The following is a 72,089-nucleotide window of genomic DNA, read 5'->3' as shown; positions in this document are numbered from 1 at the left end:
TGATTATGTGGGCAGTCATCTTGCCTGAGCTGCAGTTAACAGCATTTAGAGATATACTTTACCGCAGCCACATGGACCATAGAAACCTATGAACGGGAAAGGACCCATTGACTACTATGAGAAAGTGTTGTAGGCATGCTCTGTGACCTGTGCAGAGTTCATTGTGCAGGAAGGGGTGGGAGAGGAGTTGTTTCCATCAGCTGTTGTCAATGATGGATCCTGTGTTATCTATATATAGGTGTTACCTTTCATTGTAATCCTGCCAGTGATGATAATGAGATGACTACTGAGAAGTGATCTCTACAGAACAGGAAGTGTTAGCCTTTTGTGAGGCTTTGTGGCCAGCATGAAAACGGCAAGATTTTAGGATTATTTTTTAATAGAGAAAATTCATAAATCATCACCAAAAATTCTTACATTTAAGAATTAATAATAGGCTTAAAGGGTTTGTCTATTACTTACCAACTGAAGACCTATCCCACCGGATAGGTCATCAGTATATGATTGGTGGGGGTCCGACACCCGGACCACGTACTTATCAGCTGTTCCAGCTTTCTCCAGGCACCAGATGTCCATGCCGGAAGAAGATGGCTCTGGAAACTGAATAATGGCCGAGCTGCAGTACTCCAGCTCTGCCCCTATTCAAGTGAATAGGAGCAGAGCTGTAGTGTACGGAGCCAACTGCTTCCGGCACCGTACACTGCATACTGCGTAATAACTTCCGGTGCCCGCAGGTGTTGGACCCGCACTAATCATATACTGATGACCTATCCAGTAAATAAGTCATCAGTTGTGCGGTAATGGACAAATCCTTTAACATAAAAACTTTATTTCAACAATAGGCCATTTTCTTATAACACATTTCATTTAACTAAATTTCCTTTGTATGGATACGTCATGTAAAGCCAGTGCTTCCCGCATTTTTCCATATCCATATGACAAATGGTGAACACCGGCTCAGAAGCTGAGTCTGTGCCACCATCCCTGGGTGTTGGCTGCATGTTACAGCTGACACCCTGGGGTATTGGCGGGGACAGAAGTTTGCTCCGATCCCCGACATTGTATATACAAAATTGCCACCGGCAAAGAACCCTATATCCCAACTACCATTCAATGATTGTGATTAACTTTATTATGCTATTTAAGCAAACAGACGAACTACATATATGTTTAAAAAAAATAAACATGCATGCTGCTGGAAGAGTAGTACCATAGGACAATGCCTATGTAATATGTGGTACACAGTGCTAAAGATGGCCGGCGGCTGCCAAATCAACAGTAAAGTCACAGATATCAGCAACAAAGCACGTTGTTTAAAAATTACTCAGAGCTCCCCCGACATGTTTCGCTACACATGTAGAGCGTCCTCCAGGGTACTGGTGCTATCAAGTCCGTTATTATTGAAAAAAAATAAAAAATTATGGTTTTCTCAACATGGCGACAGAAAAAGTATATTCTTTTTACAAAAGCAATTTTATTGTGCAAAAAGTTGTAAAACATAAAAAAATGCTATCAATTTGGCATTGCCAGAATCGTACTGACCCGCAGAATAAAGATAACATGTAGTTTATAATGCGTAGTGAACGCTGTATAAAGAAAATTTAAAAAACTATACCAGAATTGCTGTTTTTTGGTCAACTTGCCTCCCAAAAAATAGGATAAAAAGTGATCAAAAAGTCGCATGTACCCCAAAATAGTACCAATAATAATTACAGCTCATCCCACCAAAAAACAGCCCTCATACCACTACGTCTATAAAAAAAATAAAAGGTAGTTAAGGCTCCAATAAGTCAGAAAATAAAAAATATGCAGTTGTGCAGGCCCGAAGGGAACATTTCTTCTATTTCAAGAGGCGATTTATTAAGGCCCTAAAATTAGGGAACCAGGAAGGATAGGAACTAAACATATCGACACTGGCCTGTGCAGAAAGGATTGCTTCACAGCGTAACACACATCTATAGATTATTTTACCCCATTATTATACCACCTGACTATGCCCCTAATGTACTCTGCCCAACTTACATATGCAATTATAAACTGAAATACCACATTATAAACTGAAATACCAGTAAAACTCCATACAAAATTACTACTAAGCAAAATCCACGCTCCAAAAGCCAAATGGCGCTGTAAAGGATCTGCCAGGCACTACGTCTGTGGATACTCCCAGGATTAATCAATCGACACCTGAGGCCAGACCTCTTAGACTGACACCGGCTCCCACTAATCAGGGTGGCAGGCTCAGGAGTGGGAGAGTCTATCGCGGCCTGGTCAGTCGGAGTTAGCTCCGCCCCCTGTCCATTTATACCTGCCGTTTTCTCTTCCTCATTGCTTGTGATTCTTCTTGGTTTCCTGGCCCCACTGCTGCCTTGCTCCAGCCTGCTTCTGCCGTGCTTCAGCCTTGCTTCAGTTCCCGCTTATCCTGCTTCGCTCTGCCCCCGGCTTGCTTCCTGCTCCGTGCTCTGCGTTTGTATACTTCATTACATCCTGATCCTGACTGCTCGTTCACCACTCCGTTCCCTCACGGTGTTCCGTGGGCTACTGCCCCTTCCCTTGCTTGTTCCCTGTTTGTATCCCCTTGCACTTAGTCAGCGTAGGGACCGCCGCCAAGTTGTACCCCGTCGCCTAGGGCGGGTCGTTGCAAGTAGGCAGGGACAGGGCGGTGGGTAGATTAGGGCTCACTTGTTCCCTTCACCTCCTTCCGCCATTACTGGCGCTCCCTCTCTTCTGAACCCTACAGCGTGCCCAAACAGCAGTTTACTTCCACATATATGGCATCGCCAAACCAGGGAGAACTCTTTTTAACAATATTTGGGATGTGTGTCTACAGTGGCATAAGCTGGGCACTACATATGTGCCACTGAAATGGCATATCTAGGGAAAAATTTAAATTTTTACTTTGCACCATCCGCAGCGCAATCATTTATGGAAAAGACCTATGGGGTGAAGATGCTCACTACACCTCTTAATAAATGCCTTGAGGGTTGCCGTTTCAAAAATGGGGTCACTTGTCAGTGATTTCTTTTATTATTTCACATCAGAGCCTCTGCAATTGTGAACCAATACTTTGTAAATAGCCACATTAGGCCTCAACTTCGCATGGTACTTTCAATCCTGAGTCCTGTCGAATGTCCAGGCAAAAGATTAGGGCCACATGTAGGGTGATTCTAAAACCGGGAAACACAGCATAATAATTAGATAGCTGTTTTGTTATGGTGGCACAAGCTGGGCACCACATATTGGCATATCTATGGTAAAAATCCCATTTTCACACCGCAACATCGAGTGCACACTAATTTCTGCAAAACACCTGCGGGGTTAACATGCTCACTACACCCCTAGGTGATTACCTTGAGGGGTGTAGTTTCCAAAATGGGGTCACTTCTGGGGGGTTTCCACAGTTTTGGTCCCACAGGGCTTTGCAAATGCGACATAGTCACCAGAAACCAATCCAGCTAAATCTGCACTTGAAAAGCCAAATGGTGCTCCTTCCCTTCTGAGCCCTGCCGTGTGCCCAAACAGCAGTTTATGACCATATAACCGTATTGCCGTACTCGGGAGAAATTGCTTTACAAATGTTGGGGTTCTTTTTTTTCTTTATTTGTTGAGAAAAAGAAAACTTTTAAGCTAAAGCTACATCTTATGAAGAAAAAGGATTTATTTATTTATTTATGTTCACTGCCCAATTCTAATAAAAACACTCGTGGGGGTCAAAATGCTCACTACACCCCTAGATTAATTCTTCAAGGGTGTAGTTTCGTGATTGGAGTCACTTTTGGGGAGTTTCCACTGTACTGGTACCTATGGGGCTTTGCAAAAGCGACATGGTGTCAAGAAACCAATCCAGTGAAATCTGTGCTCCAAAAGCCCAATGGTGATCCTTGCCATGTGCCCAAACAGCAGTTTATCACCACATATGGGGTATTTCCATACTCCGGAGAAGTTGCTGTACAAATGTTGAGGTTATTTTTTTCCCTTATTTGTTGAGAGAATTAAAAATGAAAAATTTTGAGCTAAAGCTACATCTTATTGAAGGATTGTTTTTATTTTCACTGCCCAATTCTAATAAATTCTATGAAACACCTGTGGTGTCAAAATGCTCACTATACCCCTAGATTAATTCCTCAAGGGGTGTAGTTTTCTAAATGGAGTCACTTTTTTGGAGTTTCCCTCAGGGGCTTTGCAAATGTGACATGGCCTACGCAAATCATTCCTACTAAATGGGGTCACTTTTGGGGAATTTCCACTGTTTTGGCACCGCAAGAGCCCTTCAAACCTGACATGGTGCCTAAAATATATTCTAATAAAAAGGAGGCCCAAAATCCACCAGCTACTCCTTTGCTTCTGAGGCTGGTGTTTCAGTCCATAAGCACACTAGGGCCGCATGTGGGATATTTCCTAAAACTGCAGATTAAAATGTATTAAAAATTAATTTCTGCAAAAAAAAAATGGAATTTGTAAATTTCACCTCTACTTTGCTTTAATTCCTGTGAAACGTCTAAAGGGTTAAGAAACTTTCTAAATGCTGTTTTGAATACTTTGAGGGGTGAAGTTTTTAAAATGGGGTGACTTATTGGGGGTTTCTAATATATAAGGCCCTAAAGGGCACTTCACAACTGAACTGGCTCCTGTAAAAATAGCCTTTTGAAAATGTCTTGAAAACGTGAGAAATTGCTGCTAAAGTTCTAAGCCTTGTAACGTCCTAGAAAAATAAAAGAATGTTCAAAAAATTATACAAATATAAAGTAGACATATGCGAAATGTTAATTAGCAACAATTTTGTGTGGTATAACTGCCTGCCTTACAAGCAGATACATTTACATTTCGAAAAATGATAATTTTTGCAATTTTTCGCAAAATTTGGGTGTTTTTCACAATTAAATACTGAATGTATCGACCAAGTTTTGCCAGTAACATAAAGTCCAATGTGTCACGAGAAAACAATCTCAGAATCGCTTGGATAGGTAAAAGCATTCCGAAGTTATTATCACATAAAGTGAAACATGTCAGATTTGAAAAATGAGGCTCTGTCAGGTAGGTCAAAAGTGGCCAAAGCGGCAAGGGGTCAACGACCAGGCCTATTTTGGCCTTAACCCCTTAGCGACCAGCCTATTTTAGGCCCTAATGACCAAGCTATTTTTTTCATTTTTCTATAGTTGCATTCAAAGAGCTATAACTTTTTTATTCTTCTGTCGACATAGCTGTATGAGGACTTGTTTTTTTGCGGGATTAGTTGTACTTTTTAATGGCACCATTTTGGGGTAGAAAGCATTTTTAGATTAACTTTTGTTCAACTTTTTTTTTGGGGGGGATAGAAAAAAACCTGAAATTCCGCCATTGTTCTATGCGTTTTAAATTGATGCTGTTCACTTTGCGGCGTAAATAAGACATTACCTTTATTCTATTGGTTGCTTTGATTACGACGATGCCCCATATGTAGAGGATTTTTATGTTTTACCGTTTTTGCACAATACAAAACACTTTTGAACTAAAATTATTTATTTTTGCATAGTCTCTTTTGAAGAGCCGTAATTATTATTTTTTTCTGTCAATGTAGTGATTTCTTGGCCTTGTTTTTTGCGGGACGAGATGTAGTTTTGATTGGTACTGTTTTAGGGTATGTGGGACTTATCGATTAACTTTTATTATGACTTTTTTGGGGGACAATGAAAAAAATAGCAATTTCGCCATTCTTTTTTGCGCTTTTTTACGGTGTTCACCTTGCGGTTTGAATTTCATATTAACTTTATTGTTAGTGTCATTTAGGTTGTGGCGATACCATATATGTGTAGTTTTATTTATTTTTTTACACTTTTACTAATAAAAACACTTTTTATGGAACAAAATGGTTTTATTTATTTTTTTACTGTAATGTTTATTAATAATTTTTTTTTTTCAAATTCTTTTAATTTCCGTTTTCCAAACACAAATATAAGATAAGACAGTGCATACATAAGCAGCACAGACATCGGCTCACAGGCCAGTATATGCAAATACAGTAAATGCAAGAAAAACAACAACGTACAGCTGAAAAACTTTATCGAAAAAGACATCCTATGCATCCTGAACCCGCCGCTATGCATAGCGACCTGTAAAAAAACTGGACAGAAAGAGAGAGAGAATCGAAGAAAAAAAGGGGGGCTGAAGGAAAAAAGGAAGGAAAGAAAACTGACATAACACACTACGCCTGAATTATACTCAAGAGGCCATAATGGACCATCCGAAACTCCACAGAAGATTGAAATCTAATCCAATGATACCACGTTTTGAGGAATTTAGCATGGGTCCCCTTCATGGATGCCGTTAGATCCTCCATTCTCATAATCTCCTGGATCTTGCCGAACCACATGCCCAGCGACGGAGGACAAGATTTCCTCCACAGCGCGGGAACGCATGCTCTAGCTGCATTCACCAGATGGCGAACCACTGAGCGTCTGTAAGTAGATCGTAATTTTTATTTCACATTTATTACTTATTTTATTAGTCTCACTAGGGGACTTTACTATGTGATCTGTAGATCGTTGCTATAATGCTTTGGTATACTTAGTTTACCAGAGCATTATTGCTTGTCAGTGTAAACCTGACAGGCATTCTATTAGGAAGTGCCTCTGGCCCCCGACTGCCATCACACCCCATCGGAGGCCCGCGATTGCATTTGCAGGCCGCCGATGGGTGAGAGAGGGAGCTCCCTCCCTCTGTAAATGATTTAAATTATTGACTGCGGCATTTAACAGGTTAAACGGCCGCTATCGGAGTAAACTTCGATCGTGGTAAGTGGAGCAGGAGCCTGGCTGTCATTAGACAGCAGAGCCCCGGCTCCAGCCTGCACGGGACACCTTTGCAGGGCTTAGACTGGGCTGCTGTGAAAAGGCCCCTTAGTGACCGCCGTGAAAAGGCGTATTGGTGGTCACTAAGGGGTTAGCGACCAGGCAATAATATTTGTTTTTTTATTGTCGCATACAAAGAGTCATAACTTTTTAATTATTTTGTCATCATAACCGTATGGAAGCTTGTTTTTTTGCGGGACGAGTTGTATTTTTTTTTAATGGCTCCATTTTTGGTACTTATAATATATTGATTTATTTTTGAAAGGGAATTGAAAAACAACAGATATTCCAGCATTTTTTTTTTGCATTTTCAAATTAACGCAGTTTACTGTGTGGCGTAAATAACATGTTAACTTTATTCTATGGGTTGGTATGATTACGGTGATCCCAAATATGTATAGATTTTTTATGTTTTTACTACTTTTGCTATGTAGATTTATGTGGGCTTGTATTGTGCAGGACGAGGTGTAGTTTTCATTGGTACTATTTTGGGGTACACAGGACTTATTGATTAACTTTCATGTTTTGGGGAAGGAATAAAAAAGAAAAAGCAATTTCACCATGGTTTTTTGCATTTTTTTTTGGACTGCGTTTTCCATGTTGACATGTTTACTTTATTGAAAATTCTCATCCCTCCTTTCGTCATAGCGTGTGCGTCTGTTCTGGGATTTATCATTTCCAACGTAACGCCGGAAATTTTTTTGTTCGATTTGCCAATTGTAGATGTTTCCATTGGTGTAATCGTCGGCATCTCTCTGCCATTTTTGTCGTTTCGTCTCTTCTAATCCAGAACGGAATTTTTCCAAATGGCTGTTAAATTTGGCCATGTAGTCATCGAATTCTTCTGTAGTCAGCAGTGTTTTCAGTGATGACTCAGCAGAATGGATTTTATCCTCAGTGAATAATAAATCTTTTTGTAAGTATTCGATATTTAGTAATAGGATATCCAATGCATACTTATTGGAAATTTGCGTATATCTGGTACAGAAATAATTATTCTGGAAGAAAAGGTTGGGTCTCATTTGGGAACGCATACCTCTCGGAATCCTATGTGCTCTATAGTATTCCGTCAGAGTAGACAGATGTAAACCCATCGTAATGGTTCTTTTCTTTTCATACTCATATTTCTTTTTTGACTCTCTACTTGAGGGAATCGTTAAGAATGTAGCATCTCCCACTGCGCCTTGCAGTATCCTCTCCATATCGGCTTGGGTATATGAGAAGACATCTGGTTGTTTGGAATCTTGATGATGATCCTTATTAGTAGACATTTTGTAAACGTGCAAAGCTCTATAGGTCAACGATAGAAAGAAGCAAAGCAAAAGCAGCACCGTTCTTCCAGTGTAGGGTGCACAAGTACCTGTTCAGACACACGACCAGTGTCCCAAATACACAGCAAAATCCAATATACAGGTCAGCACTCCAGGTTAAGTGAAAAAAGGATCTTTTTAATCACCACATGCAACGTTTCAGCCCTGCTCAGTGGGGCATTTCTCAAGCAATACATTTCAGTGTGAGGTGCACATATAAATACATGGTTTACAACATCATTTAGGACGTACGAGGGACGAAGGTCGTCCAAATATGGCCAGAGGAGGACTCGACGTGGTGGAAGAAAACATTCCAGACAACGGAAATCCCCCACAACCCAGATCACCCAGATCAGTGAGGACACGGACACAATCCCTACGCAAGATGGACTTTCCACGGAAACATTAGTGGTAAATATCTCATCCGTTTTGCTTACTAATGTCCAATGCACTGTATTGAATAAAGGTTTATCATTTTGCCCCACATCTAAAACTAATTGGTTTGAACTAGAATTAGATTTATATAGATTTTATCGTACAATCAAACTTAAAACCTGGTTTGCAGAATGGAGTTATATCTCTACTGATGTCAAAATTGGGGAATTGAAATTACGTGATTTTGACCTTTTTTTAAAAAGTGATTTTGTCCCATGCTGCAATTTACCGGCTATTGAAACTTTCATTACAGCCGTTAAGTTGGATATTGGAACATTGAAGGATAAATGTAAAAATCAGAGATTCAAACATCCTAACATGACTAGAGAGGAGATTGAGGCTATATCCGAACTTAAAAATAATACTAAAATTACTATTAAACAAGCAGACAAGGGGGGAGCGATAGTGGTGATGGATACCAAGGATTATGTAGAAGAAATATTGAGACAATTACAAGACAGACAGGTCTATGGGAAATTAACATCTGACCCTAAATTTAATATACAAAGACTTCTAGACAGAATTATTGAGAAAGCAATGCAGAATAAAATTATTGATAATGATTTAAAACAATTCTTACTGCTCAAACACCCTGTTACACCAATTATATACACACTCCCCAAGATACACAAATCTCTCAATAAACCTCCTGGTAGACCCATAGTATTTAGTATGGGTTCTATACTGGGAAATGTCTCCATATTTCTAGACAAAATATTGCGACAATATGCAATTGAGGTACCATCTTACATACGAGATACCTCTGATTTTTTACTGAAAATCAGGGAGATACAGATCCCTAACACCGCCCTGCTATGTTCATTCGACGTGGTGAGCCTATACACGTCGATTGACCATGGGAGAGGCACTTCTTCTGTCTATAAAACCCTGCGTAATAGTGAGTATTCACCAGCCTGCATTGAATTTTCTGTTCCAAGATCAATTCTTTATTCAACTAAGAGGTACAGCCATGGGTACCAATGTGGCACCCACCTATGCCAATATCTTTATGGCAACCCTTGAGAGGGAGTTCGTCTATGTGTCCCACAACTTTAGGCATGTACTGAAGTGGTGAAGATACATAGAAGATATCTTCTTCATCTGGTTGGGGTCCGATGTGGAATTGGATTTGTTCCATGATTATATCAATCACATTGATCCAGACATCAGATTCACATTGGTTAAGTCCAGTCAATAAATCGAATTTCTGTATACTACCATAACCAAATCAGATTTAAAATTAACATCAGACATTTTTACCAAAATCACAGATAGGAACAATCTTCTATGGTTTGAAAGCAACCATCCTAGGGGTCTCATTAAAGCGCTTCCATATAGGCAATTACTGAGAGTTAAAAGGATTGTAGACACTGATGAGAAAAGTAAGAAGTGGTTGGATGAAATGGGTGTAAAATTAATTTCATGTGGGTATCCCAAAAAATTGGTTCAACAACATAGGAATAGGGTATTGTTGTCAGATAGAGAGACATTATTATCCACAGAAATGCCCACACAATCAGTTCAAAAGAACAAAAGAAATACGGCCAATAGGATACCTGTTGTGTCCACATATAATGAAACCAGCAACGATGTTGCCAAGATTCTATATAAACATTGGGGAGTAATCTAAATATCTAAATATGTTCCTGAATTCTCAGCACCCCCACTGATGTCCTATAAACATCCGAAAAACCTTAGGGATAATCTGGTAAAAGCAGATATAGGTTCGAATAAGAAAGTGACACAAACCTTCCTAGACAAGAAAAAACTGGGATGTTTCCCTTGTCTGAATTGCGTTAACTGCAGATATATGAACAAAGGTGAATCGTTTATTCACCCCATAACGAACACGGAATACAAAATCAAACAATTTTTTACCTGCACATCGGATTATGTCATCTATTTGTTGCAGTGTCCATGTGATCTCCTCTATATAGGAGAGACGACACTAGATTGTAAGACACGTATTAATAACCACAGATTCAGTATACGTTCCAAAAGACTGGATTTACCAGTATCAAAACATTTTGTGGAAGCCAATCACACAGAGAAAGACTTACGATTTAGAATAATAGACCACATTACCAAACCAAGACGAGGTGGCGATAGAATATCTCTTTTGAAAAAACGGGAGTTAGAATGGATCTATAGGTTAAATACATTACGCCCCTATGGACTAAACGTTGACTTCAAATTGAGTGGTATAAGATAGGAGGTGGTTTGCCCATGGCCTTGTTTTTTACTTTACATATTTGGGATTATGATTAGACAGTGTGTACATATTACCATACTAACATAAATATTTTTTTCTGTCTATTTTAGATAATATATGAAGACTCACCTGTAATGGATCCCCTCATCCTGACTCCATGCTATTATAAAAAAGAAATTGATGCCTTTTCCGAAATTTTGAGTTTGGCATAAATTATATCAAATATACCTATACAGTGAAGGAAATAAGTATTTGATCCCTTGCTGATTTTGTAAGTTTGCCCACTGTCAAAGTCATGAACAGTCTAGAATTTTTAGGCTAGATTAATTTTACCAGTGAGAGATAGATTATATTTAAAAAAAAATAAGAAAATCACATAGTCAAAATTATATATATTTATTTGCATTTTGCACAGAGAAATAAGTATTTGATCCCCTACCAACCATTAAGAGTTCAGCCTCCTCCAGACCAGTTACACGCTCCAAATCAACTTGGTGCCTGCATTAAAGACAACTGTCTTAAATGGTCACCTGTATAAAAGACTCCTGTCCACAGACTCAATTAATCAGTCTGACACTAACCTCTACAACATGGGCGAGACCAAAGAGTTTTCTAAGGATGTCAGGGACAAGATCATAGACCTGCACAAGGCTGGAATGGGCTACAAAACCATAAGTAAGACGCTGGGTGAGAAGGAGACAACTGTTGGTGCAATAGTAAGAAAATGGAAGACATACAAAATGACTGTCAATCGACATCGATCTGGGGCTCCATGCAAAATCTCACCTCGTGGGGTATCCTTGATCCTGAGGAAGGTGAGAGCTCAGCCGAAAACTACACGGGGGGAACTTGTTAATGATCTCAAGGCAGCTGGGACCACAGTCACCAATAAAACCATTGGTAACACATTACGCTGTAATGGATTAAAATCCTGCAGTGCCCGCAAGGTCCCCCTGCTCAAGAAGGCACATGTACAGGCCCGTCTGAAGTTTGCAAATGAACATCTGGATGATTCTGAGAGTGATTGGGAGAAGGTGCTGTGGTCAGATGAGACTAAAATTGAGCTCTTTGGCATTAACTCAACTCGCCGTGTTTGGAGGAAGAGAAATGCTGCCTATGACCCAAAGAAAACCGTCCCCACTGTCAAGCATGGAGGTGGAAACATTATGTTTTGGGGGTGTTTCTCTGCTAAGGGCACAGGACTACTTCACCGCATCAATGGGGGAATGGATGGAGCCATGTACCGTCAAATCCTTAGTGACAACCTCCTTCCCTCCACCAGGACATTAAAAATTGCTCGTGGCTGGGTCTTCCAGCACGACAATGACCCAAAACATACAGCCAAGGCAACAAAGGAGTGGCTCACAAAGAAGCACATTAAGGTCATGGAGTGGCCTAGCCAGTCTCCAGACCTTAATCCCATCGAAAACTTATGGAGGGAGCTGAAGATCCGAGTTGCCAAGCGACAGCCTCGAAATCTTAATGATTTACAGATGATCTGCAAAGAGGAGTGGGCCAAAATTCCATCTAACATGTGTGCAAACCTCATCATCAACTACAAAAAATGTCTGACTGCTCTGCTTGCCAACAAGGGTTTTGCCACCAAGTATTAAGTCTTGTTTGCCAAAGGGATCAAATACTTATTTCTCTGTGCAAAATACAAATAAATATATATAATTTTGCCAATGTGATTTTCTGTTTTTTTTTAAATATAATCTATCTCTCACTGGTAAAATTAACCTAGCCTAAAAATTCTAGACTGTTCATGTCTTTGACAGTGGGCAAACTTACAAAATCAGCAAGGGATCAAATACTTATTTCCTCCACTGTATGTCAATTTATATGTTATTATTAAACGAATAGGGTTCCACATTCACTTCCTCTATTTGTCATTGTTTATTCCTTTTATGGCATAATTAGTTTATATATTACAGAGAAACACGTTCTATATAGAATGGATCGAATACCAAAATATTTTGTACAACTAGGAAGGTGCACCCATAGTTGTGGGAATTTCGTTTTAATTGTCTAAGATATACAAAATAATAGAGTGAAAAGTGAATGTATTGCGTCCTTTACGATCTTCAACACAGTGACGGATGGAGCATGCGCGAGATGCGTGCCATTAGAGTGAGTGCGTTCCACGACTCATTCTAAGCTTTTATGTAGGATCATTCCTATGTGCGACATGTGACTCGGCGCATGCGCACTGATACCCGGAAATGCCGGCGAATTAATAGGCATGGTGGAGGAAAGGGGATTCACGGAATGGTGAGCCGGATTCAATACGATTGAATTAACTCTGTTTATTATATTTTGATATTTTACACCTGCACTGGCTCTATTGGCACTTAGCCAATTAGACTGTATTTTAAAGTTTCATACAATATGGGTGATTTGCCCTTATTATTAACTGCACGCATTCAATTGAAAAAATGAAAACACCACATGGTGATTTTTTGATTACACTGTTTTTACATTACAACTAAGATTTTAAGCATGATTGAAATTTTATTGTATTATTACAATGATGTTGTAAACCATGTATTTATATGTGCACCTCACACTGAAATGTATTGCTTGAGAAAGGCCCCATTGAGCAGGGCTGAAACGTTGCATGTGGTGATTAAAAAGATCCTTTTTTCACTTAACCTGGAGTGCTGTATATTGGATTTTGCTATACATATATATATATATATATATATATATATATATATATATATATATATATATATATATATATATACGGTGGTCCCTCAACTTACAGTGGCCTTAGGTTACAATATTTTCAACATATAATGGTCTTTCCTGGGCCATTGTAACTTGAAACCACATTTAACATACAATGCCACAAAAGGTCTGGATCTCGGGCACGTTTGATTAGCTGGGAGATCCAGCCAATCAGCATGGGCATTTTACTGGTAAAACACCTGTTGTAATGCAGTGCATGCCCTGATTGGCTGTCTAGTATTGCCTCTATACAGTACAGTACTACATGTAGTGCACTGCTCATTACCTGCGCCGGAATGAGTTTCTCCTTTGGACACCAAGTGAGGACAGCTCCATGTTATATTTCTGGTACACTGTGTATTACAGGCTCCTAAAAAAGCTTCTGTCCTCATCGTAGAAAGTGATTTACAGCCTCCAGCAGCTACAGTATTTCTGACATTTATATGTGAGAACTTGCTTTATCTGCATTAGTTATCTGCTAAATCATCTTTTTTTCTTATCTGTGGTTGACATTTTGGGGGCTTTGGAACCAATTCCTAGTTTTCCATAGAGTTATGGTCTCAAGTTACAATATTTTCAACTTACAAAAGTAAATATCGCCTATCCTCTGTTGTATCACTCACTACTAAGGTACAAACTGCCCCTGGAAGTGACCTCAGCACAAGAACTGTGCGTCATGCGTGGGAAGCTTTATAAGCCTAAGATCACCATGCACAATGCCAAGCGTCGGCTGGAGTGGTGTAAAGCAAGCCGCAACTAGACTGGAGAAAATATGAAAACATGTTTTCTGGAGTGATGAATCACGTCTACCTTTTTGCCAATCTGATGAACGAATCTTGGTCTGGTGGATGCCAGGAGAACGCCACCTACTGAAATGCATACAACTGTATGGCTTCAACTTTGTAGCAACATGTTGGGGAAGATCCTTTCCTTTTACAACATGACTGTGCCTCTGAGCACATAGCGAGGTCCATAAAGACGTGGTGTGACGAGTTTGGTGTGGAGGAACTCAAGTGGCTGGCACAGAGCCCTGACTTCAACCCCATTGAACACCTTTTGGATGAATTGGAACACCAATTGTGGGCCAGCTCATTAATGCATGAGAGGAGCGAATGCTAGCCTGCTGAAAGCACTTACAATGGGCACGTGAGCATCACAATTGGAGGCTTGGTGTGATAATTCAATTTTTTTTTTACATCATGAGGAAAGCCAAGTGCATGTGCATTACCTGATGACACCAGGAGGCCCTACGGGAAGAAGGCAAGCGTGATGATCTCTGCAATGTTCTGCTGGGAAACCTTGCGCCCTAGCATTCCTGTGGAAGTTACTTTCGTACCACCTGCCTTAACATTGTTGCAGACCAAGAACACCCCTTCATGGCAATGGCATACCCTAATGGCAGTGGTCTCTTTCAGCAGGATAATGCTGCAAAAATTTTGGTTGAGGAAAATGGCAAAGCGTTTAAGGTGTTGACTTGGTCTCCAAATTCCCCAAAGCCCAATCCGATCGAGCATCTGTGGGATGTGCTGAAAAAACAAGTCCGATCCATAGAGGACTCATCTCGCAGCATACAGGACTTAAAGGATCTGCTGCTAACATCTTGGTGACAGATACCACAGGACACCTGCAGAGGTCTTGTGGAGTCCATGCCTCAACAGGTCAGGGAAGATTTGGCAGCACAAGAGTGACCTACACAGTATAGGCAGGTGGTTTTAATGTTATGGGTGATAGTCGTACAGTATATGTGTGATGGTCAGGTGTTTACATTCTTTCCGCCAGATAGTGTACATATTAAGAAAGAAGAAATATCATTATCACAAAAGGAGAGCAATTACTTTTTTGCTGTTTCTTGCAAAAAAAATTGTTTAAAAAATGGATAGCAACAGAAATTCTATATGTGAATGTTTGGAGAAGTTCAGTCAGACAATTATTAGAGAAGAAAAAAAGATTTGCGTGGTTGAATTTGACTCATTTTGAATAGATTCGGGATAACTGGTGTAAGAAGGAGCCCCTCTGCTATGGGTGGGTGGCTCTCTTCTAGAGGTGGATATTTACTTATGAATGTATGGGGATTTTTTGGAATATAAAAAACGAAAATTGCCTTATTCTGTATCTCTGTTGATGTAGCAATCATGTTTGCATTAGCATTTAATATAGATGTCATTACCCTGTTAATAAAGGACATCAAATATAAAAAATACCATTAGAAAAAAAAACACATGCATTACTATCTACGCCCACAGAGTGGCAATCCAGAGACCATTACAGCAATTCAGATTTATTGGCCCTCATGTATTAATAATAATAATCTTTATTTATATAGCGCCAACATAATGCGCTGCACTTTACAATTCAGAGGGAACATGTACAGACAATATCAGATATTACATAGTGATAATATGATTAGACAAGAAGTCTCACAGGACATATAAACGTCAAGGTGGGAGACAAATCTCAACCACCCATTCAAGTAATTAGAGATAAGGACTCTAACAATAGATAGTATAAACTAGAGAACAAAAAGAGTCCATACATATCAAAGTATGAAAAAATTGACCATCTTTATCGATAACATCAAATACAAAAAATAACAAAAAAACAAAAACAGAGAATCTAAAGTAAATCCTTTTCTGGATCACTAATGTATACATTGATCAAAATATATATATACATTTGGTATATAGTGTGACAAGTTTATTAGCTCAATGTAGCTCCAAAACAGGGTGCATCCATATTGGTAGTTTAAAATGCAGATAATATAAAAGCAGAGTATGCAAAACTCAAATGTAGAAGCTAGTATTTGCTTAAAGTGACTAGTGCATTTAATAAGTGGCATAAAGCCAAAGCAGGCCTAACAGATGCACTTACCCATGCTTAGGAGTTTATCAGTGTGACCCAAGGTGTGGAAGAGCGCCCCGACGCGCGTTTCGCCTGTAGCTTTCTCAAGGGGTCTACATTGAGCTAATAAACTTGTCACACTATATACCAAATGTATATCTATATTTTGATCAATGTATACATTAGTGATCCAGAAAGGGATTTACTTTAGATTCTCTGTTTTTGTTTTTTTGTTATTTTTTGTATTTGATGTTATCAATAAAGATGGTCAATTTTTTCATACTTTGATATGTATGGACTCTTTTTGTTCTCTAGTTTATATTACATAGTGATAAAACTAATTTACAATTCAAACAAGAGGAGTGAGGACCCTGCTCGCAAGAGCTTACAATCTATGAGGAGATAAGGGAGACACAAAATGTAAAAAAGTGCATGTTAATTTCAATGGTCCAGCCATCTTTTATACACATGGGGTAGTACACAGCATCTGTGTATGACGGACATGAAGTGTATTAGGGTGCAAGGAGTGTGGGGGATACTGATGAATGAAGGGGTAAAGTTCTCATGACTAATGAAAAAGAGCGGCAAAGGTAAGGAGTCAGATTAGGGAATGTTATAGGCCTGTCTAAAAAGATGTGTTTTCAGGGCACATTTAAAACTGTGGATGTTGGGAATTAATCTGATTGTCTGGGGTAGCGCATTCCAGAGAACTGGTGCAACACGAGAGAAATCTTGGAGACGGGTGTGGGAGGTTCAGATTATGGTGGATGTTAATCTAAGGTCGTTGGCAGAACATAGAGCACAAGGAGGGTGGTAGACAGGGATAAAGGAGGAGATGTAAGGTGGTGAAGCACTGTGGAGAGCTTTGTGGGTGAGAGTAATAAGTTTGAATTTAATTCTGAATGGTATCGGCAACCAGTGCAGTGACTGGCATAGGGTAGAGGCATTGGTGTAGAGGTTGGTCAGAAAGATGAGCCTGGCTGCTGTATTGAGGATAGATTGGAGAGGAAAGAATTTAGTGAGGGGAAGACCGATTAGTAATGAGTTACAGTAGTCAAGACGAGAGTGAATCAGAGCGACAATGAGAGTTTTGGCTGTTTCCACAGTAAGAAATGGGTGGATTCTGGAGAACTTTTTTAAGTGAAAGTGACAGAAGCGTGTAAGTGATGGAATGTGTGAAGTAAAGGAAAGATCTAAGTAAAAAATAACCCCGAGACAGCGGGCGTGCTGCCTGGGAGTTATGGTAGTGCCACACACTGAGATGGAGACATCAGGTTTGGGTAGGTTAGTAGATGGTGGGAACACAAGGAGCTAAGCTTTAGAAAGATTCAGCTTCAGATAAAGAGAGGACATGATGTTAGAGACAGCGGACAGACAATCACTGGTGTTTTGTATTAGAGCAGGGGTGATGTCATCGGAAGAGGTATATAATTGGATGTCATCAGCGTAGAGATGGTACTGGAAGCCAAATCTGATGATGGTTTGTCCACAAGGGGCTGTGTAGAGAGAAAAGAGGAGCGGACCTAGGACTGATCCCTGAGGAACCCCCGATAGCAGGTAGAAGAGGAGAAGAAGTAGAAACAGCAAATGACACACTGAACGAGCGGTCAGAGAGATAGGAGGAAAACCAAGAGACAGACGTGCCAATAGAGTGCAGCATGTTAAAGGGGTTTTCCCACGAGGGACATTTATGACATATCCACAGGATATGTCATAAATGTTAGATAGATGCGGGTCTCACCTCTGGGACCCGCATCTATCTCTAGAACGGGGCCCCTAAATCCCATTCTACCTATGTGTGTGTCGGCTGATTTCCGACCATGAAGGTGAAAACAGCATAACTCACTGAGCTACGCTGTTTTCGTAAGCCCCATAGAACTGAATGGTAGTTATTGAAACAGCGTGGCTCGCATGCTACGCGGCTTCCGTAACTGCTGTTCACTACTATGGGAGTTACGGAAACAGCGTAGCTCAGCGAGCTACGCTGTTTTCGTAACTCCCGACCATAAAGTCAGGAAGTGTCCGGGAGTCAGCGATAGCAGACGAAGCTAGAACGGGGTTTAGGGGGCCCCGTTCTGGAAATAGATGCGGGTCGCAGAGGTGGGACCCGCATCTATCTGACATTTATGACATATCCTGTAGATATTCCAAGAGAAGTAATAGGACAACAGCACACGTCTCCAAGTCTTCAAAAAGGTTTTATTGTCAAAACATCTTAAGGCAAACGGCAGCTTTTCGACCCATAGTGAGTGAAGGGTCTTTCTCAAGCCTAACATCAGATCTAAAAACAACATCTTAAATAGATAAATACAGTTAATCACATTGTGCATTTCAACCTATGAAAATCGTGATCAGTGTCTCCCAGGTGAATTATACATTTGTTCGATTAACATCAATCAACTTGTTACATAATAATAAAACGTGTATAAAACCGACATATAATGCATATTCAATAAAACAGTTGATGTATATGTATCGATCGTTATTTCGCCAAACGAAAAAGAGGAAGAGAAGTTCACCACACTACAGCTCCCAGCACCGACCACAGGATCTCATTGCGTATGCTGCACAATCCGTGAATTGGCGAGGCACAGTAGACCCAGCCAATCAAGCCTCATCCACTTCTAACTGAACAGATCGGCGAGATCATCTACTCAGGTATGTATCAAGTCCACATTTCTTTCAATTCCGCAACTTGTAGCTCAAGTATGGTATCCACATTATAATATAGTGTTATGATCAGGGACGCCGTAACTATACAACCAAAGGTCACATGTTCACACGTATCCAATGGGTTGATGGGAGAAGGAGCACCACCCCATATCTCAATGTATGGACTAATATGCAATTCTACATATATTCGTACTGTCAATAATCAAGTCATATTCTATGTTATATGTCCTGCATAAGCTAGATCAAAAAGTGATAAAAAATTTTTACTAAAAGGAACACTCGTAACATATGTCCAATACAATAATCAGACAGGTTCACAGCGTAATAACAAAATGACTTGAAAAGAACTATTCGAGGGCACCAAATAATGTGCAAAATACTAGATAAAAATGTATTAAAAACAGTCCAGGTATTACCTTATACTGTCTATGTCCACCCCTTCTGAGTATTGGAACACAATCTATTGTCCTGAACCTTAATTGCTTTAGCTGATGATTTTTTTCAATAAAGTGTTTCGGCAATAGTAACTCATTTTCTTCCTAATTGTACTTTTGTGTTTATTGATTCTCAATTTGATACGCATGGTCGTCTCTCCTATATAATAATGAGCCTGGGCACATTATCATATACACGACAAAATCCGAATTGCACGTAAATCTATACCTGATATTGAAAACTTTCCCAGTGTAGGGATGCTGGAACTTATTACCTTTTAAAATATTATTACAATTACAGCAATTCAAGCAAGGAAAGTTTCCATTTTTAGGGGGGCAAAGCAGAATTTGTGTATCTTTCTTTTTACTACCCACATCTGACTTGACCAGTGAATCTCTAATGTTCCTAGTTCTTCGATGGGACATAATAGGTGGTATATTCAATGTAACAATCCAATCTCACTATGTCCCCTGGACAATATTGGCCAATTTTTTCGCAGAATATTACTTATGCGACCACTCAAGTTGCCGAAGATTGATATGAATGGTATTCGTTCAACCTGTTTATCTTTGTTTCTAGGCTCCAATGGTTCAGTTTCTAATTCATCTCTGTGTTTCTGAACAAGCTTCCTAGGGTATCCCCTCTTCTTGAATTTTTTACACATCTGTGTCAACCTAACCTGTTTCTGTGTTGTATCCGACACAATTCTATCAATTCGTAGTAGTTGACTCCATGGTAGGGATTCTATCATGTGTCTGGGATGATTGCTTCTGTATAGAAGAAGATTGTTTCTGTTTGTTGGCTTAATGAATAAATCCGTTAAAAATTATCCATCTTTCTATTGTACCAACGTGTCCAGGAACTGCAATTCATGGTCAGAGAAAACCATCGTGAACTGCAGTGCCGGGACATGACTGTTCAACTCCAAAAGGAACAGGTCTAAGGACAGTCTACCACCCTCCCAGATAACAAAAATGTCATCAATGAATCTCCAGCAGCGGATATGACCCATATGTGTGGAGGTGTAGACGTGCTCCTCCTCAAAGATGGACATGAAGATGTTAGCGTACGTTGGGGCCACATTGGATCCCAATGCAGTCCCTCTCAGCTGTAAAGAGAATTGGTCACCAAAGAGGAAATAATTCCTCCTTAGTACCAACTCCAACAGCTTGAGGATGAAGCGTCCACACCCTGGGTCATATAAGGTGCTAGTGAGACAATTTTGTACCGCTCTGAGACCTCTATCATGTTCAATGCTAGTGTATAATGACACAATATCAAATGATACAAGTAATAACGAGCCACTAGAATCAATGTTCTGTAACTTACTCAGAAAGTCGGTCACGTCTTTGATATAGGATGGTGCCTTAATGGCAAATTCTCTCAATACTTTGTCCAAAAAAATTGCAATGTTATTAAAGATTGAGCCTCTCCCCGACACGATAGGTCTACCTGGGGGGGGGGGGGCATATAGATTTTTATGAATCTTGGGTAGTGTATACAGCAGTGGAGTGATAGGTTCCACAACCCTCAAAAAATTCCTGAATTGTTGGTCAATGATGTTCTGTTCCACTGCAACATCAATAGTCTCTTTGATCTCTCTGAGTAGGTCAAACAGGGTCCCTGGGTAACAGTTGATATATTTCAGTATCTGCCAGTTGTCTATATATCTGATTCATATTTATTACTATCCATAATGACTGTAGCCCCACCTTTATCGGCCTGCTTTATAGTAATTTCCTTGTTATTCTTTAGTTCCTTCAAAGGCTTACTTTTCTTTTTAGATAGGTTCGAATTAATACCTGTATCTTAAATAGTACTCTCTTTCAGTGTCCTAATCTCATCTAACACAATTCTAGAAAATGTTTCAATTACCGGGCTATATATGTACTGATTGGTCTAAGACCTAATTTATTAGACTGGAATATACAGTTTGAATCAATCTTATCGCATACAGCATCTGTCTCTTTAGAAAACAGTATTTTAAGATTCAGACATCTAAAGAAACTTTTAAGGTCCAAATTCAATTGAAACCAATCAACATTGGTATCAAGGCAAAACGAAAGTCCCTTCTGCAATACTCGTAATTGGTCAATCGAGAGATCTATGGAAGATAAATTTACCACTATGTTTTGGTTCTCTGAGGATTCCTCCTCATCGGGGGTCTCGATCTCGAGCGGAAATGGCCTATTGTGTTGCCGCTGGTGTTTCCATCCCCCTCTCCTAGACCGTCCATGTTTCCATGTGGACCTTTGTCTAAAAAAGGCGCATAGTTAGCTTCATAACAATGCATGGAAGTGTATCGATTAAAAAGAAAATAATTACGCTGGATTTGTGAGCTCGATACCCTGCATCCTAGGGGCCTGAATTTAGAGTATAAGATAATACCTGGAATCTGAGTTTCCATTGCTGCTTTTAATACATTTTTATCTAGTATTTTGCACATTATTTGGTGATTATCGATATACTTCCATTCATTGTTACTTTTATTCCTACAGTTGGAGTGTGTTTATCATGGAGGTTCATTCACCACACACCAGCAAACACACAACCAGGATGAAGACTAAAACATTTTTTTTCCCCTTTTTATTCTTTTCTTTTGCTCGTTATCAAAGTGAGCTCTCCCTTCTAATATACAGTATATCTGTAACAATTGATTAGATAATATGGGTTTAAAGGGAATGTGTTGCCAGCAAAACATGTTGTTTTTTTTTTAGTTAAACAATTAGTGTGTAGGTGATTAAACATTGTTCTAATTATTATTATTTTTTTCACGAGTCAGGAAATATTATAAATTGGATTCAATTTATAATATTTCCCAGCACTGATCACTAGATGGAGCAATTCCCAAAATTGCAGCATTGCATGTGGTAAAGCAACCACATTGCTTTATGCTGCAAAATTGGGAAAAAATCCCTCGCTCTAGTGAGCTCTCAGAATCCCCCCCTCCTTTATCCTGGCTAGTGCCGGGAGAAACGAGGTGTTTGAACGGTCTAACCTCCTACACTGTGTGTCGCCATTTTTTGAGCTAACACACAGTGTAGAAGGTTTACATACACTAGTAAAACACACTGAAACACGAACATACATAGAAATCACTTACCTGCTCCAGTCGCCGCCGCTCCCTCCGGTCCGTCCGCTCCGTCTGCTGCCGCTGCTCCATGTGCACAAGTCCGGAAGCCGCGACCGGAAGTAGTAATCTTACTGCCCGGCCGCGACTTCCGGTCCACAGGAAAATGGCGCCGGACGGCGCGCATTTCAAATCGGACTGTGTGGGAGCGGCGCATGCGCCGTTCCCACACACACGGCGTACACCATAGTGGATGGAACGGGCCCCATTCGCAGTCCCTATGGGACTGGAGCTGCCGTATTCCATGTCTGTATGTGTTGTTAATCGACACATACAGAAATAGAAAAAAAAATGGCAGCCCCCATAGGGAAGAAAAAGTGTCAAAATAGAAAAAAGTAACACACAAACACACAAATAAATATAAACGTTTTTAATAAAACCCTAACATAAAAAAAAAATTTGGTGACACTGTTCCTTTAAAGGGAGTTACTATAAGAGCCCTCGAATTGTTCTTTTCAAGTCATTTTGTTATTACGCTGTACACCTGTCTGATTATTGTATTGGACATATGTTACGAGTGTTCCTTTTAATTACATTTTTGATCACTTTGTGATCTAGCAGGACATATAACATAGAATATGACTTGATTATTGACAGTACAAACATATGTAGAATTGCATATTAGTCCATACATTGAGATATGGGGTGGTGCTCCTTCTCCCATCAACCCATTGGATACTTGTGAACATGTGACCTTTGGTTGTATAGTTACGGCGTCCCTGATCATAACACTGTATTATAATGTGGATACCATACTTGAGCTACAAGTTGCGGAATTGAATGAAATGTGGACTTGATACATACCTGAGTAGATGATCTCGCCGATCTGTTCAGTTAGAAGTGGATGAGGCTTGATTTGCTGTGTCTACTGTGCCTCGCCGATTCACGGATTGTGTAGCATACGCAATGAGATCCTGTGGTTGGTGCTGGGAGCTGTAGTGTGGTGAACTTCTCTTCCTCTTTTTCGTTTGGCAAAATAACGATCGATACGTATACATCAACTGTTTTATTGAATATGCATCATATGTCGGTTTTATACACGTTTTATTATTATGTAACAAGTTGATTGATGTTAATCGAACAAATGTATAATTCACCAGGTTGAAATGCACAATGTGATTAACTATACCCATTTAAGATGTTGTTTTTAGATCTGGTGTTAGGCTTGAGAAAGACCCTTCACTCACTATGGGTCGAAACGTTGCCTGTTTGCCGTAAGATGTTTTGACAATAAAACCTTTTTGAAGACTTGGAGACGTGTGCTGTTGTCCTATTACTTCTCTTGGAATTCGCATTATGCCAGAGTGGGTTTTCCTGGCTTTATAGCCTGCACCGCACCAGACTCGGGACTTGTGCTGCTTCAAATTTTCTACTTTGGCTTAATATCCTGTGGCTATGTCATAAACGTCCCTCGTGGGGAAACCCCTTTAAGTAGGAGTTCGTGGTCTACAGTGTCAAACGCTGCAGAGAGATCCAGAGGAATCAGTAGAGAGTATTTTCCATTAGATTTAGCCGCCAAGAGATCGTTTGAGACTTTAGTAAGGGCAGTTTCTGTGGAGTATAGAGTGCGAAAACCAGATTGTAAGTGTAAATGATCTGCCAGGCACAACTTCTGTGTATACGCCCATAGGTAATCAGTCTGCACCTGAGTCTATGTCTCTGAGACTGACTCCATCTTCCACCACTCAGGATGGCAGCCTTAGGAGTGGGAGAGCCTATCACAGCCTGGCCAGACTCAGCTAGCTCCCGCCCTCTGTCTATTTATACCTGCCTTTCCTGTTCCTCCTTTGCCTGTGATTCTTCTCGTGTGGTTTCCTGGCCCAGCTACAGCTTCTAACTATTTGATCCTGCTCCATACTGACCCTGGCTTACTGACTACTCTCCTGCTCTGCGTTTGGTACCTCGTGCACTCCTGGTTTGACTCGGCTCGTTCACCACTCTTGTTGCTCACGGTGTTGCCGTGGGCAACTGCCCCTTTCCCTTTGCTTGTGTTCCCTTGTCTGTTTGTCTCGTGCACTTACTGAGCGTAGGGACCGCCGCCCAATTGTACCCCGTCGCCTAGGGCGGGTCGTTGCAAGTAGGCAGGGACAGAGTGGCGGGTAGATTAGGGCTCACTTGTCCGTTTCCCTACCCCCATCATTACAGTAAGGGGTCAAGAATGGATTTATCAGAGAGGTAGGAGATAAGGCGAGAGTAGACGAAGCATTCCAGGAGTTTGGAGATGAAGGGGAGATTAGAGACAGGTCGGTAGTTAGCAATGCCGGATCGTTTTTTTTTTGAGTAATAGGTTTATAATGGCATGTTTAAAAGGGGAGGGGAAGATTCCAGAAGAAAGAGAGAGGTTAAAAATTTTAGTCAGGTGTCTAGTGACTTATACTATGTCAGTCTTATTCTCTTTTGCGGCAGGAATTTGGAGTTTATTTTGCAACAAATTTATCTAATATCGTGCCCCATTTGTTAAATTAGTCCCATTCTATATTGGAGATTGTGTGGTGCTTTTGGGTTAGTTTGGAGGCTTAGGCCTAGGCTTAGGCCTCGTGAACACGACTACATTTTGCGGTCCGCAAAACCATGGGTCCGTTGTCGCCCATCGGGCCGCAAAAAACCTTTGTTGCGCATCCGTGTGTCATCAGGACTCACGGATTCATAACAAGTATAGGTGAATCTGCAAATCTGGACCGTAAAACGACATGTCCTGAGTTTTTGCGGTCCGGATTTGCGCCCCGCACACGGATCCGTGTAAATCACAGTCATGTGCATGAGGCCATAGAAAAGATTGGGTCCGCAAATGATCCTCAAAAATGCGGATGCATTGCGGCCGCAAAAGCTCGGTCGTGTGCATGAGGCCTTACCTTGTATGGCATGAGGCCTTACCTACTGGTGGCATGTGACTATTTTTTATACTTTTTTTTCGCATTTCATAAATATGTCTAAAAAAATGTTGCCGAAAATCCGTAACAAATCAAGCGCTTAAGCGCGTGTCCATGATTATTTCCAATTAAAAAAAGGTTTCAAAAGTGGTGCGCAGAGCTTGATACATTCGGGCCAATATTGTACAATGGAAGAGATTTCTCAATAGTGTTACACAATAAATCATTTTATGAGGCATGAATATGACTCAAATTTATGAAAAATAAATCATAAATATTGTGCAACTCACTAGACATATTAGACAGTTTTGTCTTCCTTACGCCAGCTCACGACTGGCATGCTTTACACAAATATTTTGTGGTAAAAAATTGGCACAAGGCATTAGGAAATTTGACTCCTTATCCATGGCCCTTATTTAGACACTTTTCCATACTATCGGGAAAGGGGCCTTAGGCCGGGTTCCCACGGGTCGGATACGCTGCGTAAAACTATGCAGCGTATCCGACCTAGAACCTGAAGCACAATCTGTCTAAAAACCCACACCACATAGTGGTGCAGTTTTTCGGCCAGAATTTCTGCTGCGGAAAGCAGCGCTAGAAAAATAAAATACTCATACTTCCCCTGGCCGTAGTCATGATGACGTGCCCATCTGTTGTCGTGCAGTCCGGCCTCCTGGGATGACGCTGCAGCCCATATGACCGCTGCAGCCTGTGATAGACTGGCCAGGAAGAACAGAGGAAAGCGTTGATATGACAACGCCTGGATGGTAAGTATAAGCTTTTTTTTTTTGTTGCAATTTTGGCTGCAGAATTGCTGCGATTCCACCACAACAGTTGCAACACTTGGCTATTTGTTGCGGGTTTTACATCCCCATTCAATTCAATGGGGAATACCCACAACAGAAAAGCAACAAAAACGCAGCATAAATTTACATGCTGGGAATTCAAAATCCGCACCGCAGGTCAATTAATAAACGTTTTCGCTGTTTTTTTTTTCTGCAAGTGTGGGCATGAGATTTTCTAAATCTCATTCACTTTTCTGCTACTGTAAATGCTGTGGAATTCCGCAGCTTTTACGCTACGTGGGAACCGAGCAGGCCATGTATTTTGCTCAAATTTGGCGTATTTTGCTTAGTAAATCTCCACAATGCAATTACTTTATTATACTAGAAAGGAATTGCCTAAACCATTTATTTATAAATTAATATATAAAATAAAAAAGATATGAAAATCGAGTGTCTTCCTATTATAAAATGACTTTTTGCATGTTTCAATCCCTTCAATTGGAAAGTACTCGTTCTAGTTCTCTCTGGTGCAACATATAAGTAGCTACCTTTGTAAGTCAATGTCCAACCCATTAAAGAGAGTTGAAACATGACTAGGAATATCAGCCAAACCCGAGACACCCATTTGTAGACAGCACTGTTTCTGAGTTTTTGCTCCTTATCAGTACAAAGTAGGATACTGGTTGGTTAGGTGAGATGCCTTAGGGGCTGTTCACATCACATTATTTGACCTATGCTTGGTGTTTACACCAGGAAAAAAAGCTCCTGACATATGTAGTAAATGTAGGCTGTAACAGGTGCCTAACAGTGCATCCATTACCCATAGAATGGCATCCATTTAACGGATACATCATGAAAAGCTCATGACTTAGTCGATTAACGAATGCCTGTGACGGATGTGATACAGTGGCATTCGTCACCCATACGCTACCATGCTAAAATACGCATACCTATAACATATAGGGTTTTTTTGCTGGACTATTCGGGATTGAATAGTATAATCTACTACGCTATTCCATACTTTATTTTTAGACAGAGGCCAAAAAAACACTCTTTCGACCTCCTGACAATTCAGTTCAAGGCAGAGATAATACAGAATAACATAACTAGGCAACTATTCACTGATAAAGGCATGTTAGAATACTTTTAGTTATGTTCATGTGCCACCATTCACGTGAATTCACAAAGAAACTGGATGTGCAAGTTATACTTTGTATTTTAACCCCTTTACAACCTACCATGGTAAAGGTACGTCATAGGGGGAGGGGGGGTTGTATGGAGCAAAAATAAAGGCTTTTCTTTTCAACAAATTTTATTGAACATTTTTACATTTAGGTAAAAGACATATATCAAAAACAGATTGAAATAAAATTAAATATAAACCATTTCACTCAATGAATTATAATGTTGTTATAAAAAACAAAATGACAAGCATTCGTGAATGCAATGACAGTAAATGCAGGATCAATATATGAAAAGGAAACATCCTATACAACAAGAGACAGAGAAGGGGGGAATAGAAGGGTTGGGAAGAATAAAGCGGAAAACTGGGATTGGTAAGGGGGGAGGAGCCGGTCAGAAACCTAGAATGAAAAGAAAAGTCACTGGACTTAATAAGCAGTGATCATATTGGCAGGTAAGTGAGGGTATGCGTAGCTAATCCAGGGCGACCAAAGCGACTCAAACCCGGCAACCCTATCCAGTAAGATTCCTGTGAGTTTTTCGTTCACAAACATCTGGTCCATTCTAGTTTTAACCCCTGCAAAAGTTACTGTATGTTTTTTCAAAATAAAGGCTTTTATTAATATACCCCAAAAATATTCAAAGTCACAAAGAAAAACTTTTTTCCCCACAAAAAAAAACAAAAACATAACTGATATCACTGCAGAAAAATTACAATATTGAACAATTACATTGTTGAACCCGCACAGAGAACGCTGTAACAGAAAAAAAAAAACACCAGAATTGGTTTTTGGTCCCTTCGTCCTCCACAAAAATTGTATGTACTCCAAAATGGTATTACAAAAACTACAGCTTTCACACCGCTCAATCAACGAAAAAATATAAAAGTTATGGCTCTCAGAATATGGCGACACAAATTTTTTTTATTTTTAACAAAATGTTTCTATTTTGTAAAATTAGTGAATCAGAAAAAAAAACTATATGAATTTGGTATCGCCGTAATCGTATTGACCTCCAGAATAAAGATAACATGTCTTTTTTTACCACAGGGTGAACGCTATAAAAATACAAAAAAAACAATGGGGGAATTGCTGTTTTTTCCCCATATCAGTTTACAAAATAATTTTTACAATTTCCCAGTACAATATATGTACATTAAATGGTGCCATTGAAGACGACATCTTGTCCCACAAAAAAAAGCCCTCATACAGCTATGTCAATTGAAAAATAAAAATAAAGTTATGGCTCTTAGAAGGCGAAAAGGGAAAAATGGCATGGTCATTAAAGAGTTAAAGTGGTTTCCCATAAACGTCGGATAGATGCAGGTCCCACCTCTGGTGTCGCTAGCACTGGAGGGGGACCCGGTGCTAGCGACAGCCACATTCACTTGTATCTGCATCTTCAGGACACAGATACCAATGAATAATATAGGCTGCAGGCCACGTTAGACCTGCAGCCTATAAGGCACTGGGAAGACTCCCTGCACAGGCCGGTGTGATGACGTCACTCGCGGGAACGAGGCAAGGTAAGTAGAACAGTTGGTGCTGTTTGGACTATATACAAGTAGGGGGGAAAGCACTGTGTGGACTATATACAAGAAGGGGGGAAGCGCTGTGTGGACTATATACAAGAAGGGGAGAAGCGCTGTGTGGACTATATACAATAAGGGGGAGAAGCGCTGTGTGGACTATATACAAGAAAGGGGGAAGCGCTGAGTGGACTATATACAAGAAAGGGGGGAAGCGCTGTGTGGACTATATACAACAAGGGGGGAAGTGCTGTGTGGACCATATACAAGAAGAAGGGAAGTACTGTGTAACACTATATCCAAGGGCGGAGGCGCTGTGTGGCACTATATACAAGGGGGGAGCGCTGGGTGACACTGTATACAAGGGGGGAGCGCTGGGTGACACTATATACAAGGGGGGAAGCGCTGTGTGGCACTATATACAAGGGGGAGCACTGTGTGATACTATATACAAGGGGGGAAGCGCTGCGTGACACTATATACAAGGGGACAAGCGCTCTGTGACACTATATACAAGGGGGTGGAGCGCATTGTGACACTTTATACAAGGGGGAGCGCTGTGTCACTATATACAAGGGGGAGGTGCTTTGTGGCACTACATACAATGGGGGAGGCACTGTGTGGCACTATATACCAGGGGGGAGGCTGTGTGTGATGCTATCTACAGGGGTCTGGGTGGCGCTATCTACAGGGGGACTGTGTGTGATGTTATCTACAGGGGGCTGTGTGTGGCGCTATCTACAGGGAGCTGTGTATGGCGCGATCTATAGGGGGCCTGTGTGTGGCGCTATCTATAGGGAGCCTGTGTGTGATGCTATCTAAAGGGGGCTATATGTGGCGCTATCTACAGGGGGATGTGTGTGTCACTATCCACAGGGAGCTGTGTATGACGCTATCTACAGGAGGCTGTGTGTGGCGCTATGTACAGGGGTCTGTGTGTGATGCTGTATACAAGGGGCTGTGTGTGACGCTATCTACAGGGGGTGTGTGTGGCACTATCTACAGGGGGTGTGTGTGGCGCTATCTACAGGGGGCTGTGTGTGACGCTATCTACAGGGGGCTGTGTGTGATGCTGTCTACAGGGGGCTGTGTGTGATGCTATCTATACAGGGCTGCGTGTGGCTCTATTTACAGGGGGCTGTGTGTGGTGCTATCTACAGGGGTCTGTGTGTGATGCTATCTACAGGGGGTGTGTGTGGCGCTATCTACGGGGGGGGGGGTGGGACTATTTTCAGGGGGGGTGTGGTGCTATCTACAGGGGCTGTGAGTGACGCTATCTACAGGGGCTGTGTGGTGTTATCTACAGGGGCTGTGTGTGACACTATCTACTGGGGCACTATGTATGTGGTGCTTTACCTTACAGTGTTTGACACAATTATATTCTGGGGCACAGTGTTTGGTACTATTTTATTCAGGAGCACAGTCTATTGTGCTATAAGATTTAGCGGCACAGTGTGTGGCGGAATGAAAATTGTATCTTCGTTTATAGGTGTGGAAATGTTGGAAAAGTGAGGAACAGAAGAAAACTGAGTGGCAAATTCTGCAGAAATGGCTCATGGCTGGGAGAAGACTTCATGAAGTCTTGAACGGAACGAAAAGAAAAGAGGAAAAAAAGGTACTAGAATCGGAGACGTCGTCACCTGTGAGTCACTCGATTTATAGAGAAACTGTCACTGTCATTATTATAGGAAATCCTTGTATTTCACAAAAAGTATATGTGCAGTCCAGGACTGATAGACAAATCGGTGTTACCATTCCCCTTGTCAGGAAGATGAGTCCCTGCACAGTGTGAAACTGTCAGTATGTAGGGACACAGCCCGTGACAAGGGGAATTGTAACACCCATCTGTTAATGCTTGCACAAAAAGGTAGTGTTAACAATAGTTACGGTGCGAAAGGGTCGGCGGTGGAGAAGGGGGGCCCAAGTTTGGGTAACAGCCCAGGGCCTATGGTCCACTTAATCCGCCACTATCTGCACCTATCCCTAGAACGGGGTCCCCTAAACCCAATTCAACCTTGCTCGGCACCCGCTGCCTCACGGCCACTTCCCGATTAGGTGGTCGGCAGTTACGGAAACAGCCGAACTTGCTTCGCTACACTGTTTCCATAACTCCCATAGCACAAAGCTGGCAGACTTGGGGGCCGAGCAACGTAGAACTGGGTTTAGGGGACCCCGTTCTAGAGATAGGTGCGGATCCCGGAGGTGGGACCCGCATCTATCAGACATTTATTGCATATCCTGTGGATATGCCATAAATGTTCAAGATGGTAAAACCCCTTTAATACTGTGTACCATACAGAACAATTCTACACTAAACCTCATTAACAGGTTATTACAAAACACAGGTGAGATGTCATGAAGAAATAAAATATGTGCTGGACATATTGTTTAAACAAGTATAAGAGCACTTCTGAAAAGAAGAATGTAGCAGTAGGGCTCATGCAAATGGCTGTAAGACATATCTGTAATACAGCACCCCCCGTTAGAAGTCAATGGGGAGCAACAGCATACCTCCCAAGCATCCCGGATTGAGCGTGACAGTCCTGGATTACGGTCGGTGTCCCTCTGTCCCGGGCTGCCGGTGGTATGTCCAGTGTCAACCGTATCTGCGTCCTCAGGACGCAGATACAGTTGAATCTAATGCTGAAGCAAGGAACCATCAGATACCTGTTTCAGAATTCATCTATTGAGTCCCCAACCAGAGCAACGCAAGCTCTCTGGCCGGGGACTCCTGTCTTGGGAAAGCCCTTGACTTGGGAACGCCCTTGATGTCATTGTCCGTATATGGTAAGTGATGTCAGTGACTCCTCCTGGAGCAGATTTCCTGGCCAGAGCATTGCCGCCTCTCTGCCTGGGGATTCCGGCATCTCAAAGCCCCTAACATCACTGTCCATATATGGACAGTGACATCAGGGGCTCCTCCTAGAGTGGAATCCACGGCCAATACATCGGTCACGCTGTGGCTGGGGATTCCGCTCCACGAATAGCCCCTGATGTCACAGTCCATATATGGATAGTGACGTCAGGGGCTCCCTCTAGGAGCGGAATCCCCAGCCGGAGTGTTCCCAGTGCTCTGGCCAGGAATTCCTAACCTGGAAAAGCCCCTGGTGTCATTATTCATATATGGACTGTGACATCAGGGGCTATTCCTGGAGCAGAATCCCCGCCCACCGCGTGGCCGATGCTCTGGCTGGGGATTACGCTCCTAGAGGGAGCCCCAATGGCACTATCTAAAGGGGGTAGCGCGATCTTCAAGGGGGATGTGGCACTATCTACATGCACACTGTGCCACTATATGGGCACTATGACCAGGGGACACTGTGGTGCTATCTACATGGGCACTGTGTGTGTGGCACTATCTACATGGGCACTGTGGCACTATCTATGTGGGCACTGCCACTTTATATGTGGGTAATGGCACTTTATATATGGCTCTATGGCACTTTATGTGGGCACTGTGATCCTATGTCGGCACTGTGGCACTACCTACAGTTGACACTGTGGGCACTGTGGTAGTAAGTGAGCACAGGCAGTATCTATGTGGGCACTATATACAATGGGCAACAGTTTTCAGGGAGTTGGGACAAAAAAACCCTAACAAATGAAATCCATCAGTTTTTTTAATGGCCATAAAAATCGGTTGGCAAACTGATGACAAAAGGATATTAAATATGGACAGACGGACTGGAAATGGATGAAAATTTGGAGACACACTGATGCAAAACAGCCATGTAAAACTGAGGCCTTATGCACACGACCGTATTCTTATGGCCGCAATTTATCCGCATTTTTGCACACGGACCGCAAAACCAATAAGGTCATGTGCATGAAGCCTGACAGTTGATCAGTTTTCAATGGCCTTTTTTTTTTTTTGACGTGTGAATATAGCTCATGTATTCATCTATATTTTTATTCGGCACTAGGGGGCATTATACTGCATGGTGGCAGGTAAGGGGGCATTATACTGTATGGGGGCATTATACTGTATTTGGGCAGCTATGGGGACATTATACAGTATGTGGCATCTGTGTGGGAATTATACTGTATAGGAACAGCTATGGCGGCATTATACTGTATGGAAGCAGCTATGGGGCATTATACTGTATGGGGCAGCTATGGGGCATTATACTGTATGGGTGCAGCTATGGCGGCATTATACTGTATGGAAGCAGCTATGGGGCATTATACTGTATGGGGCAGCTATGGGGCATTATACTGTATGGGTGCAGCTATGGCGGCATTATACTGTATGGAAGCAGCTATGGGGCATTATACTGTATGGGGCAGCTATGGGGCATTATACTGTATGGGTGCAGCTATGGCGGCTTTATACTGTATGGAAGCAGCTATGGGGCATTATACTGTATGGGGGAATTTGTGGGGACATTATACGGTACGGGGGCATCTGTGTGGGCTTAATATTGTATGGGTACATTTATGGGGGCATTATACTGTATGGGGCAGCTATGGGGGCATTATACTGCGTGGTGCCAGCTATTTGGCATTATACTGTGTGGGAGGTACTATGGGGTATTATACTGTGGGGGCAGCTATAGGGGCATTATACTGAGTGGGGGTTCTATGGAGGCATTATACGGTGGGGAGTGACTACCGAAGCATGACGCTCTGTAGGCTGAACAGGTGTGTATGCGCAGTGTTAGAGGCGTGGCTTAAAAGGGGGAAAAAACTGCTGCGCTGTGTGCGCCGCTGCCGCATCGGCTGTCCCTCTTTACAACACTTGAAAGTTGGAATTGTGAGGGGTCAGGCTTGAAATTTCAATGTAAAAAAAGTCAGTGCATGAAGAACTGATTCTCATTTCAGTGTCAGACATGCAAACATAAAGCCAAATAATTCCAATATATTGCCATACTTTGCCCAACTAGAGCTAAACTGTGTCCATATAGTGCCAACAGTGCCCTGAGCAGGTGACTCCCCTCTATGGCATAGGGCCTAGGTTCTCCACCTGTGGTATGGGTACCCAGGGTACTCAGAGCACTGTGCCCATGCTGTACTTTTAATGGGCAGAACGGGGTATGATCATAGCTGTTTGCTTAAGGAGTGCCTGAAAACACTGACACAGGGCACATGGCCTGGAGTTGCCCTTTAGATCTCATGTATCCAAACTCTCCTAATTGGTCTAGAAAAAGAAAAGCTGTGCCCTCATTCCTTGCTATGGGTTACAGTTTTTCTTTTAGACAGTTTTGAGAAATCTCACCAATGTTTTATGCCTGAAAATCTATTACTAACTCTAGTTTTGGTGGAGGAGTCTGAAGCTTGAAATTCTAGAATATTGTACATTTCCCTCTTTGTGACAATTATTTGGAGAATTTGCTGTTTTTGCACGAAGAACTTAACTGGCCTGTACAGAACTCTCAGCCCCAATGGAACACATTTAGGGCGAATTAGAACCCCAGTCCAAACGGTTATTTTTTTTCAACTGTACTAGAAAAAGTAAACGTGGACCCGGATTGGTTGCTATGAGCAACAAACACCCTTAATCGATCTATTGTCTATCAAAGGGAGTGTCAGGTGTAGTAATATGGCTGACAGTACAGGCTCCTACTGGTGGCGTCATCTCTGCGCCGGAGGCACGTAGCTTCCCAGGAAATAGTGTAGGCTGTATAATGGAACGGCTGCGTGCTGCGTAGCCAATCAGCGTTCTGCGCTGATTCTCCAGTGGGCGGGCTCTGACGTCACCGGTTAGCGGTGCAGAGAGAAAAGAGAAATCTTCCTTCTTAAAGAGACATCCCCGTTATTGGCTGGGTCCCCGGTGGCACCCGGTGTGACGAGGAGGATGGTGTGCGGCGGCTTCACCTGCTCAAAAAACGCGCTATGTGCGCTAAACGTGGTTTACATGGTAAGTGTGGTGGGCCAGCGCCTTGCAGTCCATGTCGGTGGCATAATATCCTGTGATCTTCTTACCCACTGCCTCCTTCTTAGTCCAGTCCCTCATCACCTGCTCTCGCCTCATGCATGTGTAATGTCCTTCTTATTACATATCTTTACTTCAGAGCTCTACATTCCTTGTAGCTTGTCTTATATTTCCTATTATATAATTGACAAGAATCTGGCTAGAGTGGCATGTAGTGAAGCGTTTTGTGATGTCACAGTTTGCTCCAGTGTAACATTTTAGGTAAAATGTATCAATTCTGTAGTCCAGGCTATTGTTACAAACCCTCAGCTAGGGTTGTGGAGTGTTCCCATTCAATGACTGCAAACAGATCTTGTGAATGCTGAGGAATTGCAACCCAGTGTTTATAAGGAGTTTTTCCTTCTACAATGATTGAGCTTTGTTTGGGTAATACCGGGGAACCCCTTTAACCAATTGTGGCCTTGATAGATTATTCCCATGATGGACACTTCTGGCGTATCCACAGGATCTGCCATAAATCCCTGATTGGTGTTGGGTCCCTCCTCTGGGACCTGGACCTATCTTCGCCATCAGAACCGTATAACGTCATTTTTAGGCACACCCGTGCAGTGTGAGTGTTCCTGTGAAAATGGTTTAGTGCTGGTTTTGTGGTATTTTATTTGCCAAGAATGGCGCCACCAGATATTTGCTTTTAGGCAATAGGAAAATAGAGTGTTTTCTACACACCGTGGGGGAGGGTTAGCAAAAGAATGCAATAGAAAAGTGCCGTTGTTGCCTATAGCAACCTATCAGATTGCTTCTTCAATGTTAAGAAGTTAAAAAAATGAATTCTGGAATCTGGTTTGTGCACTTTTTCATTGCATTCCTTTTGATAAATCTCCCCCTTTGTGTGTAGATAATGCCATATTATCCCCCTAGAGGACTTGAACAAGTGATCGTTTGATCGCTGGTTCAGCACATTGCAATACCTATGTATGTTACTATATTGTAAGTTCTTACTGTCTCCCAGGCTGCCATGACAACCATCAACACCTTGCGATCACATCGTGGGGTGATTTAGTAGGCCCTCCCTTCCTAACTGCTTAGATGCTGCGGTCGCTATTGACCGCGACATCTAAGTGGAAAAGCGGCCGTTATCTGAGTTACAGCTGACTCCCGCTTCCCGGCCAGTAGTCCACTTACGTCATAGGTCCTTAAGGGGGTTTTCCCATCAGGGACATTTATGATGTCCACCGGATATGCCATAAATGTTAGATAAATGTGGGTTCCACCTCTGGGACCCGCACCTATCTTTAGAATGGGGCCTGTTAAACCCCGTTCTACCTCTCTGTGCTCCGGCTGACGCGTTTGATTTCTAACCATGAAGAAGAAAACAGCGTAGCTCGCATGCTACGCTATTTCCGTAACTGCCATTCACTACTATGGGACTTATGGAAATAGCGTAGCTCAGCGAGGTGTGCTGTTTTCTGAATTCATGGGCTGGAATCACATGCGTCAGTTGGAGCACAGAGCAGTAGAATGGTGTTTAGGGGGCCCTGTTCTAGAGATAGACCGATAGATGAAGGTCCCACCACTGGGACCTGCACCTGACATTTATGACATATCCTGTTGATATGCCATAAATGTCCCTGATAGGAAAAACCTTTTTAAGTGGTTAAGAAAGTGCAGCTACTTGTGTGACCAATGTTGTGATGTTTTTAAGGCCATACAAAGACACACAAAACAAGGCCTCATGTACATGACCGTAGTCTTTATCTGCAATTATGGATCGATAATTGCGGATAAAATACTAACCCATTCATTTCTATCTGCCGTGGACACCTTCCCGTATAGTTACGGGTGTGTGTTCGGGCCGTAGAAATTACACTCAAAAAATTGGACATGTCCTATTTTTCTTGCCTTTACGTATCGTGCTCCTACACTCGTTACTGTGAGCATGGTCTGCAAATGCGGAGGACGCCGCGGCCCGTCTGTGCAGTACTTACTGACTGTAAATACTGCACGGTCGTGTGCATGAGGCCTAACAAAGTGAAGGAGTTGTGAGGGTGGATTCATGTTGGGTTTTTTTATGCGTATTTTTGTGCTAGTCAGGAGTGGATCCAAGGCTAAGGAAACGTATTAAAGGTTTTTTTTCCATAATCCTTTATCACCTATCCATAGGACAGGGGATAAATGTCTGTTCCTTGGGGGTCTAACTGCTGGGACCCCCACCGATCAGACATTATCACCTATCCTGTAAATAGGTGATAAATGATGTTTATGGGAAAACCTCTATAAGGAAAGACTGATACTTTTCCTCTTTTGCATCCACTCTCGTGTTTGGCGAATTCTTTTGGCCTACTTCTGTGTATGGCCAACTTTAGGCCTAGTTCACACCATACTGTTTTTCCATAAAATTTTTAAAGGGTTATTCCTATTACAGAAAGTGATAGCATATCGCTAGGATATGCCATCGCTTTTTGATTGATGGGTATTCGACTGTCAAAGCTGGTACTGCCGCCCCTTCATTATCCGTCTCAGATCCTAACGATGTGCGATCAATTTCTGTAAAAATAATCCTTTAAAGAGGCTCTGTCACCACACTATAAGTGCCCTGTCTCCTACATAATATGATCGGCGCTGTAACGTAGGTGACAGCAGTGCTTTTTTTTATTTAGAAAAACGATCTATTTTCCCCAAGTTATGAGCGATTTTAGATTTATGCTAATGACTTTCTTAATGGACAACTGGGCGTGTTTTTACTTTTGACCAAGTGGGCGTTGTACGGAGGAGTGTATGACGCTGACCAATCAGCATCATACACTTCTCCCCATTCATGTAATCAGCACAGTGATCCTGCGTTGTTCACGATGTGCAGTCACATACTCACACATTAATGTTACCGAAGTGTCGGGATTATGAATAGACATCGCGTCCTGGCCGGTAGTGATGTCTATTCATAATCCCGACACTTCGGTAACATTAATGTGTGAGTATGTGACTGCACATCGTGAACAACGCAGGATCACTATGTGCTGATTACATGAATGGGGAGGAGTGCATGATGCCGATTGGTCAGCGTCATACACTCCTCTGTACAACGCCCACTTGGTCAAAAGTAAAAACACGCCCAGTTGTCCATTAAGAAAGTCATTAGCATAAATCTAAAATCGCTCATAACTTGGGGAAAATAGATTGTTTTTCTAAATAAAAAAAGCACTGCTGTCCCCTACATTACAGCGCCGATCATATTATGTAGGAGATAGGGCACTTATAATGTGGTGACAGAGCCTCTTTAATATACAACGGAGATTGGATCCAATAAAAGGAAGTATTTCCTTCATACTTTTCCTCTGTTCCATTAATAAAAAATAAAAAAAATGAATAATTGAAAAGATGTAGGTTAGGCCATGTTCACACCTGCGTTGGGGCTTTCTGTTCTGCTCAATCAGAGGAGCAGAACAAGGAAAAACCAGAATCAACCGTTCTGTTGCACGACTGGCACCACCGACGGCCGACCGTACCCATTGACGTTAATGGATTCCGTCGAGTTGTCAGCGCTGTGCTATTGTTTACAGTAATCTCTGGCAGATCTACGACGGAGGCGCCTAACAGAGCCACTATAGCGGATGTGAACATAGCCTTAGCTTGTTACGGTGAAGACTTTCCCTCTAGTGTATTAGCTGTATTACGTCTATCCGATCTTGTATTTACATGTTTTGTGTAAGATAAACTCCAGTATCCTACAATCTCATGTGTATGTCTTTACATGTCATCACATGCGGTGGAAGCAGAAAATAAAAGGGCTTTTCTACTCTTTCAAAATTGTTTGCAAATGGTTTAACTGCAATAAGATTAGTCACTTACGAATGTACTGTCTAGAGCTGAAATGTCTCTGTAGGGCCGAATTCAGACGACCGTAGTATACGTCCACGTGATGGCTGTTTAACCCCTTAATGTCCAGGCTTGAAAAGACCTTAAAGAGGCTCTGTCACCAGATTCTGAAATCCCTATCTCCTATTGCATGTGATCGGCACTGCAATGTAGATAACAGTAACTTTATATTTTTTATTTTTTTAATTGTTCATTTTTGGCCAAGTTATGAGCTATTTTTATATATATATATATATATATATATATATATATATATATACAAATGAGCTTTGAAATGGACAACTGGGCGTTTTTTTTTCGTTATGCCCAACTGGGCGTGTATTGTGTTTACGTGTTTGACGCTGACCAATCAGTGACCAGTCAGCGTCATACACTCCTCTCCATTCATTTACACAGCAGCGATGTGCAGCCACATACACAGAGATTAACGTTAACCCCTTCCCTCTTTAGCCACTTTTGACCTTCCTGACAGAGCCTCATTTTTCAAATCTGACGTGTCACTTTATGTGGTAATAACTCCGGAATGCTTTCACCTATCCAAGCGATTCTGAGATTGTTTTCTCGTGACACATTGGACTTTATGTTACTGGCAAAATTTGCTCGATATGTTCAGTATTTAATTGTGAAAAACACCAAAATTTAGCGAAAAATTGCAAAAATTAGCATTTTTCTCAATTTAAATGTATCTGCTTGTAAGACAGGCAGTTATAATACACAAAATTGTTGCTAATTAACATCCCCCATATGTCTACTTTAGATTGGCATCGTTTTTTGAACATCCTTTTATTTTTCTATGACCTCACAAGGCTTAGAACTTTAGCAGCAATTTCTCACATTTTCAAGAAAATTTCAAAAGGCTATTTTTACAGGGGCCAGTTCAGTTGTGAAGTGGTTTTGAGGGCCTTATATATTAGAAACCCCAAAAAAGTCACCCCATTTTAAAAACTTCACCCCTCAAAGTATTCAAAACAGCATTTAGAAAATGTCTTAACCCTTTAAACATTTCACAGGAATTAAAGCAAAGTAGAGGTGATATTTACAAATTTCATATTTTTCTGCAGAAATACATTTTTAATACAATTTTTTTTATAACACAGAAGGTTTTACCAGAGAAATGCAACTCAATATTTGTTGCCCAGTTTTTGCAGTTTTAGGAAATATCCCACATGTGGCCGTAGCGTGCTACTGGACTGAAACACCGGCCTCAGAAGCAAAGGAGCACCTAGTGGATTTTGGGGCCTTATTTTTGTTAGAATATATTTTAGGCACCATGTCAGGTTTGAAGGGCTCTTGTGGTGCCAAAACAGTCAAAATCCCCCAAAAGTGACCCCATCTGGGAAACTAGACACCTCAAGGAAATTATCTAGGGGTGTAGTGAGCATTTTCACCGCACAGGTTTTTTACAGAAATTATTGGAAGTAGGCCGTGAAAATTAAAATCAACATTTCTTCAAAGAAAATGTAGGTTTAGCGATTTTTTTTCTCATTTCCACAAGGACTAAAGGAGAAAAAGCACCGCAAAATTTGTAAAGCAATTTCTCCCGAGTAAAACAATACCTCACATGTGGTAATAAACGGTTGTTTGGAGACACGGCGTGGCTGAGAAGGGAAAGAGCGCCATTTGGCTTTTGGAGTTCACATTTAGCAGGAATGGTTTGCGGAGGCCATGTCACATTTACAAAGCCCCTGAGGGGACAAAACAGTGAAAACCCCAAACAAGTGACCCCATTTTGGAAACTATAACCCTTGAGGAAATTATCTAGGGGTATAGTGAGCATTTTGACCCCACAGGTTTTTTGCAGAAATTTTTGCAAGTAGGCTGTGAAAATGAAAATCTACATTTTTTCAAAGAAAATGTAGGTTTAGCTAATTTTTTCTCATTTCCAGAAGGACTGAAGGAGAAAAAGCACCACAAAATTTGTAAAGCAATTTCTCCCGAGTAAAACAATACCCCACATGTGGTAATAAACGGCTGTTTGGACACACGGCAGGGCTTAGAAGGGAAAGAGCACTATTTGACTTTTTGAGATCACATTTAGCAGGAATGATTTGCGGAGGCCAGGTCACATTTGCAAAGCCCCTGAGGGGACAAAACAATGAAAACGCCCAAAAAGGGACTCCATTTAGGAAACTACACCTCTTGAAGAATGCATCTAGGGGTGTAGTAAGCATTTTGACCCCACAGATGTTTCATAGAATTTATTAGAATTAGGCAGTGAAAATAAAAACAGTCCTTTTTCTTCAATAAGACGTAGCTTTAGCGCAAATTTTTTCATTTTCTCAACAAATAAAGGAAAAAAAGAACCCAACATTTGTAAAGCTATTTCTCCCGAGTACGGCAATACCCCATATGTGGTCATAAACTGCTGTTTGGGCAAACGGCAGGGCTCAGAAGGGAAGGACCGCCATTTGGAGTGCAGATGTTGCTGGATTGGTTTCTGGGCACCTGTGGGCCCAAAACAGTGGAAACCCCCCAGAAGTGACCCCATTTTGTAAACTACACCCCTCAATGCATTTACCAAGGGGTGTAGTAAGCATTTTAACCCTGCAGGTGTTTTGTAGAAATTAGTGTGCGCTCAATGTTGCAGAGTGAAAATGGGATTTTTTTCCATAGATATGCCAATATGTGGTGCCCGGCTTGTGCCACCATAACAAGACAGCTCTCTAATTATTATGCGGTGTTTCCCGGTTTTAGAAACACCCTACATGTGGCCCTAATCTTTTGTCTGGACATATGACAGGGCTCAGAAGTGAAGAGTACCATGCGGAGTGGAGGCCTAATTTGGCGATTTACAAAGTATTGGTTCACAACTGCAGAGGCTCAGATGTGAAATAATAAAAAGAAACCCCTGATAAGTGACCCCATTATGGAACTGCACCCCTCAAGGCATTTATTAAGGGGTGTAGTGAGCATTTTCACCCCACAGGTCTTTTCCATAAATGAATGCGCTGCGGATGGTGCAAATTAAAAATTTATATTTTTCCCTAGATATGCCATTCAGTGGCAAATATGTCATGCCCAGCTTATGACGCTGGAGACACACACCACAAAAATTGTTAAAAGGGTTCTCACGGGTATGACGGTGCCATATATGTTGAAGGAAACTGCTGTTTGGGCACGCTGTAGGGTTCAGGGCCGAGGGAGCACCATTTGGCTTTTGGAGAGCGGATTTTGCTTGGTACTAAATTTGTTTGAGTATTGCTGGTGTTTTATAATGTGGGGGTACATGTAAGCGGGGCGGAGTATATAAGGGGCATAGTCAGGTGGTATAAAAAAATAAAAATAATCCATAGATGTGTGTTACGCTGTGAAGCAATCCTTTCTGCACAGGCCGGTGTCGCACTGATAAATGGTGTCATTTCTTATCCCCCTTTTGGTCCACACTCCGCGCCTTTGTAGTTTGGGGAATTTTGCTGGGAAAGTGTTGTCCTGGTATAATACGGGCACCGTCGCTTCCAGCGGATATGTTTGGGCCCTCCCCTTCGTGGTTCCCTAATTTTAGGTCCTTGATAAATCGCCTCTTGAAACAGAAGAAATGTTCTCCTCGGGCACAACTGCATATTTTTTTATTTCCTGACTTATTGGAGCCATAACTAATTTTATTTTTCATAGACGTAGCGGTATGAGGGCTGGTTTGTTGCGGGACGAGCTGTAGTTATTATTGGTACCATTTTGGGGTACATGTGACTTTTTGATCACCTTTTATCCTATTTTTTGGGATGCCAGGTAAACCAAAAAACGCAATTCTGGCACAGCTTTTTTTGTTTTTTTTTTATACAGAGTTCACCACGCATTATAAACTACATGTTACCTTTATTCTGCGGGTCAGTACGATTCCGGCGATACCTCATTTATAGAACTTTTTTATGTTTTACAACTTTTTGCACAATAAAATTACTTTTGTAAAAAGAATGTATTTTTTCTGTCGCCAAGTTGTGAGAACCATAACGTTTTAATTTTTTTGTCGACGGAGTTGTATGAGGGCTTGTTTTTTGCGGGACGAGCTATAGTTTTTATAGGTACCATTTTTGGATACGTGCGACTTTTTGATCACTTTTTATTGTAATATTTGTAGGGCAAAGTGACTAAAAAACAGAAACTCTGGTAACGTTTTTTACGGGTTTTTTTTACGCTGTTCACCGCGTGCAATAAATAATATAATATTTTGATACCTCCGGTCGTTACGGTCGTGGCGATACCAAATACATATGGTTTATTATTATTATTTTTCAATAATAAAGGACTTGATAAGAGTAAAAGGGGGATTGTGTGTTATTTGATTACTTGAAACTTTTATTGTTTTCAAACTTTTATTTTTTTGCACTTTTTTTTACACTTTTTTTATACTTTTTTTACACTTTTTCTCAAGTCCCACTAGGGGACTTGAAGGTCCAACGGTCAGATTTTTTTTTTTCTAATACATTGCACTACCTATGTAGTGCAATGTATTAGATCTGTCAGTCATTCACTGACAGCAAGCCGTTTAGGCTTCGCCTCCCGGCGGGGCCTAAATCGGCTTCCGTAATGGCAGAGCAGGAGACCATTGTGTCTCCTGTTGCCATAACAGCAGTCGCCAGTCCCGATTGCCTGTCAGGGCTGGCGATCTGCTTGTAACCGCTACGATGCAGCAATCGCTTTCGATTGCTGCATCGAAGGGGTTAATGGCAGGGATCGGAGCTAGCTCCGGTTCCTGCCGTTACAGGTGGATGTCAGCTGTACAGTACAGCTGACTTCCACCGCTGATGACGCCGGATCAGCTCCTGACCCGGCGCCATCTTGCCGGCAGCTACGGAAGCCGATCAGGCTCCGCCGCCGGGCGGATCTTGACCGGCTTCGGTGCTAGGCAGACCGGGAGGCCAGTATTAGGCCTCCGGTTGCCATTGCAGCCACCGGAACCCCGGCAATTTCATTACTGGGGTTCCGATGAGCTGCAAACACCTTAAGTGCAGCGATCGCGTTTGAGCGCTGCACTTAAGGGGTTAATGGCGGGGATCGAAGCTAATTTCGGTCCCCGCCGTTACAGTCGGATGTCAGCTGTAAGATACAGCTGAGATCCGGTGATGATGGGACCGGCTCAGCTTCTGAGCCGGTGCCAAACGTTTGACGTACATGTACGGCAAGATGCGGGAAGTCAGTACTTTCCATGACGTACATGTACGTCAAATGTCGGGAAGGGGTTAATCAAGTGTCCTGATAATGAATACACATGAAATCCAGCCTGGACGTCATGTGTATTCAGAATCCTGACACTTCTGACTCTTTTCTGTGAGATTCCAGCAAGCCACGCGTAATCTCGTGAGATTACGAGGTAAACGAGATTTCGTTTCCCTTGCTGGAAATCTCAGAGAAAAGATTCAGAAGTGTCGGGATTCTGAGTACACATGACGTCCAGGCTGGATTTCATGTGTATTTATTATCAGGACACTTGTGTATGTGGCTGCACATCATTCTAGTAAGAACGCTGTGCTGTGTAAATGAATGGAGAGGAGTGTTGACGCTGACTGGTCACTGATTGGTCAGCGTCATATACATAAACACGCCCAGTTAAAAACACAATACACGCCCAGTTGGACATAACGAAAAAAAACGTCCAGTTGTCTATTTCAAAGCTCATTTGCATATATATATAAAATAGATCATAACTTGGCCAAAAATGAACGTTTTAAAAAAACAAAAAAAAAACTTTACTGTTATCTACATTGCGGCGCCGATCACATGCAATAGGAGATAGGGATTTGAGAATCTGGTGACAGAGCCTCTTTAACACCTTAGCGCACCGGTACGTCCTGCATTGAAGTGCTTTAAGGCACAGGGACGTACCGGCACGTCCTGGCTAATTTATGTCACCCTGTCAAAGGACAAGATGACAGAACTGTGTCGTCAACTGTTTATGACAGTTGACCGGCACAGTAAGACGGCAGGGGACCATTCACAGCGGTCTCCTGCCGGCGATCGCTGTGATTGGTCAGTCAAAGCAGACTGACCAATCACAGCTCCATGACGTAGTGTATGTGATGGCGCTGGCTCAGCTTGAGCCAGCGCTATCACCGCCGGGAATCGGCTGTCCGACGCCCCTCTGCAACGGCCAGGACCGGAGCTAGGCTCTGATCCGGCCGATTAACTCCTTCGATGCATCGATCAACGTGATCGATGCATCGAAGTGTCTTGTAGCCTGTCTGCAACCACGATGGTTGCCACGGGCGCGGGTGTCAGCTGTTTGTCACAGCTGACATCGTGCCCTAACGGCCAGGACCGGAACAAGGCTCCGATCCGGCCGATTAACCCCTTAGATCGTACCCTATGGTTGCTAATGACAACCATCGGCACCCGTGGGTGTTCCGATGGTTGCTATCGCAACCATAGCCTAACAATCTCTTCCTAGTACGGAAGCCTATTAGGCCCCGCCGGGAGGCGAAGCCTAATAGGCTTGCTGTCAGTGAATAGCTGACAGCTCTAATACACTGCACTATGTAGGTAGTGCAGTGTATTAGAATAGCGATCAGGGCTTCATGCCTTCAAGTTCCCTAGTGGGACTAAAAAAAAAAAAGTTAAAACAAGTTAATAAAAATGTTGTAAAAAAGTAAGTTTCATGTTAAAAAAACACTAACAGCCTTTTTTCCTATAATAAGTCTTTTATTATAGGAAAAACCAAAAAACATTAAAAAAAGTACACATATGTGGTATCCCCGCGTCCGTAGCAACCCCAACTATAAAAATATCACGCTATTTTACCCGTACGGTGAACACCGTAAAAAAATTAAATAAACTATTCCAGAATCGCTGTTTGTTAGTCACTACCCCTCGCAAAACAGAATAAAAAAAGGGATCTAAAAGTTGCATGTACCCCAAAATTCTACCATTAAAAAACGCAGCCCGTCCTGCAAAAAACAAGCTCTCCCACCGCTTTTTTGACGGAAAAATAAGTTATGGCTCTCAGAATATGGTGACACAAAAAAATAAATTGTTTGAAACAAAAGTGATTTTATCGTGCAGACGCTTCAAAGCATAAGAAAAAAATAAAATATATATATATATATATATATGTGTGTGTGTGTGTGTTATCGCCGTAATCGTACCGACCCGCAGAATAACGTAAAATTGTCATTCATAGCGCATAGCGAACGCCGAAAAAAAGAAATAATAAAAAAACATCAGAATTGCAGGTTTTTGGTCACCTTTCTTGCCCAAAAAATGAAATACAAAGTGATCAAAAAATCACATGTACCCCAAAATGGTGCCAATGAGATCTACAGATTGTCCCGCAACAAATAAGCCCTCACACGGCTCCGGTGGAGAAAAAATAAAGACGTTTTGGCTCTCAGAATATAGCAATGCAAAGTGTCCAAAAGCGGATAAGATCGGGCGCCATTTATCAGTGCGACACAGGCCACACATCTGTGGATAATTATTTATTTACCCCATTATTATACCCTCTTATTATACCCCTAATGTTCTCCGCACAGCTTACATATGCCCCCACATCATAACTGAAATACCAGTAAAACGCCAAACAAAACAACTAGCGAGCAAAATCCACGCTCCAAAAGCCAAATTGCGTGCCCTGCAGCGTGCCCAAGCAGCAGTGTACGTCCACATATATGGCATCGCCGAACCCGGTTAACAGTTTGAGGTATTTATCTTCAGTGGCACTAACTGGGCACAAAATATTGTGCACTAAAATGGCACATACCTGTGGAAATTTTCACTTTGCACCATCCACTGAGCATTCATTTCTAATAGAAAAAAAAAAACCTGTGTGGTCAAAATGCCTTGAGGGGTGCAGTTTCCAAAATGGGGGTCACTACTTGGGGGTTTGTTTTACTATTTGACCTCAGAGCCCTGCCGTTGTGGGCTAATGGTGCGAAAATCGCCAAAATAGGTCTCACATGCGCCTTTCACTCCTAAGCCCTGTCATATGTCCAGGCAAATGATAAATGCCTTGAGGGGTGTAGTTTACAAAATGGGGTCACTTCTCAGACTTTTACACTTTACTCTGCAAATGCGACATGGCGCCCCTACACCAGTCCAGCAAAATCTGTGCTCTAAAAGCCACATGGCACTCCTTCCATTTTGAGCTCTGCCATGTGCCCAAACAGCAGTTTAGGTCCACACATGGGGACCTAAATATGTATCCCCTACATATTTTTGGGGAAAAAAAATAATTTTTCATTTTCACTGCCTCATTCTAAAACAATCTATGAAACACCTGTGGGATCAAAATGCTCAGTACACCCCTAGATGATTACCCTGAGGGGTAAAGTTTCCAAAATGGAGTCACTTCTCAGGGGTTTCTACTGTACGGGTACTTCAGGGGCTTTGCAAATGCGACATGGCGCCCAAAAAACAATCAACCAAAATCTACATGCCAAGTAGCACTCCTGCCATTCTGAGCCCTGCGGTGTATCCAAGCAGCAGTTTATAACCACATGTGGGGTATTGCCGTACTCGGGAGAAATTGCTTTATAATTGTTGGGGCGCTTTTTCTCCTTTACTCCTTGTTAAAATGAAAACAATTCAACATTTTAGTGGAAAGAATGTAGATTTTCATTTTCCCTGCATAATCCCAATAATTCAGCAAAAAAACTGGTCAAAATGCTCACTATACCGCTAGATAAATTCCACGAGGGGTATAGTTTCCCAAATGGGGTCACTTTTGCCGAGTTTGCACTATTTTGGCACCTCAGTGGCTTTGCAAATGTGACATGGGGCCGCAAACCATTCCAGCAAAACTTGAGCTCCAAAAGTCAAATGGCACTCCGTCCTTTCTAACTTCCGCCATGTGTCCAAACAGCAGTTTATTACCACATATGGGGTATTGCTGTGCTCAGAAGAGTTTGCTTTACAAATATTGGGGTGTTTTTTCTCCTTTATCTGTTGTAAAAATGAAAAAATCTGAACTAAAACTACATTTTATTAGAAAAAAATTTAGATTTTCAATTTCACGGCATAATTCCCATAAGTTCAGCAAAAACCGTGTAGGGTCAAAATGCACACTACACCCCTAGAAAAATTCCTTGAGGGGTGTAGATTCCAAAATGGGGTCACTTTTGGGGAGTTTCCACTGTTATGGTCCCTCCAGGGCTTTGCAAACACGACATGGCACCGAAAACCAATGCAGCAAAATCTGCGCTCCAAAATCCAAATGGCCCTCGTTCCCTTCTGAGCGCTGCCGTGGGTCCAAACAGCAGTTTATTACCACATATGGGGTATTGCCGTAATCGGGAGACATTGCTTTACAAATGTTGGGGTGCATTTTCTCCTTTATTCCTTGTAAAAACTAAAACATCGTAATGTTTTTTCAGAAAAAAAGTAGATTTTCATTTTCACAGACCAGTTCCAATAAATTTAGCAAAAAACCTGTGGGCTAAAAATGCTAACTATACCTCTTGAAAAATTCCTTGAGGGGTGTAGTTTCCAAAATGGGGTCACTTTTGGGGGGTTTCCACTGTTTTGGCACCACAACACCTCTTCAAACCTGACATGGTGCCTAAAATATATTCTAATAAAATAGAGGCCCCAAAATCCACTAGGTGCTCCTTTGCTTCTGAGGCCGGTATTTCAGTCCATTACCACACTAGGGCCACATGTGGGATATTTCTACAAATTGCAGAATCTGGGCAATAAATATTGAGTTGCATTTCTTGGGTAAAACCTTCTGTGTTACAGAAAAAACTGTATTACAAATGAATTTAGTAAAAAAAAAATAGAAATTTGTAAATTTCACCTCTACTTTGCTTTATTTCCTGTGAAATGCCTAAAGGGTTAAAATAATTTCTGAATGTGGTTTTGAATACTTTGAGGGGTGCAGTTTTTAAAATGGGGTGTTTTATAGGGGGTTTCTAATATATAAGGCCCTCAAAGCCACTTCAGAACTGAACTGGTCCCTGAAAAAATAGCCTTTTGAAATTTTCTTGATAATGCGAGAAATTGCTGCTAAAGTTCTAAGCCTTGTGAGGTCATAGAAAAATAAAAGCACGTTCAAAAAATGATGCAAACATAAAGTAGACATATGGGAAATGTCAACTAGTAATTATTTTGTGTGGTATTACGATCTGTTTTACAAGCGGATACATTACAATTTAGAAAAATGCAGATTTTTGCAAATTTTCTCTAAATTTTGGTGTTTTTTACAAATAAATATTGAATTTAACGACGAAATTTTTTCAATATCATAAAGTACAACATGTCACGAGAAAACAATCTCCGAATCGCTTGGCTAGGCAAAAGCATTCCGGAGTTATTACCACATAAAGTGACACATGTCAGATTTGCAAAAATAGGCTGTGTCCACAAGGCCAAAATAGGCTGTCCTTAAGGGGTTAATGACCGGCTACATTTTTCTGTTTTTGCCTCTCTGCCTTTCAGCAGCCATAACTTTTTATTTTTTAGTTGACGTGGCTGTATGAGGTCTTGTTTTATGTGAGAGAAATAGTATTTTTTTTTCCACGCAGTTTGGGGTAAAAAATAATAATATTTTTTTACAGCGTGAATATAGGAAAAAGCGATTCTCTGCATTGCTATTCTTTATTTTTTTTTTATCCTGTTCACGTTTCACGCTAAATAACCTGTTAAATTAATTTTGTCAAATTATTACGGTCGTGTAGATACCGAATATGTGCAGATTTTTTATTTATTTTTTTCTATAATATGGGGGCAATAAAATATATTTTATGCAAAATAATAACCTTTTTTTGGGACTTTTATTTTTTTCTAAATCCCATTAAGGGATAACTTTATTTGTAACTTTATTTTTTACTTGTAATGTATTAGCATACTCCTGTATTCTAATACATTACACTTTGTCTCTATGACACAGGCTGCTGATTGGGCAGCACATAGTGTGCCCGAACAGCAGGCAAACGGAAAAGACAGCCCTGGGGTCCTTTGTAGGTCCCAGGGCTGACTGCAGAGGGATTCCCCAGTGTTTGATCACATCACCGTAATCCCAGTGATACGATCAGAGGGGAATTCCTCTGATCATGCTGCGGTCAAGGACCGCGGCGATCTAAGATTTAAACAGCTGGTGTCCGAATGTTTTCCGACCCCCAGCTGTGTTCAGTAGGCTCCTCTGAGATCAGGAGCTGTAAGTTACGCCAAAAGACGTCATCGTAGGCTGGGGACCTGCACCGGCTGGCGTCAAAAGACGGTGGGCAGTCGGGAAGGAGTTAAACAACGGCCATCACACTAACGCATGTGTTTCAAAGGGGGCGATTATGCGGACCACGTGAAGGGTCCTTTTGAAAAATAGAACATGTCCTATTTTCTCCTGTTTTTACGTATCCCTCGATAGACTCAAGTCTATGGGGATCCGTGAAAATGGGACAGGGTCAAGTGAGACTCGCTCTCAAGATAGATGTGGGACCTGCACTTATCAGGCATTTATGGTCATGAAATAAATATGAGAGGGGAATACCCCTTTAAGTTACTCTGTGAAGCAGTGATCTCCAACCTGCGGCTCTCCAGCTATTATGAAACTACAGCTCACAGCGTGCCCTTCTACAGGCAGTTTTGCAACAGCTGGAAAGCCACAGGTTGGAGACCAGAGCTGTAGGCTATTAGATAATGAAACCTAACTAGAGAAGTTCCCCTTTCTTCTTCTTTTTTTTTTTTTTTCTCAAACAAAGCGTCTGAACACATATATAAAAATAAGATCATCTTTTGCAAGTCAAATTAGCAATAATTTATCACCTATTCTGTGGATAGGTGATAAATGTCAATTGTGGGAAAACCTGGTTAGGTTTGGTGCATACATGCACCATTTGGTGCAAATATTTTGATGGTTTTCCCTGCTTGTTCTGGGTAGGAAACGGGCAGACTTCCACAGCATATCTACGTGGGAGGACAACATGCCATTTAAAGGGGTGGTCTCACGACAGACATTAATGGCATATCCACAGGATATACCTTAAATGCGGGTCCCACCTCTGAGATGTGCACCTATCTTCCGAATGGGGGTCCCCCGACCCGTGCTGTCTGGTGAGGCAGCCGCTGCCACATGCAAGTAGAGCGCAGGATGGGATTCGGGAAACTGCTCAGCTGCTCTTTCTGCTTCTGTTACTTCCATAAAGGTGAATAGGAGTTAGAGTGGTCAGCGAGCTTGGCTTTTTTCACAATCTCATCCTGCTTTGCACTGATTCTCCGCCTGAATGTGGTGGCCAGCTTGGCGGCCTTCAACATGGCGTTTGACATAAGACTTCACCTTTCACTTTCTTATTTCTGCCCTTCTTGAGCCACCTTGTTCTCTGCCTGAGAACCTATTACCAACTCTAAATTTTTGTGGAGGAGTCTGGAGCTGGAATTCCTAGAATGTTGTACATTTCCATCTCTTTGACAGCAATTTGGAGAAGGCCTTTTCCTATTTTTTGCATGAAGAACTTCACTGACCTGCACAGACCCCTCAGCCGGAATGCAACACCTTTAGGGTGAATTATAATACCAGTGGTAAGCCGGACTTTATCTGTAATCTCCTGATTAGTTGAGAATAACTGCAGCCATGTGTCAAAATCTAGTGGAAAACCTTCCCAGAAGAGTGGAGGCTGTACATCTGCAAAGTGGGGGACCAGTCCATGGTTTTGGAATTGGACGTTCAACAATCTCACGTGGATGTGGATTTGGTTGTCTTTTAGTTTTTCTTATGCATGAAGACTGAGAAGGAATGGTTATTTTGGTAGAAAGGCGTGAGTGAGCAGTGTTTCTGGGGACTAGTTAGGCCTGTGTGTGTGCCTGCGGTCTTTCTTACATTCTTTCTCGTACATGAAGGTGTCCAGCCCTAGATTCCATGATATAAGGCTTCATTCACACTTCTGTATGAACGGTCCATGTGAATGCCATACATTAAATCAGATGTAAGCAAGGAGGCCTTTCCCAATGTTATTGTACATTATTGTGAGTGTGGAGGGTAAAGTTTCCTGCGTGCTATAGAAATTATACATTAACTTTATGCTGGTAAACTGGTCGCTGTGTCTCCTGAATTTCCCTTTTGTTAGACATCACAAAGTAGTCACACAAATGACTGCTTTACATACAGCTCAGAGAGTGCGGTCCTAGTAATAAGAACCTGATAAAGCGGCAAGTGTCCGCCTAGTTGGCATGTCAAGCACCCAACTGGCATTCCACTTTGAGAGAACCCGTTGCCACTTTTTTCCCTATGAAATAACCTAGAAGGGTGTACTGGTCCTTTACACCATGCCGATGGTTACCTCCTTCTTTCCTGCTGCCAAAGTCAATTGTCATACTTCTGACTACCCTACGGCTGGATTCACAGGCTGCGTTTGAGAAGTCCATAAATACGTACAATGTGAACCCAGCCTACAGATCATGATTTACTAAAATGTTGGATATTTCCTCTATGGACCCGGGCAGTATATCCTGTATCGATACCCTTTTGAGTCCCCTCTGTGATGAATTTCTTTTAAAGTAAATTTGTACCTTTTAACAAATTATTTTTTTGTGATGTCATAACATCAATCACTAGAACTAAAAGCTCAGAGCATCAAGTCACTCCAGCTCCGATCTGAGAGATACACAGCCATGCCTTTGCTCAACAGGCCCTCCCTTGCAAGACAAGCCGTCAGTGGGGGGGGGGGGGGCTCACCCCCCTCCCCTCCTCAATATTTTCTCTGACCTTTCAGCAGATAGGAATTTGTGCACGTTTACTTTAACTTGTCCCTTCTTCAGTATTATTTGTTTGGTTTCTCGTGTGACTTTTGTCCTTTTGTGCTTTGCTCTTCATCAGTGTCACAGATTATTTCACTGGTCTTTTGTATTGACGGGCCTGGCAAGTACTAGAATGCGACCTTGGGTTTTGTTTTTCCATTCAATAGACGGGAAAAGTACATACAACATGTGTTTTCTAGTTCAGAGTGCATCCTGATCCTACCTTGTCCAGAATATATATATTTGATTTATTTTGCAGTCCATTAGTCCGCAAAAACCTTTTGGATCTGCATCAGTGTGTCATTAGTATTCACGGATCTGCAAAAAAAACTAAAAATGCAGGGACAGTCATGCACAATGGGCGAGTGAGCGCCACAAATACGGACTGTAAAGTGACATGTTCTGAGTTTTTGCGGCCCCCACGTAGATCCGTGAACATCACAGGCATGTGCATGCGGCCACAGAAATAAATGGGACCTTGTGCTATCCGCAAAACTGCGGTTAGCACACATAAAAAAAAAACCAGGTTTATGTGCCTGGGAGCAACCACCAAACAAATATCATAAATCCTAGTTATCTGTCGGGCTCTGGACTTTGCAATGTCTCCTCACAATCATTAGGTGATCCAGTTATAATATGCTACTGGTCAGCTGATTTGTGTACAATAATATGGTCGCCTTTAGGTATTGGCTACCTACCAGTTGGTAGTGTTTGTAGCGGAGTGTTGAAGGGAATGTATTGTCAGAAAGTGATGTATTTTGTTTTTTGTTAAACATAGCTTTACATTTTTTATTTTTTGTGTCGTTCTATTACATATTTAAAAAAAAAAAAGAAATCCTGAATTATTGCAAATTTCATAATAGACTGACTCTTCCTGTTCTGTAGAGATCCCTTCTCAGTAGTCACCTCATTAACAAAACGGGCAGAATAACAATAAGGGCGGATTCACACGAGCATGATTTTCATCCGTGCAGCCCGCGTTGTTTTCACGCGGGTCGCACGGACCTATACAAGTCTATGGGGCAGTGCAGACAGTCCGTGAGTTTTGCGCAGCGTTAGTCCGCTGCGTAAAACTCACGACATGTTCTATATTTAGTCGTTTTTCGCGCATCACGCACCCATTGAAGTCAATGGGTGCGTGAAAAATCACGCGCACCCCACGGAAGCACTTCCGTGGGACGCGCGGCGTTCGCGCAACAACAGTAAAAGAATGAATGTAAACAGAAAAGCACCACGTTCTTTTCTGTTTACCAACATCCAAAAGGAGTGTCATAAAGATGGCTGCTGCGCGAAAAGCATGCAGCCGCGCATCCATATGCACAGGACACACGCTGCTGCCACGCGCGCAAAACTATCACGTTCGTCTGAATCCGCCCTAAAGGTAAGGCTTCGTTCACATCTGCGTCAGGGTCCCGTTCTGATGTTCCGTCAGAGCTTTCCTTCCAAATGGAACCCGGACTGAAACAAACAGAAACCATAGGTTTCCGTTTGCATCACCATTATTTTTTTTTAATGGTGATGGATCCAGTGTAAATGGTTTGCGTTTGTCTCTGCTGTGTAAGGGTATGTGCACACGATAACTGCATTTACGTCTGAAATTACGGAGCTGTTTTCGGGAGAAAACCGCTCCTGAATTTCAGACGTAATTGCTGGTACTCTCGTTTTGCGGGGCGTCCATTACGGATGTAATTTGGAGCTGTTCTTCTTTGGATTCCCACGTCCCAAGAAGTGTCCTGCACTTTGACGAGGCTGTTATTTTCCGCACCGTCTTTTGACAACGACGCATAAAATGACAGGTCGTCGGCACAATACGTCGGCAAACCCATTGAAATGAATGGGCAGATGTTTGCCGATGTATTGGAGCCGTCTTTTCAGGCGTAATTCGAGGCGTAAAACGCCTCCATTACGCCTGAAAATAGGTCGTGTGAACCCAGCCGAAGGGTTCCGTTGTTTTCACTAAATGAATAGCGCAGTCAACTACGGTATTGCTTCCGTCAAAACGACGGAACCCTTGTACAACGGAGATAAACGGAAACCAATGGTGATGTAAACCTATGGTTTCAGTCAGGGTTCCGTTCCGACGGAACGCCTGAATGGAGCCCTGACGCAGATGTGAACGAAGCCTAACACCTCTGTTATAAAGCTGGAGGAAGATATCACAGGATCCACCATTGGCAATAGGTGATGGACCACGCTCCCCTGCACAGTGATCTCTGCGCACGTCACAAAGCATGCCCACAACACTCTAATGTAGCAGTCAATAAGTTGTCTTCAACCCCGGTTTTCTATGTCCATGTGGCTGCTATAAAGCAAATCCATGAACTGCTGTTTGCAGAGCAGGTGCTCAGGCAGGTTGGCTGCCCCATAATCATATAAATAAAATAGAATAAAAATATACCATTAGAAAAGTGTTTCAGTATCTGGTTTTAATTGGTACAAAAACATATATGTGATCTACTCCCTTTTAAGCAGCCCAAAGTGAAATGAGCAATTTATTAACTATTTTCTTTTACTACATTGTCACCGATTGCCCCCCCCCCCCCAATCACCGTAAAAGGAACAAACTGCACGCTGATCGCAAGTGCCATCCAGGTAGGACTTGATGTGCGCTGCAAGCCCTGCCACTCTCCTCTGAGTGACAGCTCTAGCAGTATCCTGATTGGCATCTAGAGCTGTCACGCAGAGCGTGGCATTTACAACCGCTGCTGCAGTGCATGCATGTATGATGGGGAGGCAGGATGTTCTCTTCGGTGTATAGAAGACCAGATAGCCATTAGGCTCTGCCCACTAGCTTAGAGAGAGCGCATGCAGAGTGGGAAAACTGCGAGGAGAAAAAATAATGCAGAATACAAGTCATATAATAGCCAGAAATGGTGTTATTCCTCATGTACACACAAGACCGCTTATCCCAAAAAGTCACCTGAAAAGTTAGGTATGCTGTTTGGATGTGTTCACACGGCTTATTTTCGGGCTGTAAACGGCCTCCAAGCAGCCAAAAGATTGAAAGCAGAACACCTCCAAACATCTGCCAATTGATTTCTATGGGAAAAACTGCGTTCTGTTCCGACGGGGTGTTTTTTTACGTAGCCGTTTTGAAAAACACCCGCAAAAAGTGCATGTCACTTCTTGAGCCGTTTTTCGTTGACTCTAGAAAAAACGGCTATAAAAAAACAAAACGTGAGTTTGATTAAAAAACTTCTGTTTTCTCCGTATTTTCAGACGTTTTTTGCTAAGTGTGTGAACGTACCCTTTGGGTTAGAGCTACAGTGAAATGTGGAAATTTGTGGGTTTATACATGTATGTTAACTGTACTTCTTTGTTTCTTTCAGCTGGTGGGCCTCTTGTTAATTGGAGTGGCAGCATGGGGCAAAGGCTTTGGAATAGTGTCCAGTCTCCACATTATCGGGGGAGTCATAGCAATTGGAGTCTTCTTACTACTAATTGCCATCATTGGATTAATCGGAGCCGTTAGTCATCATCAAGTGATGCTGTTTATTGTATCCTTTAAGTCCTATTCATAACCAGTTGTGTGATATGTAATGTCTGGGGGAAAAAACACGTGCGAACGCACACAAATACCCAGCTTTCCCAGCTATCACTAGATGTGTAGGACTAAAATTTTACTTTTATTAAGTCTAACTAAAAGGACAATACTGGGACATACGTGTAGTTTAAAAGTAACCAAAGCAGACCAACAAGAATAGTATACGAAGAGACGTAGAGAAGTGAAACGAGTGCAACTAAGCAGGACAGCGGCAGTCGTACGTTCTACCGCTGACCGTAGCAGTTACTGCTGGCCTAACATTGAAATAAAAAGCACTAGAGCCCCCCCCCCCCCCCCCCCCCCGACATGTTTCGCTACACACGTAGCATCCTCAGGGGTATAATGGGGCTAATGATTTATAGTACCATAAGCCATGATGACCAGTCAGAATATCTTCTAGAATATGAGTATGGACAAGAAGACTGTAGTGGCCTGCTAGACTACTTTTAAGTAGAAAATGGAAAATCCCAAAAAATAGGGCACCAGTAGAAAATTTCTAGGCACCACCTGGCATCTGTCCTCCCCTAGGATAAGATTAAAGAAAGATAGACTTATTAGTTACAATATTGCCCTATAAGAATCGCTATCTAAATAGTCATAGCAAGTAGTCCATTACAAGGAGACCATATCAAGTTCTTTTAGGCCATGTTCACACAGGGCGGATACGCTGCATAAAAGTACACGTCATATCCGCCCGGAACCTGCAGGGAATTCTGTCCGGAAGCCAACTAAAAAGCCGGTCGCCAACTGTTATTGGCTGTAGCAGTCACATGGGATAAAGCGTCATCCCAGGAGGCTGGCCTGGATGGAAAACTAAGGGATGCGTCACCATGACTACGGAGGCCGGGGTAACTATGCTTTAATTTATTTTTTTTCCCCCCTCCTGAGTTACGATTTTTGCAGTGGAATCACCGCTTTTGTCGCAAAAATACATTTTTAGCAGGTTTTACCTCCCGGTTGAATTTAGTGGGGAAAACCCACAACAGAAAAGTAGCAATTCCGAAGCATAAATTGATATGCTGCAAATTAAAAAAAAAAGAAATAAAATGCATCGCAGCTTAATTCAGCTGATTTTTTTTTTTTTTTTTTACCTGCAGCGTGTGGATGAGATTTGTTCAAACCTCATCTACTCTGCTGCTGCTACTGTATTACGCTGCAGATTTTCCACAATCCAATCCGTTGCAGAAAATCTGCAGTGTTTACGCTACGTGTGTACATACCCGTACAGAGCAGCTCTGCGTTCTGGCTCCCAGATGAGTGGGGGGGGGGGGGTTGAGGTGAGCCCCTTTTATGATGTCCATATGCCCTGGAAAGGGAAGAGACAACCTATTTAAGAGGAGATAAAGTGTAACAAAACACTGAGCATTTCTCATCAAGCTTTTTAACTAGTTGAAGAAATAATTTTTATTATTAAAGTGAATGTAGTTGGGGGGGTGGGGGGTGATTAAGGGGAACGTTCTTGGTGAATAGTACCTGGTTCCGGCATCCTTAACTTGAAGGTCAGTACATGGTGGTGTTAATTCTCATCTTTATTTTTCAACTGGTGGTCTCGTGCTCTTGCTTGGCTTTGAATAGATCTCAACAGGTAAGCGTCATTTCTTAGCACGGTCAGTCTCGCTCGAGGTTTTTAGTGCTGCATTATAAGTCAATCTGCAAATCTGATGCACACCTCTATGTAAATGCTTTAGGAAATTACCTGAATTGCAGAAATTCGATCGTCGTGATCATGGGGGCAGACTTTTTTTTTTTTTTTTTTTTCTTTCTAGACTTCATGTCCGTTGTGCCGTTGAAGAACACTTCAGTAATCCTCTCCATGGCTGATAACAGGGAATAATGTATTACTTGAAGAGGAAATTTAGATATTCTAGTCTGTAGGGTTTTATAGCCACATATTAAATTAGAAACCTTTTCTCTCCCCTCTACTGTAAACTGTCAGTATAACAATTCGTGGCGTGCCTGTTAGAAACCTTGCATTTTGGGTGCCCTGAGTTTCCGCACCTCCGCTGTGACCTTCACTACGTTTTTGGTTTTTGCAGGAGCGGTTTCTGAATGAAGCATGGACTAGTATGGGCAATGTGACCAGGAGAGAAATGGAGAAGAATCTCAACTGTTGTGGCTGGTTGAACACCACAGACAGACTTGCACAATTCAAAGAAGAGTTTTCGCATTGCAAAGACGTGAGCGGTCTCATATCTTGTGGACTGTCTTCAATTGTTTCCATTCTTGACTCGTATTAGCAGAGATGGGTAAGTCCAGGGCTACGCTGAGACTTTTTGTAGCGCTACTACTGATTGAGTTTAACTATTGAGCTGCAGCTGCGGGCCACATAAATACGTTCAGTTGCATGACATTTTGTAGACAGCAGCTGTGACTCAATAGTCAAGATCAATCGGTAGTATTACAAAAAGTCTTCGTGTAGCCATGGCCTTATCAGATAATACCGCAGAAAAACCGATCTCTCTTCCACAGTACTGTTAGGGTATGTACACACATCCTATTTTTGGCCCGTAAACGCCCAGAAAAACGGCTGAAAATACGGGGGCTGAACGCCTCCAAACATCTGCCCATTGATTTCAATGGGATAAACGGTGTTCCATTCCCACGGGGCGTTTTTTTACGCGGCAGTTTTTAAAAACGCCCCCTAAAAAAGAAGTGCATGTCACTTCTTGAGCCATTTTTGGAGCAGTTTTTCATTGGGTCAATAGAAAAACTGCTCAAAACATCCTTGAAAAATCAGAGGCTGTATTCCCTTGAAACCAGCTCTGTGTTTTACAGCCGTGTTTTGTTAAGGGTATGTGCACACACACACTAATTACGTCCGTAATTGACGGACGTATTTCGGCCGCAAGTCCCGGACCGAACACAGTGCAAGGAGCCGGGCTCCTAGCATCATACTTATGTACGATGCTAGGAGTCCCTGCCTCGCTGCAGGACAACTGTCCCGTACTGTAAACATGATTACACTACGGGACAGTTGTCCTGCAGCGAGGCAGGGACTCCTAGCATCGTACATAATTATGATGCTAGGAGCCCGGCTCCCTGCACTGTGTTCGGTCCGGGACTTGCGGCCGAAATACGTCCGTCAATTACGGACGTAATTAGTGTGTGTGCACATACCCTAAGCGTGTGAACATACCCTTAAATATAATTAACCAACAAAACAACCCAGCAAATAATGAGCATGTCAGACATTTTACTTGGTGCAATACAGCTGGTACCTTCGTCACACACCGAATAAGTGTTGCTTAAAGTACAGATGAAATAGCAAGAATAATCAAAACATAAAACTTAAAAAAAAAAAAAAAAAAATGCCATCCCCAGGGGACACTGCACTATATAGGTATATTATAAAACGTTTAAATAAACAACCTGTCTACCTATAATTCCAAAAAATGTGTGCCTCACTTAAAGAGGACCTGTCACTAGAATTAAAAAAAAAACGCCCCCAACCTGGACAACCGCTCTAAAGAGGGACTGTCACTAGGTGAAAGTAAGTTAGAGACACAGCGGCTATTGGGTGAGACTGCGGAGTCCAGCGGTGTTTGTCTTGTAGTTGGGTGTCGTCCATTCACTGCGCTATGGACCCCTCTATATTTAGCAATAAATATGGAAATTACTCTTTGGCTAGCTAAATGGGTTTGGCCGCCAGCCATTCTCAGTGGGTGGAGCTACCACTGAGCCTCTGACACTGACCTATCAGCGTGAGGCTGTTTCCTAAAGTCAGTCTTCAGCTAGCGTCATCGCATGAGACCACTGGCTGAGGACTGACTCACGCGATGACGCAAGCTGAAGACACTTTTTAGGAAGCAGCCTCACGCTGATGTGTCAGAGGCCCCCGTGGTAGCTCCACCCACTGAGGGGCTGGCGGCCAAACCCACTTGGCTAGCCAGAGAGTAAGTTCCATATGTATTGCTAAATATAGAGGGGTCCATAGCTCAGTGAAGGGACGACACCCAAGTACAAGACCAACACCGCTGGACTCTGAGACGCAGCGGCTATTAGGTGAGAATACTAACTCGCTTTGTAGGACCTAGTGACAGTCCTCTTTAAAGCGGTTTGTTCAAGTTGGGGACTGTTTTTTATACTGATTACCTATGCACACCCGGACCCTGCACCGATCAGCTGTTCCGGGCACCGGAAATGCAGTGGATGGCTCCGGTCACAGTATAGCGGCCATGCTGGGTTACTGCAGCTCAGAACTGCAGCATGGCTGTTATACAGTGGTCCAAACCTTCTGCCTAGGTCATCCGTATAAAAAAAAAAACAAACAAAAAAAAAAAAAACGCCCCCCAACCTGGACATCCCCCTTTTAACAATAGAGCAGGTATTTCCTGTGTAATAATGTTCAGACATGGCAATTTATAGAACAATATATGTGGATGGGGTTTTCAGAACTTCATCTGCACCCCATTATGAGCATGCTACGAATCTTCTAATCCACAGCCTGCTCATTATGCTGCAGGTTTAACCCCTTTCAATGTAAGACATGTAAGCTGTGCTGCGGAATCGACTGCTGTGCCCCAAATCTTGCACCTACAGCTTTAAACCTGGTATCATTTGAAAGTTAAGAATCTGGACGTTGATACGACCTCTAAGCTCTAGTCCTGTTACATTCTATTTGCGGCAAAAAGTCATGCGTTTAATGATTCCACAAGGCCTAGTAACAGCAAGATTCTTAAGGAGCCTTTTAAACATGGGCTCAATCATTCATCCCCCATCTCCTCGTTCATCTGCATATCTGTTCTTACTAACCTCCTTGTTCACTTTCAGGAGTGCAATATTAAAGGCATTCAGTGTGAGACATGTGGCAACAAAATGTTGAACCATGCGGGTGAAGCCCTGAAAATCCTTGGTGGTGTAGGACTCTTCTTCAGCTTTACAGAGGTAATCTAGTGTCCTAAATGGTAACGTACCGTATTTTCCGGACTATAAGGCGCACATAAAATGTTGAGAATTTCTCAGAAATAGAAAGTGCGCCTTATAATCCGGTGCGCCTTATATATGAACCCGACAGTAAAGAGAGGGGTTCATACAGGATCCTTTACCTCTATCGTGGGCGGCAGGGGTCGGCGGCGGCATACCACAGCACACACCATGCTCCTCCCCCCCGTGCGCCTATGAATTTATTCTTCACTTGGGTTTTTACAGTATCCATAAATGGATTGAGCATTACGGCCACCGTAATCAGGAGCCACACGGAGTGATACTTACAGCTCTGTAGGATCCTTGCAATATATCTTTGCTTTAGCGTTAACTATACCCACTACCCCAAAAAATGCCTCCTGTTAAGAGACATGCTTATGATGCAGGTTTCAAGCTTAAAGCTATAAGTTATGCAGTAGAGCATGGAAATAGGGCAGCTGCAAGAGAATTCAACATTAATGAATCCATGGTGCGTAAGTGGAGAAAACAAGAAGATGACCTCCGCCAAGTAAAGAAGACCAAACTGAGTTTCCGAGGAAACAAAGCAAGGTGGCCACAGTTGGAGGACAAAATAGAACAGTGGGTTATGGAACAGAGAAACGCATGTAGAAGCGTCTCCACTGTCTCTATTAGACTCAAAGCCACTGCTTTAGCACGTGACATGGAGATCAAGGACTTTCGAGGAGGTCCTTCATGGTGCTTTCGTTTCATGCAAAGGCGTCATCTCTCCATTCGCACCAGAACTACTGTGTGCCAGCAATTACCAAAGGATTATGAAGAGAAGCTGGCCATTTTCCGCACCTACTGCATAACCAAGATAAATGAAAAGAATATCCAGCCAGAACACATTATTAACATGGATGAGGTTCCCCTCACTTTCGATATCCCCGTAAACCGTACTGTTGAGAAAACAGGGACCAGTACGATATCTATACGTACCACAGGAAATGAGAAGTCATCTTTCACTGTAGTTCTCGCTTGTCAGGCTAATGGCCAGAAACTACCACCCATGGTAATTTTCAAGAGGAAGACTTTGCCTAAAGAAAATTTTCCTGCTGGTGTCATCATTAAGGCTAACCCAAAGGGCTGGATGGATGAGGAGAAGATGAGTGAGTGGCTGAGGGAGGTCTACGTCAAGAGACCGGGTGGCTTTTTTCACAAATCCCCATCCCTATTGGTCTGTGACTCGATGCGCGCCCACTTGACCGATACTGTCAAAGCCCAAGTGAAGAAAACTAATTCGGAGCTTGCTGTCATCCCTGGTGGATTAACCAAAGAGCTCCAGCCGCTAGATATCAGCATCAACAGGTCATTTAAAGTTAAATTGCGAGCTGCATGGGAGCATTGGATGACAGAAGGTGACCACACATTCACCAAAACAGGGAGGCAACGCCGTGCGAGTTATGCCACTATGTGCCAGTGGATCGTGGATGCCTGGAAGAATGTATCAGTCTCCAGTGTCATCCGAGCTTTCAGGAAGGCTGGAATCACCACTGAAGAGCCTAGCAGCAGCAACGAAACCGACTCGGATAATGAAGAGGAGGACCCCATGCTTGATGCCGAAATCGCCCAACTGTTCAACTCCGACACTGAAGATGACGGATTTGATGGATTTCTGGTGGAGGAATGAACTGAAAAAGTACGGTAAGGGTATGTGCACACACACTAATTACGTCCGTAATTGACGGACGTATTTCGGCCGCAAGTCCCGGACCGAACACAGTGCAAGGAGCCGGGCTCCTAGCATCATACTTATGTACGACGCTAGGAGTCCCTGCCTTGCTGCAGGACAACTGTCCCGTAGTATAATCATGTTTACAGTACGGGACAGTTGTCCTGCAGCGAGGCAGGGACTCCTAGCGTCGTACATAAGTATGATGCTAGGAGCCCGGCTCCTTGCACTGTTCGGTCCGGGACTTGCGGCCGAAATACGTCCGTCAATTACGGACGTAATTAGTGTGTGTGCACATACCCTTAACGTTTTGATTTGCAATTACAGCTGAACCAGTTGCAAGTTATTGTTAAAAAGTGTAATAAATTTTGACTTGCAGTCTGAGCAATGGTTTATTTAACGGTAATGTGCTGCGCCTTATAATCCAGTGCGCCTTATATATGAAACATGATTGCTTACAAGGCGCTCATAGAAAGTGCGCCTTATAATCCGGTGCGCCTTATAGTCCGGAAAATACGGTACTGACAATACTAAAATGGAGATCTAGAATGTTAGAAAAAGGAGAACCTGTCCTGTTCTACCAGGGAGTACAATTCTGTTAACAAAATGCTAAACCAGAGGTAAAATAACAAATCCCTACCTTCTGTAAGTGACTCCACCGTGTCATTCTTCCCTCTCGGTGACCCATGTGGAAGGAGGGGGAAGGGATAGGAAGCTGGCAGCAGGTCTATGACAAGATTTGTGGCCGCTGAAAGGGTTTTTGTAGTTTAATGTGACTAAAACGTAATCGCTGTATAAATTAAAAGTTCTATAACTTGTGTCCCTTCCTCACCATTTTCAAGATATGTTTGCTGGCTGTGAATGAAAACACTTGTTTAACCCCTTGGAGACAGCCAATTTTTTATTTTCATTTTTCCATTGTCCCGTTCCAAGGGCTGTAACTTTTTATTTCCATTGACATAGCCATGAGGGCTGCTTGTTGTGGTGTGTTTTTTTTGTTTTTTTTGTGGGGCGAGCTGTAGTTTCTATTGGTACCATTTTGGGGTACATGAGACTTTTTTTTTGATCACTTTTCATTTTTACGGCGTTCACTGTGCTGGTTAAATAGCGTCATATTGTAATAGTTCGGTCTCTTTACAGACACTGTAATATGAGTTATGTTCACTTTTTTTATACATAAACTTTTTATTTACCTGTGTTAACTTATTTTTTTATTATTAGTCCTTCTAGGGGACTAGAACCAGCGATCACTTGCACAATATACTGCAATATTCATCTTTTGCAGTATATCGTGTTTCTGACCTGCTCCTTTTAAGCCCTGCCTCCAGGGCTTAATAGGAGTACAAAGATGGCAGACCTGGGAGCCTTCATTAGACCCCCAGGCTGCGATGACCACCATCAGCATCCGGCACATGCCCCTGTGTCTAATGGCTTAGATGCCAAGTTTGCTAATGCCCGCAGCATCTGAGGGGTACAACACATGGTATTGGAGTTGTCCAATCCCAGCTGTTGCAAAGCAGGTGTCGGCTGTGTGAAACATCCTGCACTCGCTGTCTTGGAGTAGCGCACATCCAACGAACTGTACGTCGAATGTCGATAAGGGGTTAAAGTATTCCTCCAATTCAGTTTTCCTGCCTTGTCTGACATCTTGCATGGAGTGGCGCAGGGTGCACACTGGGCGGTACAGTTGCCTAGGCAAATGTGCAACACCCAGAGAGTCTAATGCACCAGTCCTATTCAAATTAATAGGACCTGTGCACAAGACTCTCAGGGCGTTGTACGTTTGCCTTGACCATTGTAACACTCTGATGTTCGAATAAATGGAAAGAACTGAATTGGAGGAACACTTTAAATTGAGGTTCCTGGTGCCATCTCTTCCCCAAGCATGCAATATACATACGTATGGCCGTGCCTATCATGTAAAAGAAAACATGATTCATCAGACCAGGCCGCTTTCTTCTATTGCTCTGTGGTCCAGTTCTGATGCTCATGTGCCCATTGTAGGTGCTATTGGCGGTGGACAGGGGTCAGCATGGGCACTCTGATCAGTTTGCAGCTACGCAGCTGCGGGCGTTGACTTTTTTTTCTTTAAAATGTCCGGTCCATATATCAGGGAAGCTCCTTTCTCCCTGTCATTTCACACCGAATAACCACCTCTGTAAATTGAAAGCTGAAGGCATGCCTGGAAAGAAGTAAACCAGTCAGAAATGTTTGGTACACAACTTTCCCTCAAACAGAAAAGAGGAGAACTGAACTTTATTCAGAACAAAGAAACACACAGACACATGCCCCTCCCTAGAGATGTGGGACTTGCTTAAATCCCATTGGCTCCTCAGCTGTAAGTTTTCCTGTACATTCTTCTGCACACTCCTCTTTGCATTCCAGGGGGCGGTGTCTTCCAGAGGCGTGTTATGCAGGCTCTTTGTGCTCCATGAATCCAATCTCTTTGTGTAATATACCGAATATATATATATATATATATATGGATAATATTTTTCAAACAATATACATGGTAATGATCCCTGACACTATCATAGCCAGCATTAAAGGAGTTGTCCCATGACAGATGTTTATGGCATATCCGCAGGATAGATGCAGATCACACCTCAGAACTTACACTTCTCTGAAGAACAGGAATCCCCCGACCACGTCCCTGCCTGGTGAGGCGGCTGCCAGCCGCTGCATCGAGGCGGTGAAGGTGGTTGGGATTCTGGAAACATCCGACCAAGCGATATACAATCGTTTTCTACAGCCTTTAAAGGGAACCTGTCACCAGCATTTCACCTATTAAACCAGCAATACCTGGTGGTAGTGGGTGAGAAATCATTTCTATATAACCTATAATTGTCTTCTTAGTCGGCTCTGTAGCTTTAGTATTCGTTTTTTTAGTGTTCCCGCACTGTATGCTAATGAGAATAAGAGTTAAATCTTCATTTGGAAAGAGTCATATCTTCATTCCTCAAATCTTTCCGCGTTTACCCCGCACCCTTACCTTTGACAGCTCCTCGCCTTCCCAAAGCACACAAAATCCCGCGCTTGTGCATTGATGTCCTCTTCTAGTGTGCGCACACAAAGGGACTCCGGATTATTACGATAAAAGGCGCAAAAAAGACCGTTATTTACAGTCGGAGGAGGAGTTTAGGAGAGGGGATAACGGCAACAAACTTTTCATAGCAGCGGCCGGTGACGGATAAGTAAAGTTCGATGACGTGTTCATGCATTACATGCCAGTTATTCATTTAAATAGCTGGCATGTAATGCACCTTATGAAGAGGTGAGGCTGGCTGCTGCTTCCCCTGGTGATAACCGCTGATAGACAGGGGTGAGAGGCGCCAGACCCATGGTAAACAGCTGATTGCTATGGCAGCTTCAGACATTAAAAGAATGTCTCATGTAGACCGACCCTTTTCATAAAGAACTGCTGGAAAGTAACGGACAGGACAACATTGAAACCAGAATTGGGCGTCAGATCATGGGGTGAGGTGAAGGCTCTTTACATTTTAGATTGTTGTTTTTGCAAACTAGTTCCCAGACTATAGATAATTGACTGAGGCTTCACGTTTAATATACGCCCTTCTGTATACCGGGTATGGTTATAGCATAGAATACGTGCCACGCTAATGTAAAACCAATAATTCCACTAGCTTCTAATAAGGGAGTAAAACAAGCACAGAAATGATGATAAATGCCGGCTGATGGGTCACATTGCTATGGGGACCATGAAAACAATCAATTGTATGACCACATAAAATTCCAGCCAGGACAGCTTTATCACACAAATATCCACATCATTCACACCTTGCATTGTCGCTCGGCCTGGCTGCATGTGTTGTAATATTTGGTACCTGCAAATATAAAATGTGGTTTTAGAAATCCTAGCGCTGCGTTGCTATGAGGACTACGACAGGTTGGCAGTTCTAGGGACCATTCCGAGAACATATTAAATAAGGCGCACCTGTATTAAATGTGACCAGTGTTTTAGGGCTTATTCGCACAGCTTTTTTTTATGGTTAGGACTGTATACTTCTTGTCCAAAATGGGATAGAGGAAAGCAGGAAATATTTCTTTTGGTTTTGCTTCTATAGAGACTTTTTGTAGTGCAACTGATCTATTTTTTTTTTTATTTTTTTTTTTTTTTCAACGATCAAGCTACAGTTCGAAGGAAAACATTGAGTTGTGTGCAATCTTGTGGACTGCAGCTGTCACTCGATAGTTATAGGGTGTACTTTAATTTCAACCGTATAGAACAGCGCATCAAAACGCAGTAGAAACCATCTTTATTTCGGTTTTTTTAAATGCGGTTTTAACCACATAACATCTAAATACAATCAAACTTACAAACAATCCGGTAGCGCCACAGAAAGTCTGTGTAGTCCAGGCCTGATCTGATTCAGTTTTTGGTAGAAGTATACAGAACTAGTACACGCCAAACTGTATCCTGTACTCTGCTGAAATAACAGCCTTCCCTACCAAAACGACAGTTTTTATTACATATCCGCCATACTAGTTCAGATCTTGCATGTTCTATTACTTTGGTTTCCTGGAGCTTTACTTTGGCTGACATGATTGCTGTAACGGTAACCATGTGACATGTGAACAGGGCTGTTTCCAGATGTATTTTCTAGAACAAAAACAAATTGATGGCCCATGACTGTTTCCTAATCATCACTTTTACTGCTAGGAACCAGCTGACCCTGAACAATGTCTGCTACCACAGGACATGAATATGGATGTTTTTGCCCCTGAAGCTCAGCTCATTTATTTGCTTAAATTTTTTTCTCCAATATTGGAATATATTCCACTCCATGACAGCAGCGTCCGCACCTGGTGGCCGAGTGGGCCCCACCCAAAGGGTAGTGGGCCCCGGCACTTGCCCGGGTTCCCTAGGTCCTGACGCCGGCCTTGTCCCCAGCCACTCCCCAAAGGGTAATCCAGCAGCATATGACCGTGCAGCAATGGTGATGTCCCTATAGTCTACGTTTTACCTCCGCACCCAGTCATTGGCTGCTGCGGTAACATGGTCACTGAAAGGTATAAAAAATACTATAATACTAGAAATACCTTTTTATGTTCTTCATGGGTCAGGTTTTTACGCAAAACCACTCCAAGGAAAGTATTGTTTTACTGATCGATCTGTTACTGGTAGTCCTTGAAGACTTGATCTCTTCTGAGCCTAGTGCTTATAAGTTGTGTAGACCTGTTTCTACACAAATACCATTATTAGGCCTTCTTTACACGAGCGTATTTCACGTCCGTGATACGCGTGTGAAAATCACACACGTCACACTGACCTATGTAAGTCAATGGGGCCGTTCAGACATTCAGTGTTTTTCACGCAGCGTGTGTCCGCTGCGTGAAACTCCCTGCATGTCCTATAGCTGAGCGTTTTTTGCACATGACGCACCCATTGAAGTCATTGGGTGCGTGAAAATCACCGACATCACACGGACGCACCATCTGTGTGCTGTGCATGATTCACGCAACAGTTGCTCAAACAATTGAGAAAAAGACAACCACCTCCTTCATTTCATTTTGCTGACGTAAAAACCACTTGACATAAGGATGCCATATGCGTGAAAATAACGCAGACACGCACCAAACATGCAGTGGTTTTTATGCGCACAAAAATAAGGCCTAACCCTGCAGTTTCAGTAATGGGCCTTTCGTAGGGTGGAGAATCCAGCTCTTTCCACTTCTTAGGGTATGTTCTCATGCTTACTAAAAAAAACGTCGGAAAATACGGAGCTTGTTTCAAGGGAAAACTGCTTCTGATTTTTGAGCCGTTTTTTTTAGCAACTGCTGTATTTGGAGCTGTTTTTCTATAGTCCATCAAAAACGGCTCAAGAAGTGACATGCATTTTCAAAAACGGCCCGTTGGAACAAAACACCATTTTTCCAATTTGAAATCAATGGGCAGATGTTTGGCGACGTTCTGCTTCTGATTTTTTTTTTCGGCCATGTAAACATACCCTTTATAGTCAAAGGGCTCAGGATCTTACGCCTCATGTACACTAACTTATTTTGTTTCCTCCCGTAAATACGGGTCCTTTGTCACACGTATTCGACCCGTATTGCACCAGTATTTACGGACCCGTGCCCGTAAATACAGGTCCGGTGTCACCAGTATTCCACCCATATTTACGATCACGCTACAGAAATAAAAACAAAGCGCACATCGTGCCTGAATTTGTATATACAACAAAAAAAGAAAAGGGTCAAAGGTACTGACCTGGTAATGTTATGCTAGGAGCACAACATCCCACACGTGCATTCAGAGGTGACTCTGTCAATGTCGGTTGCAGCCACAGTTCCCAGTCCGGAGATTTAAAGGCACAATATCCGCTGAATAAGTCCAGTATAAGGAAAAAAATCAGGAAATCTCCTGACACGGCTGCGCCCTTGGATTTCCCCGTTTTTTTTTTTTTTGTTTTTTTTTTCTCTCCCCCTTATACTGGACCCATATTTACGGGCATGTTTGCACTGCACTAATCGGCAGCCCCTTCTCTCTATCAGTGCAGGATAGAGAGAAGGGACAGCACTTTCCGTAGTAAAAGAAATTCATACTTACCCGGCCGTTGTCTTGGTGACGCGTCCCTCTTTCGACATCCAGCCCGACCTCCCTGGTTGACGTGGCAGTCCATGTGACCGCTGCAGCCTGTGATTGGCTGCAGCGGTCACAAGGGCTGAAACGTCACCCCGGGAGGCCAGACTGGAGGAAGAAGCAGGGAGTTCTGGGTAAGTATGAGCTCTTCATTTATTTTTTTTTTTTTTTTTTTTTTTTTTTTTATAAACACACACACACACACACACACACACACACACACACACACACACACACACACACACACGTTGATCTATATTGTGATCGGTAGTCACTGTCCAGGGTGCTGAAAAAGTTACTGCCGATTGTTTAACTCTTTTCAGCACCATGGACCCTCACGTTGCCTAGCAACGCTCCTGTAATCTCACACACACACACACACACACACACACCATGTTCTATATTTTTCAACGGCACGGGCACCTTCCCGTAAGCATAGGCGGAGGTACCCGTGGCCAATAGAAGTCTATGGGCCCGTAATTACCGGCGTTTTTACGTTCGTGTGCATTGGGCCTTAAAAAGGTTTTCCAATCACAAAGTCCTATCACTAGGATCCTAGCATGAATATTCAAAGTTGTGCAGGGAGCAGGAGCACAGCCCCATTAGCAGTACTCCTACATTCTCTGGATTGGTTTGGGGGTCCTGGCAGTCGGACCCCTGTCACTGTGATGGGAGAACCCCTTTATAAATTGACCTGCGGTGAGGATTTTAAACTGCAGCATGTTAATTTATGCTGCGGAAACGTTGCGCTTTTGTTGCAGGTTTTCCCCATTGAATTCATTAAGGATTCACTTTTACAATATTTTTTTTGATCCAGTAACATGTCCAATTGGCTGTGTTGAGGTTCAACAACATTCCCTTTGTCGGCTCTGAGGATACAAGAGGCAAATGAAGCTAAAGAGCTTCAATAAAATGTATCTATTAATGTAGAATCTGCTGACGTGGTCTGTCCATGATATAAATGAGAAGATCAAGTGCATTATAAAAGCTTGTAACAAAAAAATCTGATGTCTGTCTTCTCTCTCATTTTTTTTCAGGTTCTCGGTGTATGGCTTGCATTCAGATACAGGAACCAGAAAGATCCTCGTGCAAATCCTAGTGCATTTTTATAGTATTATAGAAGCTCCACCCGCAACCCTTCAATCGTGTATTTAATTTCACAGTTTTGGACCGATCTCTTAGCTGGTAATTTCTAACCCTACAACACCATGTCCGACATGCGGCAGGGGAAGAAGTCAGACCAAGCCTCCCAACGTGGCGGCTTTTTCAGGAATGCAATCAGGCCACAATTTTAGCAGATCTATTATGTAAACAATAAAGGGGTTATTAGTTTTGTGTGTATTTTGGGGTTCTGGCCATTTAGGGGGAAATCAGTGCAAGGATATTTGTATTTTAGAAATAGGCTGTGCTTGTACCATGGCCTTTGGCTGTCCAGTTTTTATTAAGTTTTCTTAAAGAGGTATTACTTGCCGTGTTTTTAAAGGGCGGATTGGATGAAGGGTATGTTGTGTACATATATGGAAAGATACATGCCCGGCAGTCTTAAAATGATGTTTTTTTTATGTTCATGGCAAAACGTAAAAGATCTGTTTTTAGCACCAAAGCATGTGTGATTGTATGGCAAACTTTTACATAAAGGCCTGGATATTCGAATACAGAACCACGGCCTGTGAAAGAGGAAATGAATGATGTGTAGAAAGCAGCCAGTTACAAGAGCAAATATCTCATGGGTTTTCTAATAATAATGTATTTGCAGAACATTTAAGGTTAAGTGTCCCATTTACTATAGAGTGGAGCATTGAACGCCGAATTCTACAAGCAACGTGCATGCCTTCCCTGTCTGGTCTCTAGCTGCACCTCTAACCTCTTCTAGGTAAATATCAATTGTGACCTAGGCTTTGACCTTATGTGCTTGCCTGCACAGAATAGCGTTTGCCCCCGGTACCCCCCAATATGCATTCTTCTGCATGTTTCAATCTGAGAATGAGCCCACAAGTATAAAGTTAATGAGCTGATGATTTTATGGAGGTGGAAATCCCACGTCTATGTTGACGGATGACACACTCAACTGGAAATACATCGGACCGCAGAACGTTCTCTCCATGCATGTGACGTTGTTTGGCCACTTACTGTTAACATGTTCTGCGCCAGTGATAAAGTGACTGACGTTGTGCTACATTCTGTTTTTATAAGAATTCTATGTATTCTGATGCAATGCTGGCAGTTTACATTACGCATATGGCACAGTCTTTAGGTGTGAGGTAGCCACTTGTGCTGTTTTTATGCAATACGGTTTTTATACAGTATAATTTAACCTGCTGCAGACCTCGGCTTGCTGAAACCTACATAAAGAGAAGTTCGTAAAACCTGTTGTATTTAATGAGGAGCTCACCGCTACAAAGGTCACTTCCAGAATATATCCGCTTTAAAAAACAGATACAATACTGCTGTAATGTAGCCGGATTCAGCCATAAGGACACACAGGTGATCGATCGGCTGATGAACCTTGCACTGTAAAAATGTCTGACGGTAGGATCCGATTCCAATGGATGCTGAGTCATCACAAAACCTTTCTAGCTTGAACCCTGCCTGAGGATTTATCCCTTCCTTTTCTCATGCATTAAGACAAGTCCTATTGTCGCCAGTGATGAATCTTCCCTAAAATTCTGATAACCGGAAATGGAAAGCCCCAGCAAAGTACGTAATGTGAGTTATTTATTCAGATAACTGCTTTAAGATACAATAAAATATTTTCTCCCTTCAATATTTTGGGTTCTTGTACTGATTTCACTGTCTGAACAGCTTTGTCCACTTTAAATTGATCATATTTTACATGCCCTAAATTACGGGGACAACTCCTAATAAAAGGGTTCAGGGACGGAAATCAAACATACTGAATCATTTCCAGTAGAATTGGATGCAGGAGGGCCACGTGCCACTAATCAAATTTCTTCCTTTCGAAAGCTGCCCTGGAAGTCTGTTTTGTTATTTTA

The 72,089-nt window shown here is 42.3% G+C and overlaps 1 protein-coding gene across 1 annotated transcript; it reads left to right on the top strand.

The window, feature by feature from the left end:
- The first annotated feature begins 34,617 nt into the window (after positions 1-34,617).
- Positions 34,618-71,860, top strand: TSPAN31 (tetraspanin 31). The gene is made up of 6 exons (XM_075851960.1): positions 34,618-34,812; positions 55,686-55,853; positions 57,405-57,485; positions 57,937-58,077; positions 60,671-60,784; positions 70,134-71,860. The coding sequence occupies exons 1-6, from the start codon at positions 34,750-34,752 to the stop codon at positions 70,206-70,208; spliced, it is 642 nt and encodes a 213-aa protein (XP_075708075.1). The 5' UTR covers positions 34,618-34,749; the 3' UTR covers positions 70,209-71,860.
- The last annotated feature ends 229 nt before the right edge of the window (positions 71,861-72,089 follow it).

This window comes from Rhinoderma darwinii, chromosome 2 (assembly GCF_050947455.1).
Source record: "Rhinoderma darwinii isolate aRhiDar2 chromosome 2, aRhiDar2.hap1, whole genome shotgun sequence".
NCBI lineage: Eukaryota > Metazoa > Chordata > Amphibia > Anura > Rhinodermatidae > Rhinoderma > Rhinoderma darwinii.
The sequence above is the reverse complement of the archived record's forward strand: the minus strand, read 5'-3'. Positions and strand labels throughout refer to the sequence as shown.

What these genes read in the sequence shown, in the direction of transcription:
- TSPAN31 (XM_075851960.1), top strand. Translation starts at nt 34,750, where the DNA reads ATGGTGTGCGGCGGCTTCACCTGCTCAAAAAACGCGCTATGTGCGCTA. An exon ending in CGCTAAACGTGGTTTACATG is followed by an intron (nt 34,813 to 55,685) that starts GTAAGTGTGGTG and finishes TGTTTCTTTCAG; the next exon opens with CTGGTGGGCCTCTTGTTAAT. An exon ending in TCTTCTTCAGCTTTACAGAG is followed by an intron (nt 60,785 to 70,133) that starts GTAATCTAGTGT and finishes ATTTTTTTTCAG; the next exon opens with GTTCTCGGTGTATGGCTTGC.